The sequence below is a fragment of the Enhydra lutris genome, unplaced genomic scaffold (assembly GCF_002288905.1).
Source record: "Enhydra lutris kenyoni isolate GAN:26980312 unplaced genomic scaffold, ASM228890v2 scaffoldscaffold1, whole genome shotgun sequence".
Lineage (NCBI taxonomy): Eukaryota > Metazoa > Chordata > Mammalia > Carnivora > Mustelidae > Enhydra > Enhydra lutris.
The window spans coordinates 96154901-96217687 of record NW_019154085.1 but is presented as its reverse complement, the minus strand read 5'-3'; the positions used below and the strand labels follow the sequence as shown (position 1 = coordinate 96217687).

The following is a 62787-nucleotide window of genomic DNA, read 5'->3' as shown; positions in this document are numbered from 1 at the left end:
CCATAGAAGTTAAGAGCTTTTAGACCTTACAGGTGTCAGGGCATACACTCCAGATTAGTTTTTGGTTCTGGTTTTGTTTTAGTCTTTCACGTCATAATCCATTAAGAGCAATTACTCTACGGATGAATTCAGCCATAGTTTTGCAAAGGTGTGAGAAGTGATTGCAGTAGGACAAAGTATTTGATCCTTTCTTCACAATTGTTTGCTAGTGGAAAGAGTTTTCCACTCTTTCTCTTGTTAATTGTATTGATCACCAGTGAAGGTAGGGGCTGCCTACATTGGGTACTTCAGTGTTGACAATTTCCTGAAGAGCTCTTTTAAATGCAAGTTTCTACATAGTGGCTTCAAGCTGAATTAACACTGGCAAGTGCAACACGTAGGAGAAATAAAGATGAACTGGTAGGGGATGGAGGGTTTTGACTGCTCATTGAGCAGATTTAGAGGTTTTTTTATCTTGGAGCTCTTCTCTTTTTTTTTTTTTTTTTTTTTTATAATTTTTTTTTTTTTTTGTTAGTAAATAAAACAAGGAAGCAGAGAGGGGGGGGGGGGGAACAGGCTCCCCCCGGCGTGGGGAGCCTGATGTGGGGCTTGATCCCAGGACCCTGGGATCATGACCTGAGCCCAAGGCAGAGGCTTTAACCCACTGAGCCACCCAGGTGCCCCAATCTTGGAGCTCTTCTTTCCAGTATAGAACGGACTGCTGTAGCAGTCATGCTGGAGGAGGTGGGTGATGGAGCCTTGTACACCCTAATCCCATACTCCAGAGCTTGCTTTTTTCCACTCTGGCAGCTCTCTTCACCCAGCCACTGGGAAATGTCTGCCATACAAAGTCTAAAGTGGGTTCAAGTTAGGGAAGTGCTGTAGCGTAACTACTGTGGGGAGTTAGATTTCCTTTGGTGGAGCATACAGGCAGATTCAGTACATAATGAAGTATACCTTTGAATATAATTAAAAACAGGCCTTGCGTGTGGTAAAAAGGGAGCTGTTGTTAAGTGAAAAAGGAAAAACTTTTCACACCATTCATTAAAGTAATCAAAGTCACTAACCGGACTGGTGGAATTTAATAAGCGTCCCAGTGGGGTTTTGTTTGGGTAAAACCTAACAATGTAATTTTACTTATAAAGCACACATCTGAGAGGCAGGAGGCTGTAAAGTCACACAAATTACTGAGTGATGGTCCCAACTTCCACCTACCCGTCAGAAGGCCTTTGAGAAAGTCACTTAGCTCTCAACCCTATCACTCATTAATAAAATGAGAGTAATACTACCAACCTAAACAAGAGAATTAAATGAGGTGCTTTTTAGATTACGAGCTCAGTAAATTCTAGTACTTCCAGCCACCACTTATCTGCATTCCCCATCCCCTCTCAGAGGCTCCTCCTCCCAAAGGAAGATAAAAAGGGAGCAAGCCGCTGGTCAATGATAAGAGCAGAATTCCTGCCTGTTCTGTCTTAACACAATGAATAACAAAACAACTGACCTCTGTTGTTTTGTCAAGGGTCACCTACTTAAAACAAAATTTTTGAAGGTTCTGTTTAATGTTCCAAAGTTGTGTTCAGTATTCTATAGACAGAAGAGGGTTAGAGTTGTTAACACCAACCTCATGTGTCCATTGCTGCGATACCCATGTGTAGAATATGCTGTTTTCCCTAGCCTTTGCCATAGGTAGTTTCTCTGCTCCTAAATCAGATAAAACTACCCAGATTTTAGGGTCGCCTGGGTGGCTCAGTTGTTAAGCATCTTCTTCCAGCTCAGGTAATGATCCCAGGGTCTTGGGATTGAACCCCACCTCGGGCTCCCAGCTCCGCGAGAAGCTTGCTTCCTCTCTCACTCCCCCTGAGTGTGTTCCCTCTCTCGCTGTATCTCTCTATCAAATAAACAAAATCTTTAAAAAAAAAAAAAAAGAAAGAAAAACTACCCAGATTTTAAAGGATGCTTAAGAGTCCAACTAAAATTTTTTAAAAAGCACTTTAATAAAATTATTTCATTTTGTCAGGTTATGCTGATACACAAGTAAATGAGGGGTGTATCTCTTAAATTACCATCAAATATGAGAAAAAGAACTGTACAAATTGGAGACAAGGAAGGTACATCCACAAAGATGTATCTAAAAATGTTGGCTAAAGTAAAATCTTTTATCTCAGTTTGACTACATTTCAGTTATTTCTCAAAAACTTAACGAAGAACCAGCTTGATTTTGACAAAGTCTGACAACCAGTGTTGGAATACACCTGAAGTTAATTTGTAATTGTGCCACTTTTGAAATGATAGTGGCCAATTAAAAGATTCTATAGAAATAGCTCAAAACAATAGATGTCAGTGAAATTTCGATGAGTAGAGTCAGGGCAGTAAAAACCTTATCAACAATGCTGCTTCTACCAACATAAAACAAGGACTTGTAATAATTCTGACAATTTGTCCACTTTTTCTGGTGAGGTTTTTCAATGTTCTAGAAATGGAAATGATGATTGATCTCGGGGGTACCTGGGTGACTCAGTCAATTGGGCGGCTGGCTTGATTTTGGTTCAGGTCATGATCTCAGAATCCTGGTATTGGGCTTCAGTTCCACTCCCCTTGATCAGATCTAGCTTTTGTCATACTAGCAGGCTTAGGTTTACGTAGTTCTAGATGTGCCATGACCTAATTCACCCTACAAATAAGTGAAATCTTCAAGTCATACTATAAATTACAGGGAAAGCAGCCTGAGGCGTATGGAGTCACCTTGAACAATGCAGGTTCTTACAGGTAGAAACTTTGGAGTTAGGGGACCCTCTGATAATGAAATGCCAAGGCCCTTAGCTCTTCCTGTTAACTTTGAGGCTCCTGTAGTCTGCCAGATTAAAATTGCTGCCAAAGTAAACAACCTAGCATCTCTCTCGTTTTTCATTTCTCACCTTCCTGTAGTTTCCCTTCCAAGAAATAAAAGTTTTTACCCACCAAGTCGAAACAAACAATTTTCTTTTTGTTTTTACAATTTATTTTAAGTTAAGGACATTGAAGTTGACAAGCCAAAAAGAAAAGGTAAAATCCTATATAGCAATAGAGGTGGTAATTCCTGCACAGTCAAGCTGTAAACACTGGAATAGGTTTTTTGTTGTTACCGATGAAGAAAATTTTCCCATATACATGTGTAACCATGCCTGAAGCATGAAGAGACTAATATGTAAAACTTTTTAGTTAGCAACACTGCAGGATCTGGTTAAATTGGGTTGATGGGACTTAACAGTAAAAAAACAAAGGTCCCTTAGCCATCATTCCCACAATGAAGCAATCACAGAGTGCCTATAAAGGAACTGGAGGGAGAAGTTGATGGACATTCAGTGATTTCTCATCAAGAAGGAGTGCTTCAGGAGCTGGGCAGCAGAAGGTCGCTCATGCTGGTCCCTAGGAAGGGAAAAACAATTTAGAAACAGCACCCCATAAGTGCCTCCCAACTGGATGTACTTGACTCAAAATGCCAACTTTTTTTTTTTTTAAGATTTTATTTATTTATTTGACAGAGAGAGATCACAAGCAGACAGAGAGGCAGGCAAAGAGAGGGAGAAAAGCAGGCTCCCCGCTGAGCAGAGGGCCCGATGTGGGACTCGATCCCAGGACCCTGAGATCATGACCTGAGCCGAAGGCAGTGGCCTAAACCACTGAGCCACCCAGGCGCCCAAAAATGCCAACTTTAAAAATGGAAGTAGAAGGGCACCTGGGTAGTTCAGTTGGTTAAATAACTAACTTGATTTTGGCTCAGGTCATGATCTCAGGGTCCTGGGACTGAGCCCTGGGTCAGACTCTGCGCTTAGTGGGGAGTTTGCTTGAGGATTCTCTCTCTCCCTCTCCCTCTGCCTCTCCCCACTCCCACCACTTGTGTGCACACTCCTTCTCTAGAATAAATGTTTTTAAAACTTTTTAAAAATAAAAATGGATGGGGGCACCTGGGTGGCTCAGGGGGTTAAAGCCTCTGCCTTCGGCTCAGGTCATGATCTCAGGGTTCTGGGATCGAGCCCCACATGGGGCTCTCTGCTCAGTGGGGAGCCTGCTTCCCTTCCTCTCTCTCTGCCTGCCTCTCTGCCTACTTGTGATGTCTATCTGTCAAATAAATAAATAAATAAATCTTAAAATAAAAATAAAAATAAAAATAAAAATGGATGTACAATCTTGGCCAACCAGATTTGAGTCCACCCTTAAGATTTTAGCTGTGTGAGCTTAGGTCAGGGACACAAACTCATCAGTAAAACAGGGATAACAGTAACACCTAACTCACTGGGAGAATTAAATAACGTATAAATGGGTTTTAAACAGTGTTTGGCACATAGTGATAGTCCAAAAAGTAGTCACTATTGTGATTAAAAACTGGGCGTTGCTTTCCAGTTGTACTTCTTTGTTCAGTTTGAGGTGTAATTTATACACAGTAAAAGCCACATTTTCAGATGTACAGTTTAAAGCACTTTTAACTAGCATTAAATTTACTTCTAAAATTTAGAGGCATTGGAATCCAGAATTGAAAAGCCTGTAAGAGGGTGCCTGTGCTTGTGCTCGTGCTTGCTCTCTCTCTCTCTCTTTCTCAAATAAGTAAATAAAAACTTAAAAAAAAAAAACAAGTAGACATTCAAATGTGTTTTGATGATTAATTGAAATAATTCCATTTGGGGCACTCAGGTGAGCATAAAATAACAGGAAACATATATTTAGTACTATTTTGGTTTAGGTTATTTTTCCTCAAATTAAACTTTTGCCAATAAACTAGTCAATGAAGCAGTGAACCAGTTGATAGTTACCTGCAATGATCTATTCCAGAGACATTATTTTTGGCTAAACATTTGATAATATGGGTGCCAGGGAGCAGGGCAGGTGTTGGGGGACAGTTGCAGGGGATAACTACCAAGAATAGCCCAGGTGGAAATGATCATAAAAATAAAGGGACCATAAATTATTTTGAAACAAAACCTCCCCTTCTGGAGGCCCTTTCTCCTGTCTTCAAAATACGCAGAAATCTCTCCTCTCCAAAAATCCTTTCCTTAATATAGCCAAACCTAGTGACTTTTTTTTCAATGTTCATTATCCCAACTCCTTACCTTTTGGCCCATTCTTCTCTATAGAAGTTCCCCTCGTATAATTAACCATAATCTTCTCATTGCCAAATGTGATGAGTTCATCCTACTTGTCATCTTGGCAGTCGCATTTGAAGCATTCACTACCCCCTCCTTTCAAAACAATCTCTTCATAGACTTGGAAGAAACTTTTCTTGGTTCTTTTCCCACCTTGGGACAACTCCTCTCCCTCCTTCCGTCCTTTCCTTTGCCATGTGCTAGACTTGATGCTATGTCTGTTGTTACTTCTCCTCTGAGCATTTTCAAAAACATTTTCCTCAACCCTCTTAAGTTGTTAACAACTATAGCCACCGAACTTTGGATTTCTAAAACGTTCCTCCAATCTCATTTGCTTTCCTGAGCTTTCCCATAGCTTTGAAAGTTTCCTTAAATGGTGGGCCCCCTCTGCTTGACTTATTTCACTCAGCATAATCTCCTCCAGTCCCATCCATGTTGATACAAAAAGTTGGGTATTCATCCTTTCTGATGGAGGGATAATACTCCATTTTATATATGGACCATTTCTTCTTTATCCATTTGTCTGTTGAAGGACATCTTGGTTCTTTCCACAGTTTGGCAGCTGGGGCATTGCTGCTATGAACATTGGGGTACAGGTGGCCTTTCTTTTCACTACATCTGTATCTTTGGGGTAAATACCCAGTAGTGCAATTGCAGGGTCATAGGGTAGTTCTATTTTTAATTTCTTAAGGAATCTCTACACTGCTTTCCAAAGTGGCTGCACCAACTTGCATTACCACCAACAGTGTAAGAGGGTTCCCCTTTCTCCACTTCCTCTCCAACACTTGCTGTTTACTGTCTTGTTGATTTTGGCCATTCTAACTTGTGCAAGGTGGTATCTCAATGTGGTTTTGATTTGAATCTCCCTGATGGCTAATGATGATGAACATTTTTTCATGTGTCTGTTAGCCATTTGTATGTCTTCTTTGGAGAAATGTCTGTACATGTCTTCTGCCCATTTTTTGACGTGATTATCTGTTTTGTGTGTGTTGAGTTTGAGGAGTTCTTTATAGATCTTGGATATCAGCCCTTTGTCTGTAGTGTCATTTGCGAATATCTTCTCCCATTCCGTGGGTTGCCTCTTTGTTTTGTTGACTGTTTCCTTTGCTGTGCAGAAACTTTTGATCTTGATGAAGTTCCAAAAGTTCATTTTCGCTTTTGTTTGCTTTGCCTTTGGGGACATGTCTTGAAAGAAGCTGCTGTGGCCAGTGTCGAAGAGGTTACTGCCTATGTTCTCCTCTATGATTTTGATAGATTCCTGCCTCACGTTGAGGTCTTTAGAGTCAATTATCATATGGTTTCACTTACTTGTGGAGCATAAATGATAACACAGAGGACATTGGGAGATGGAAAGGAGAAGTGAGTTGGGGGAAACGGGAGGGGGAGACAAACCATGAGAGACTGTGGACTCTGAGAAACAAACTGAGGGTTTTGGAGGGGAAGGGGGTGGGGGGTTGGGTGAGCCTGGTGGTTGGTATTAAGGAGGGCACGTATTGCATGGAGCACTAGGTGTGGTACATAAACAATGAATTTTGAAACACACACAAAAAAAGTTTAAAAAAGTAAATTTTAAAAAAAAAAGTAAATTTTAAAAAGAAGGTAAGGGAAAAAATTTTTAAATTTTTAAAAATGGTGGGCCCTCCCTTGCTCCTCTTTCAAAACTTTCTATTATTTCTTCCATTATGCATACTCAAAACCATGCAGTCCTATCATGCCCCCATCACCAAGTGCTGATTCACCTTCCCCTGGAATGTTTAGGAACCCTTCTCTTGACAGTCCCACTGCTTCCACCACCATCCAAGTCCAAGCTCTGGATTTCTGCTTGGCCTTCTAGTCCGACCAGCCTCCATTTGAAGCTCTTCGGTGCACTGCCATCTGACTTGCTTTCCCAAAGGCCAATTTCTTTACGGTATGATCTGCCCCAAATTCTTTGCAGTCCCCTGCTCTTCGCTGCCTATTGCATAAAGCTAACTTCCTTTGGCCTGACTTCCCAGAACTGTCTTTTTGTTTTGTTTTGTTTTTTAAGATTTTATTTATTTATTCTCTCACTTATTTATTCATTTTCTCTTCAGAGAGAGAGCACAGGCAGGGGGACCGGGAGAGGGAGCAGCAGGCTCCTCACTGACCAAGGAGCCCAATGCAGGACTCCATTCCAGGACCCTGGGATCATGACCTGAGCTGAAGGCAGATGCTTAACAGACTGAGCCACACAGGTGCCCCTTCCCAGAATTTTCAAATTGCCCATAGCAGTACCCCCAACTCACACATCCTATTGCTCCCCAAAGTTCATTTCTGTTCTACTCAGTCCTTGTTCCTGGTCAATACCTAGTCATCTGTACTTCTGAATCTTTAGGAGTGCCTCCCACCCAACTTTATTTCTGACTATTCACACCTCCAGGGAATATTGTCATAAGGCAAGACTCTAGAGTCCTTAGGATCTTTGCCTTTGAATTTCAAGAGATAATCTTATGCTTGTATGTGACACTAATTAGGTCATATATATTAATATTCTCCCAAACATTTAATAACTACAGAGCCCTAATTATGTGCCCCATACTCTGCAACTCTATTAATTGATCATTAGTGGTATGAGTTCTGTATTGCTTAGTTTATGAAGCCATGTTTCAAAAGGAGAGCCATAAAAAAGATTTCACCCTTTCTCTTTAAAGCTGTGTGTGTGTGTGTGTGTGTGTGTGTGTGTGTGTATGAGTAGTGACAACTTGAAAGAAAATGAAAATAGCATGTAGTTTCTGTGGATCAATAATAGATAATTGTTCCACCAGAACAAGGCAACTATAGTAGTCTTAAGAGCTAAGTCCAATTCCAAAACTAGTACTGGTTCATATATTTTAACACCTTTATGTCTCTTGTGTGAGGTTTTTGCAGAGAGGGAGCAAGGGGCAGCTCTGTGCCTGGGGCTCTGTCCACAAAATCCATGCTGGAATGCTTATGGTGTCTACATCTAGGGATGCCCAAAACTGGAGTGTGGAGTACGTGTTCCTGCCTTATCCTGTGTGATCCCCTGAAATCAACCAGGACACTGATACACACGCTGGCCACGAGAGAGTCTGAAAGAGAAAGGCACATTTGTCAGCAGGAAGGGAGAACTGTGGGTTTTGAGAATCATTAAGAAAGAAAAAATGAATCCCTTCTGAGAGTTGGAGGTTGGCATGTACACTTGTTGAAAGCTGGAGCACTAGAATTTTTCATGTAGGAATAGGAATGCACACTCCTTTGAAAGCAAGAAAGCCTTCCTCGTCCTGAATGTGCAACTAAAGGTTGAGCCTCACTAGGTGGATAGAGGCCAGGCGGGTGGGCGCCAGCACCCCACCCTACACTTTACCTCTCCCTCACCATACACATACACACATACTTTACTCAGAGCCATCTCTCTGCTCTTATGTTTTATTCTCTGAATTAAAATTTCATATGAGGGGCACCTGGGTGGCTCAGTTAGTGAAGCATCTGACTCCTCATCTCAGGCTTGTGAGTTCAAGCCCCACACTGGGCTCCACTCTGGGTGTGAAGTCTACTTAAAAAAAAAAAAAAATTCGTATGAGCAGAAAGTGCTTGGCTAAGAGAAGTTTGAAAACCACACAAGTGGGTAATCTCTAAGGTCCCTTCTAACATTTTTCCCCCAACATTTTATTCCATAGATAGTAGGGAGCATTGGAACAGGAAAAAATAGGCAATCTTCACTACTTTTCTGCTTCCCCACTTATTCCCCACACTTGATGCATGAAATGCTTCAGTTAGAGATTTGTATCTTCGATCAAAAGCTCAAATGTTTCCCCTCACTTTGAATACAAGCACTTCTGGGAGGACCAATACGTTAGAGCTGTCGGTCATCAATCAGTCAATTCATAACAATCCCTCAACATGAATGAATTTCTCACATACTTTCCCAAGAGCCAGTTTTAGGAAGAAGGTAAGAACACTGGTTGCTTGAGAGGAAAGGCATCTCAGGAAAGGGGAACCTATGCACAGCTGATGTCATTGCACCATGACAAGTCCATTGGAAGACATCCCACTCATAAATAAGTAGACCTGTGGTAAAGTTTGCCCACCCATTGATTTGCCTGTCCCTGATTAGACATTTAATTGAGACACTTGCTACTTGAACCATTACCCCCCTACCCTGACACAACGAGGAGCACAATCACCCAAGGTGGCTAATCATGATTCCTTTCGGTACAAAATCACTCTCTGCTTGATTTTTATTTTTGTGGGCCATAAATTGCAGGGGAAATGTCAGCAATCTTGGACTCTCTGGGGATTTCTCCTCCTCCTGTGTTTAATTTCTTACCTGGTTAGGCACACACGCACAAAGTCTGCTGCATTTTCCGAGAAGTGTTCTGGTAACGGAGGCATCAGCCCTCGGTGCGCTCCAATGTAAAACATGGCTGCCATCCTGTCCATGGAAGCCAATGGGGGCTTCCCTGTGGCCATCTCAAACACGGTACAGCCAACGCTCCAGATGTCTGACTTCCTTCCATAGCCAGACTCATTGATGACTTCTGGGGCCATCCAATATGGAGTCCCATGCATGGACTTCAGCATGTCACTGTGGGTGCCATTTAAGCCAGCCCACGCCAAACGCTTGGCACAGCCAAAGTCAATTAGCTTTATTATTCCGGTTGGCATGAGCATGACATTATTTCCTTTGATATCTCGATGCACCACACAGTTCTCATGAAGATAAGCAACACCTTGCAGAATTTGTCTTGTATATTTACAGAACACCATCTCAGGCAATGGCCCAAAACGGTTTATAATACTAGAAATAGAGCCACCAGGGACAAACTCCATGAAAATGCTTACAATGTTCTCTTCCAAGCATGTCCCCAAATAGGCCACGATGTTGACATGTTTCAGTGCTTTGAGCAAATCTACTTCTTCCTGCAGTTTCCGGTATTCTTTTTCGGTAGCTAATTTATCAGAGGTATCCAAAGCCACCTGTTTTACAGCTATCAGCTGTCCTTGGCTAGTAAGACCACAATATACCTAGAAGCAAACATTATTATTAGATATAAATGATATAACTTGTTCACAAAATGCCTCAGGTGACCATTGTCTTTCCCTTCTCCTCCCAAACCCTTCTCCTTTTCTAAGTCGATACATCCCTACGTAAGAGCAAAGTACTTAAGCAAATTCAATGTTTCAGTGAGGCCAAAATGGGGAGGAGTAGCATGGCGAATGGATATTATACTGGGTTGGATTGGGTAGAATCTTGGCTTCGCCATTCCCCAGCTGTGTAACTTTGGGTGAGTTGCATAATCTTTTTGACTTAAGTTTTTCTCATCTATAACACTGAGATAAGAATTCTTACCTCATAGATATCTACATGACTACATTGGGAAAACTCCTCACCAGATAAGTGAAATGCCTATTTCAGTGCTAAAGCTCTAAGGAGAAAGGGGAACCCAGGTCCTGGGGTAATTTGGCAGTGACCTGTCATGCGTTTTCAGTGGTTTCATGTCTTTCCAGATTCTCACTGATATGTCCCCAGCTAGAAAATAACCTGTCTCATCTGGGGATCAGTCTTCTTTTTACCAATCTGTGTAAACACTATCTAATGTGCTAGGATTTTAGATGGTCTTTCATGCCATTCAAAAAATGTAAGGAACATTTTTTTTTTTTTTATGCCACTCAACAATGATTCTCCCAACTTCTTGTAACATCTTGAGGTGTCGAACAATGAGACATCTCTCCCACTGGACTTGGACCCGGGAGAATGAAAGGCTAGAAATACATTGGCCATCGCCCCTGAGAATGAGACCCATTAGGAGAGATACCAAGAGGCCAGACTTTAGTGACATTGTCTGACCCCTGAAATCAGCTATGCCCAGAGCCACACCTATTCCGCACCCTTCAGTTACATAAGCCTGTGAACATCCTTTCCCCCAGGCCAGTTTGGGTTGGGTTTCCTATTACTTCCAACTGAAAAAGTTCCATGTAAAAGAGTTTACAGAGTGGGGAGGGCAGAAGAGGATTAGGGAGAAAAGGGTGGGTCAAGGAGGAGTGGGGAATTGGGGTTTCATCATGTTTCCCACTTAACTTACTGTGCCATAGGCTCCCTTCCCAAGGATCTCTCCCTTTGTCCACAGGATAGATTCTTCATACTTCAAACTATTTTCAGAAAATGTCTTCTTTTCATTTGAGTTGAGAAATTTCTCCTCCTTGTTGTATATCCTGAACCCATTACTATATCTCTGGGACAATGAGACAAAAAGAAAAGTCACCATTAAATTCTGAGTCATTGGGATAGAGGGAGGGCAGGAAAGTCGTCTTCCTTTCTTCTAACTTGGGACCAACTAGAGAAGCCAAATATGCACACCCTGACTAGTCACATAGGATGCTGCTTGTTAGCCCACCGGCAGTTTCCCCATCCCAAGAGCCTCCAATCAGGGCACACTGAAGCCTGCCGTTTTTCCCTCTAAGGTTTCCCACTCCTCTGCCTGTCTTTGAGTCTCTGCCAAACACAGTGTTAGTGGCTGACTCCATTGTTATAGCAAGCTATGAATAGCTTTTGTCTGTTCTTCAGTTATTTCCACAACATAAACATACACTCAAACACACGCATATATACATAAACCTATATACATATACACAGAGACACTCTCTCTCCCTTGTGCACAGCCACAATGCATAAATAGAGTGAAGATCCATGGTCCTCTAGACCCTTGGTACTCAAAGGAGAATCTGTTAGGAGCTTGTTAGACATGCAGAATCTTGGGCCCCAAGCATACTGAATTAGTGCCTACATTTTTTTTTTTTTTTTTTTTTTTTTTTTTTTTTTTTTTTTTGTCAGAGAGAGAGGGAGAGAGAGCGAGCACGGGCAGACAGAATGGCAGGCAGAGGCAGAGGGAGAAGCAGGCTCCCCGCCAAGCAAGGAGCCCGATGTGGGACTCGATCCCAGGACGCTGGGATCATGACCTGAGCCGAAGGCAACTGCTTAACCAACTGAGCCACCCAAGCGTCCCAGTGCCTACATTTTAACATGATCTCCAAGTGATTTGCATTCACAATAAATTTGGAGAAGTCTTGCCCTAGAAGTCAGAGAACAAGAATCTCTGTAGAATGTAGACCATGTTTTCCAACTGGTTGACAGGGCCAAAAATGCTTTGTTTTGATCTCCTCCACAAGTTCTTAAAAACAAACGATAGTGACACAGACACATGGTGAAGCCTATTAGGAGCAAGACTTTCTTGCAAGCTTACCTTCCTCAGGAATGAAAAGACCATTTGGGTTCCTCCTCCCCCATCCTTTCATGTTTCTACCCAAACTAAACTTAAGGACTGCTTGGGAAGGAAAAGGCTGCAAATAGTCGGTTTTGACTCCATCACTACAGGATGGGGTTACAGGCTGAGGATTTTACTAGCTTTATAGCTTTGCTTGAATTTAAAATGGCAGAGTTGTGCGGCACCTTCATGGCTCAATCAGTGGAGGCATCGACTCTTGGTTTTGGCTCTTGGTTATGATCTCATGGGTCATGATGTCATCTGTCTTGACATCATACCCCAAGTCAGACTCCGGGATCAGCAGGGAGTCTGCATGAAGATCTCTCCCTTTCCCCCTCCTTCTGCATGCACATGTGTGCACATTCTCTCTCTCTGTCAGATAAATAAGTGTTAAAAAAAAAAAAAAAACTAAAATGGCAGAGTTCTAAACTCATCTCAGACACACAGATGTGCACACTCATATCCCCATTTCCTACCCCAGCCTGGAGGCCTTCCTGAACCACTCTCTACTCCCAACAGAAATTAAATTCACCATGAGGGCAGAGCTGGCATTTCGGGACAAGGAGTAATCTCACTGTGTAGTGATTAAAGGTGTGGGCTGGAATCAGAATGCGTGGCTCCGCCACTCACTGACTGTCTTAACTTCCTAAGCCTCACTATTCTCACCTGCCAAATGGGGACTTGTTATGTCATAGACCTGTTATGAAGCATATAAAGAAGACAACATAACATATCTCACTCCTACGTGGTAAGTTCTCAGTAAACCCAGCTATGATAAAACGATTTGCCTTGTGTATCCTTTGATCAGCTGACTACAATGATTGTTCCTAATCTGGAGATGGTGTGATAGAGCCCCAGTCAGTGCTCAATAAATACTTCAGGCAAACCTACAGTTTCTGCCTTTACAATCTGAGTAGAACAAGAGGCTCATGTAATTCAGTGAGAATTGAAACAGACAAAACAAAACCCAGTGATCTGTTGGTATTCCTCTTCCCCACCCGCACTCCAACACCAAACAAAAAAATTTTTTTTTTAATTTTTCAGGATTGTTACTTATTTTCCCTGAGAACAATGGCTAAGTCTTGTATCACAACATGTCTCTAGTTCTTAGCCGAGTGCCAAAAACACAGGAAGCACCAATAATATTTCTGTGTTAAAGTTTTCATATTTCATGTCTTCGTTTCCGTTTTGGAATTAGCTGGTGAGCTACTTCAGGGGCTATGTGCATTTCTTTCCATTTCACATACCACCCAGAGCAATGTTTTACCCATAATTATCTCTCTGCTATTTGTTGATTGAAAACATCTTCACTGAATAAAATATTGACCTACTTTAAATAAATAGTTTTGCTATATTAATGTGCCCAAAGTGATGCCACAGCAGTGTTGGGCTAGCTGAATTCCAGAAGTAAGGCAGTATAACGAAAACATCTTAGCCTGGCAGTCAGGGGATCTGGATGCCAAACTTGCAACCAAACAGGGAGACCTTGACAAACTGTTTAGTTGTTCCGGGTTTCTGATTCCTCAATTGAAAATAAGGAGTCTGAACCAGACTGTTTCTGAGGTCTCTTCCTGCCTCAATGGATTACTGATTCTAATTATACCAACCTGTATTTTAACGTTTGTTGTCTCTCTGCCCAATTCTGCCGTGGTTTTTCCTCTCCTACTGAACACAAGATTTAGGTTTTCAGGATCTGTTTCATTTGCCATTATCTGGCAAGAGGTGTTCTCTCTCTCATCCAGAGCTAAGAGTTCTGCAGCTAGGCACCCCAATAGTTCATCTGTCAATTCTTCACTCTTCACAGAATCCAGAATTTCTTGTGAAATTGAATTTGCCTCCTTTAAAGTGTCTTCAAATGTGTGATATGTAACCGACTCATCAGCTAAACTATCCTGATCCCAAGAACGTGCCCAATGCTGATATGCTTGGGAAGAAGCCCTCTGTTGTTTCTCTTGGAAAGAGAAACTCTTAAGTGTTTCAGACTTATCTAAAACCCTCTCGAACCCTATATCATTAGTTAAAATTTGGTTGGCATTTATTTTACCAAGAGAGGGTGTATTCTGCTTTTTTTGCTGTACACGCTTGTTGGAACCCTTGTCACCGGGCACTGCCCAGCTATTTTCAGAAAGGACAAGTGGGGTCTGGTGATGTAGCTCTTCCAGTTCATGCAGATCTCTGAGGCTTGTGGCAAGTATTTGATTGTTAGAAGTGTCTCCTTCATCACCAGACTCTTCCATAGAGACTTCTTCAACAGTGGACAAATCTGTAACAGGAAGTTCATTCTGTTCAGGGGACCACTTGTGTGGCAGAGCCAAGTTCAAGGGCTGAACTTCATCCCTGGAAGAGAGAAAGTCACTTCCCGAAGACTTTACCTGCCACTCTGGATCTGAAATATCATCACCATTTCCAATGCCTTGTAAGTTGCTACCTACGGCCCTGTAACCCTTTTCTTTAGAAATTAAACTTTTGTTCTTTTGTTTAATGTCAAGTGAAGCCTTTGCAGGCTTAATATGTGGTCTTTTCTGAGAAAATCTTGTTCTGCCACTGCTGCTCCTCTCACTGTGTGAAGATCGACATTTGCTGGCAATACTTCTCCCAGATGGAGTTGAGGATATCTCTCGGTAGTATTTGTTCTCATGACGTTCAGCCTCTCTCATGTGACAATAAACAGGAGTCCCAAACATTTCATAGATTCCAGGCCCATTAGCAGTTGAATTGATTTCTTTGAACATGTCACTATACTTAAGATCTAAGTAATTGAGTCTCGGCTCTGTTGGTTGAGCAGAGAGGGGAACAGAAGACTTTTTCATTCCTGGATTCTTACAGAGGCAAGGAAAAGATTGCTTTTTGGGTTTTAGAGCCCGGTGACTTGATTGCTTCTTTTCTACCTGTGGCATTTGCCTTTGAAACTTGGGTGACTGCCGAGGTCTGGGGTCAACAAGCCCCAAGGCAGGGAAAACTTGAGTTTTAATGCTGTTTTTATGCATGGTAGGCTTGATGGAACCTTCAATGGAAATCATGAAATTCTGGGGTGTCTTGTTACTGCTCTTGGTCTTTGATTCCAACTTATTTCTGTGGGTTTTCCTCTTATGCCCATCAGTTTCTGGGTGTGCGAGTATGTTGAAGCTATTGTTTTGAGGAGTGCCTTTTCTTTTTGGGAGGCTCGGTTTGGCTCTTGCCGGTTCCCTGGGAGTTCCATGTCCAGGGAAAGTGATGTGGATAAGAGGCACTATTCCATTCATTTCTGGTTTGGTGGCCTCTGCTACTGATACTTTTATGTTTGTCTCCATGCCTCTATGACCTTGAGGGAGCTTCTCAGTGGGGCCATCAGGGACTGCACTGGACAAACTTTTAAGTACAGCATACTCTTCTAAAATATGATTTGGCTCAAGTGCTTCACCTTTATGTACTGAAGCACTTTTGGAATCAGTCTGATCGTTTCTAGTTTCTTTATCCTGGTTTAGAATTATTTCTGAATGCTGGGATTCTTGGAACTTGATTGGCATGGTACATCCAACTTCACAGCCTTGTTTACAGTTTCTGGCTACTGAACCCTCTTTCTTTCCTGACGAAAGATGTCGAGAATTCTCTTCTGCTTTTCTCATTTCATGACCAATGGAGTCAATGTCCACCTCCCTATCTGTCGGAAAACTGCTTTGCTTACAATTCTCAAAGGACACCAAAGATTGTCCTTTTCCGAAGTCAAAGGTTGTGATTTTGTCACTTCCTTCATTTTCCTTGGAATTCCTACTCTCCTCCATCACCATGTATTGTCTGTGATGGCTAGCCTTCCAAAAGGAGCACATGTTTCTGGACCAAATGGAGCTATCAGAGGACCTAAGAGTCTGATCCACAAACACCTTAAATGGAGTTTCCTGCTGCTTGTGCGATGGTCTAAACTCCTCAGATCGACTTCCAGGCTCTGAGAGCTTAGGTACGAAGGATATGAAGTTCAGAATATTTCTTTCTCTCTCTTTTTGATCCTTGTGATTTGGGGGAATTGTATGAAGACCAGGTTTCATGGACAAAAGTGACAACTGTGGCAGAGGGAACTAAAAGGAAAGAGAAAAAGGTTAACGAACACAGAAATGTACATGATATCATATTAAGTGGTTTAAAGTAATCCAGAGAGATTCTCTTTTTTTTTTTTAATTCAATTAGCCAACACATAGTACATCATTAGTTTCAGATGCAGTGTTCAGCAATTCATCAGTTGCGTAAAACACCCATTTCTCATCACATCACGTGTCCTCCTTAATGTCTATCACCCAGTTACCCCATCTCCCCATCCATTCCAGATAGATTCTAAGATTCTCTTTAGGTAGCCCTTTACAAGGCTATCTTAGAGATTCCAATTTTATTTTTCTATTTTTTAAAGATGTTATTTATTTATTTATTTGTCAGAGAGAGAGCACAAGCACACAGAGCGACAGGCAGAGGGAAAAGCAGGCTCCCTGCTGAGTAAGGAGCCCAACACGGGGCTTGATCCCAGAACCCCGGGATCGTGACCTGAGCCAAAGGCAGACGCTTAACCAGCTGAGCCACCCAGATGTCCACTAGGGATCCCAATTTTAAAGACTAAAAGCTCACTTCTGGTATTTTTGGTAAAACAATACTTCTAAAAACCAAGATTGTTGGGGGTGCCTGGCTGGTTCAGTCAGTGGACTAGGTAACTCCTGATCTCGGGGCAATGAGTTCAAACCCTATGTTGGGTGTACAGATTACTTAAAAGTAAAATCTTTTAAAATATATATAAATAAAAACCAAGATTAGTATAGCTATAAAGATTCATGTTTATTTTATTTATAATAAAATAAAGGCCCTTCAATGTAAACATTAAAATTTTAAAAAATATTTATTTATTTTAGGATGAGAGAGAGTATGTGTGAGCGTGGAAAGAGACAGAGAGAGAGGGAGAGAAATAGACTTCCACTGATTGTGGAGCCCGAGGTACAGCTTGAGCCCAGGAGCCTAAGATCATGACCTGAGCAGAAATCAAGAGTCCAGCGCTTAACCAACTGAGCCACTCAGGTGCCCATGTTAATATTAAAACTTTAAGATGAGAAATTTTATTTCTCTTCTCTTTTCCTTTTCATTTCCATAGAATCGATCTCTAAGATTTTTTAAAATACCCACTTAGCTTAAAATTTCCGTTACAGAGGCACCTGGGTGTGGGCTCTACATTGGGCAAGGAGCCTGCTAGGGATTCTCTGTCTCCCTCTTTCTCTGCTCCTCCCTGCCTCTGCTTATGCTCTTTCTCTTAAAAAAAAAAAAAAAATCTGTTACATTTACTTCAACAATGATTATTAGGTTATAGACTAACTCAGAATTTGTATCTGGAGCACAACTACTCCTTAATATTTTGACGAATTGTTTTGTTAAGCAGGGCTTAGAAAGGTGCCACACTTGAAACCTAGCAACCGTGAATGGTTTTTACTTCTTTGCCCTCTCCACTGTTTTCAAAAGAAGTTAGTTTTTATTATCGGCAACCTCTAGAGGTCAGTGTAACCCAATATATAAAATTAAGCTTTATGGTCATTAAGCTATAAAATGACTTTCCACCGTGATTCTTCCCAGATTTGGTACCTAATTATATTAGAATACTTAAAGGCATGGATCATGCATGACAATCGAGAGCTATATGTTTAATTGTCATTGTATTGCTAACTGTAAGTAGAAAGGAAAAGGAAGCTGACACTGGAGACCTAGCCATTAGAAGTAGTGAAAAGCAGTGAGATTCCCCACTTCTATTGTCCAGATGATTTTCTTCAGTTGCTTAAACATAATGTCAGAAATAAAGACAGGGGTGCCTCAGTGGCTCAGTGGGTTAAGCTTCTGCCTTTGGCTTGGGTCATGGTCCCAGGGTCCTGAGATCAAGCCCCAAATCAAGCTATCTGCTCAGCAGGGGGCCTGATTCTTCCCCCCCACCCACCTGCCTCTCTGCCTACTTGTGATCTCTCTCTGTCAAATAAGTAAAATCTTTAAAAATAAATAAATTAATTAAATAAAGACAGATTCTGCAAGGGCTTAAACATCTCCCTAGTAGTAGCGTTTATTTGTTTTTAAGGCCAATAAATTTCTTTTTACAATACTGAGCAGGACCTATGCGCTTTCTTTCTTTTTTTTTTTTTTTAATAGATTTTTATTTATTTATTTGACAGAGAGGGAGAGATCACAAGTAGGCGGAGAAGCAGGCAGAGAGAGAGCAGGAAGCAGGCTCCCTACTAAACAGAGAGCCTGATGCGGGGGCTCGATCCCAGGACCCAGAGATCATGACCTGAGCGGAAGGCAGAGGCTTAACCCCCTGAGCCACCCAGGCGCCCCACTATGCGCTTTCTTATAGGCTCCTGGGACAGAAAAGAGGCTGGCAGTTGAGAGGTTCACAAGAATCTTTCCAAAAACTATACTTACAAACTGAATTGGGAAAATCTATCACTGGGGGGAAATTTTACCTAATTTCTAGACATGTTAAAAAAAGGAAAAATATGTCTAAAAGAGTTACTTACCACATTATATAGTGAACAGAAGACACGCCGGAAAAGAAATGTACATGGCAAAGTGTAACTGTCCTAGTAGCTATTTGCGACTCTCTAAACTGTCTGTGAGCTGTTGTTTTCCAAGCTATAGTTGCTGAGGATTTTGGTCCTGAGTTCTTTGATAGAGTTTGTCTCTAACAAGAGGTTCCTTGGTTTTATATCTTAAGTCAGAAATGCTAGAACTAATCTTACCTCGATTCTTCGATTACTGTACTTCATATCAGAAATAGAAAACTCTATAACAAGAAAAAAATAAAATAATTAGATATTCTTAGTAATAGAGTGAACACAGTAGGTTTTAAGCCAGAGTTGGAGATGGAGTGATCTTAGTGCTAAGGTTTGAGGAAAAGATGAAATTAAGAACTTTTCAAGTTGTGGGGCGCCTGGGTGGCTCAGTTTGTTGAGCAACTGCCTTCGGCTCAGGTCATGATCCTGGAGTCCTGGGATCAAGTCCCACATCAGGCTCTCTACTCAGCGGGGAGCCTGTTTCCCCCTCTCTCTTTGCCTGCTTCTCTGTCTACTTCTGATCTCTGTCAAATAAATAAATAAAATCTTTAAAAAAAAGAAAAACAACTTAAGGCTTAAAGAAAAAAAGGGGGGGCCCCTAGGTGGCTCAGTCGGTTAAGCGACAGCCATCGGCTCAGTTCATGATCCCAGAGTCCTGGAACTGAGCCCCGCATTGGGCTCCCTGCTCAATGGGAGGTCTGCTTCTCCCTCTACCCTTCCCCCATCAAATAAATAAATAAATATCTTTAAAACAAACAAACAAACTTGAGGCTCCCACCGCTGAAGGGGGATGCTGTTTTATATATAAAGTTTTCTTATATACAGTTTACCCTTGAACAACATGGATTTGAACTGCATGTATCCACTTACATGTGAACTTTTTCAATAAATGCAATACAGTACTGTAAATGTATTTTCTTTATGATTTTTTAAAAATATTTTATTTATTTGAGAGAGAGCAGAGGGAGGAGTACAGGTGAAGGAGAGGGAAAAAATCTCAGGCAGACTCTGTGCTGAATGGAGCCCAACATGGGGCTCAGTCCCAAGACCCCGAGATCATGACCTAAGCTGAAACCAAGAGTCAGACCTTCAAGTGACTGAGCACTCAGGTGCCCCTTTATGATTTTTCTCAATGATATTTTCTTTTTTCTAGCTCACTTTATTGTAAGAATACAGTATATAATACACCACAAAATATGTGTTACTTGACTGTTTATATTATTGATTAGGCTTCTAGTTAACTGTAGGCTATGAGTAGTGAAGTTTCTGGGGAGTCAAAAGTTATACATCGATTTTCTATGTCAGTTTCCCCAACTCTCACATTATTCAAGGGTCAACTGTAAATTATATCATATATATATAATATGCATATTATATACATACACATACATGTTTGTGTTCGTATATCTACATTTACATTCATAATTATATTCATAATCATATTTATGTTTATGTTTATATTCTGATAGGAAATACAAGCTTTCTGGGTCAGAGAACGGAGCATTCATTACTCACAAAGCATCATAGCACCAGCTGCCCCACACCTCAGTTCCCCACAGGGCAACACAGTGAGCACCAGATGTTTACCTGTGGGGAAGCACCACAAAAACGAACCTTGAAATTACGAGACTCAGAGTGATGGGTACTTCGACCCTTCTTTCTCTCCCAAGAAAGAGTGACCTTTACTATGAAATGTAAGCAAATGTCTCCAGGAGAAAGGGGGCATGTATCTCTGGGTTTGATGATCCTTGAATGTAAGCAAACAGCTCCTGAGGAAATAAATGTCTGAATCTCTCTGGAGCAGTACACTAACTCTAATTTCCAGGACATGTTTATCATGCAATCATCTTTTAACCTCATTTCCTAGCGCTTTTTGTTCATAAAACCTGGGCCATACAGAAATGTGAAAACAAATATTCATGTATAATAGGGACAATTGTTTGAACTTAAACATGGGATAGATCATACATGGGATTTACTAGGTAGTGTTGACCTTGTGGTTGTCCTTTTACCAAAAAGTCAGAATGGTGCCTAAAGCCCCACCCACCACCACAGCTTGAAGTTAAAGCCAAAAGGTCCCATGTGTCTAGTGTCAAGGCAGGTCCCATAAATGGATGAAATGGGACAGATAGGGACAGTAGTGAGCTGAAATTATGTGCTCCAACTAAAAAGACATCTACTGGGTGCCTGGGTGGCTCAGTTGGTTAAGCCACTGCCTTCTGCTCAGGTCATGATCCCAGAATACCAGGATCGAGTCCTGCACCGGGGTCCCAGCTCCATGGGGAGTCTGCTTTCTCCCTCTGACTTTCTCCCTTCTCACACACTCTCTCTCTCTCAAATAAATATATAAAATCTTAAGAAAAATAAATAAAAATAAAAAAATAAAAAGACATCTACTACACAATTCCAAGTGATGTTTTCCATTCCAAATGGATAATTCAGTACTGCTAGTTTCTCCAGTCATCAAGAGAAGCCAGAGAGCTGGAGATTTTATGTGAAATTTCCCACCCATCCCCTTTTTTTAGTGTTTTGAAGGTCGAACATAATATAATCCAGGTCCGTTTTAGCCACAGGTTGCCATTTTTTTTTAAAGATTTTATTTATTTATTTGACAGACAGAGATCACAAGTAGGCAGAGAGGCAGGTAGAGAGGGAGGAAGGGAAGCAGTCTCCCTGCTGAGCAAAGAGCCCGATGTGGGGCTCGATCTCAGGACCCTGGGATCATGACCTGAGCCAAAGGCAAAGGCTTTAACCCACTGAGCCACCCAGGTGCCCCCACAGGTTGCCATTTTAAAATCTGACCTCTCTAAGGTTTAGAGGTTTAAAAGTTTTTAAGGTTTTAAGGTTTAAAAACAGACCTCTCTAAGATATAATACAGGTAAAGAAGACATCAGCAGATGGGGCGCCTGGGTGGCTCAGTGGGTTGGGCCTCTGCCTTCGGCTCAGGTCATGATCTCAGGGTCGTGGGATCGAGCCCCGCATCGGGCTCTCTGCTCGGCGGTGAGCCTGCTTCCTCCTCTCTCTGTCTGCCTCTCTGCCTACTTGTGATCTCTCTCTCTCTGTCAAATAAATAAATAAAATCTTAAAAAAAAAAAAAAAAAAGAAGACATCAGCGGGTGAAAAATGGTACCTAAGAAGAGGATACCAATAGGAGGGGTTTGAGCATTCCTCTTAGCCATAGCTAGCAAAACCACCTTCCAATTCTTTATGCATTTCTTCAACAAATATTTATTGAGTGCTTGAGGAGTGACTGATAGATGGCAAAAGAGTTGTCAACAACAAAGACAAAATCCTTGCCCTCTGAGAGGTCATATTCTGGAGGTTGAGGTCTCCCTGTTGAGAAGATGCTACAAGTTAATACCAGAAATACAACTGAATATAAAGTACAATTGGGTGCATGTGTATAACCTCCTGATTTAAAAAAGAAAAAACCTTTCTAACCTTATTATAAATATTTGGATAAATGTTATTCAGTGTTGGGAAGGCACGACATGAGGCAGAAAAACACTCAAACATTTCTGGTGAGATGGTAGAGGTGAGATCTTGCTGGTAGGTACTTCAGCATTAAATGTTGAAGGCCTTTCTAGAATGTGTATAGAATTCCAGTTAAAAGATCAAATGTGCCAGGTTTTCTCCATTCCACAAACCTCACTATAATGATAGTAAAGGAAATTAAAAAGGAGTAAACAAGAACAGCAACAATAACAAAAGCCCAGAGGACAAGACAGCAGAAGAGGAAAGTCAACAAAATTTTACATGGTGAAAACTTAACAGATGAATAAGAATTGATCGGCTGTCAGCCTGCAGGGGAAGAACTCAGAAAGAAATAAGAACTCCAGACAGGAGCCGAAATTGAAGATGCTGTGTACCTCCAAAGGTGAGGATGAAAAAAAGGGGTTGCTTGTAAGTCTGGGGAAGAAGTGGTTTCCAGCTTCCCTGTCCTGCCCCACTCAACTGGAGCTGCTCTTCTCTGTTCCTGGCAATGGCTGGAAGTTTACTTTCTGGAGAGTTTGGGACAAAGATAGTAAGGAGCTAGGGAGGTATAGCTGAGAGCAGAAGCAGGGTGCTGGAGTGAAAATAAAAGGATTAAGGGAAAGCCGGCAAACTGAGGGACTTTCAATCCAGTCAGGGGCTTGGGTTTTCCCTAGGAAAAACTGGCCAAGAGAAAAGCCTATCTGTGCACACTGACACTTGGGGAATCCCTCACTCAACCATCTAGGTCTTTCTCTGCCCATTCAACATGCTCCCTGGAGCACACAGCACTTTTTAGTCCCAAGAAACACAAATAGATAGCCAAGCCAAGGAACAATGGATGTGAGGAAAGCCTCTGATGTGAAAATACAGAGAACAAAACAAATGGAAAGAACAGAGTTCAAAAGAAATGGAGACAATGAAAAACCATCATTAGTATACTTTATGCACCTCTTCTCAGGAAGCTACTAGAAATGCGCCCTACTGAAAATTCTGCCCTGACAGCTTCTCTGCTATGCGATCTCTTTTATTGCAGTAAGCTAGTAAATGCACCGTGTTGGACTACATGTTTGTCCCCGGAGGTTTAAGCCAATTGGTTTAGGACGGTGGTGAGCAAATACCAAAGAAGCATTGCCCTAAGGGAAAATGCTGGCACCAGGGCTGCTATCTGGTAAATAAGTCTTGAGCTAGAGAGAGTGGCAAACTCAAATCCTGGAGGAAGGCATCTTCCATGTAAGCCCCCAAATTCCCACAGGTAAACATCAACTAAATACGAGTTCACAGTAAAGATTTTTCAAACATTCAAGAAAAAGATGATAGATAGATATATAGATAATTTATTGGCAGAAGAATAAAGGACGTTTTAATTAAATGAATTAAATGTAATTAATGAACTCATCTTCAGATTTTCTTTATCTGTAATTAAATGTAATTAATTGAACTCACCTTCAGATTTTCTTTGCTGCCCCTTCAGAAAGTGAGGAACATCTTCTCTGACTACAGACATGGAGACATTCGGTTCTAAGCAAGGTCTTGGCAACAAAAGGCCCACATTCTCATCACAGAGCTCCTTGGAACTTTCCTCTTTCTTCAAAAGTAAAGGCCCCATGGTCAGCGTCTTGGTCTGGAAGTCCACCATCTCATTTGGGAGAGAAACAGCATGTGCTCGTGCCCATTCTCGATGCACTGGGGCTATCTGACTAAAAGGGAGGAGGACAGAGTTTCATTCAAAACTTACTCCCTGTGTTTTCTGGATCTCCACTTCCCAGTCTAGCCTGACATCACCAGAAAGTTGGAGAACTATTTCCAAGTGGTGCTGCTGAGTGGAAGAGCTGTACTCTTGAAAGGACAAGACCTCTCCACCCTCTGACTCACACCCCACATCATCTGTCTCCCTATTTCCCTGGGCAGAGAAATCAGAAGGGGAAAGTGCAGACATAAGGGATACACTCTTTTCCTTCTCTCAAAGGCATTAGCCAGCTCAGGACTTCTCAAACTATCTTTGGGAAAGGACCAGTTTTTAAATTTTCCAATCCATTGTGGAATGACACTTTTGTAGAATTTTTATAATAAAAGTGAATTACTATAAGAATAAAACAAAATCAAAACCATGAAAACAAACCCCAGTTTTTTCATTATCAGATCAGTGAACCTAAAATTACCTGGTCACATTGGAATACAACTTTTTAAGTGTTTACATTTTCACGTTCTGTCCTGACTTCATCACAGACTGGTAATAGAAGGACCACAGAATCACATATTAAGTGGCATTGCTGTAGGGTCAGCAAACTCTGCCCTAGGAGCCAAAGTCAGCCTTCAGTCTGTTTTTGCAATTTTATTGGATCACAACCATACCCATTTGTTTTCTTACTGTCTATGACTGCCTTGGAGCCACTATTGCAGAGCCGAATCATTGCAACAGAAGCCACATGACCCGTAAAGCCTAAAATGTGTATTATCCAGCTCCTGCCACAATAATATTTACTACAACCCCTGCTTTAGAGTGTTTTTTGGAGGGTGAATTACTAAAAATGTAGATTACCACACAAGTATCCCTTTGTACTTAAATTTCAGCCTAAACTTTCAAAGAAAATTCCTTACTTGCTTTCTTGCAAATCTTCTTGGCTCACTTCTTGGAGATAACTGACATCTCTTGGAAAAGTAACAATAATCTCAACACCTGTAGAAACACATGATGATGATAAAAAGAAGAAAGTAATGAATTCCAGTGACACCTGGGAACTGAGTATTTTATTTCTGGTTATTTAGCTAATGTTTTTAATAATTAAAGAATGTAGAATAGAATAGAAAGCCCAGAAATCAACCTACAACTCTATGGTCAATTAATCTATGACAAAGGAAGCAAGAATGTGCAATGGGAAAAAGACGGTCTCTTCAACAAATGGTGTTGGGAAAACTCCACAGCTATGTGCAAAAGAATGAAACAGGACAACTTTCTTACACCACACACAACAATAAACTCAAAATGGATGAAAGACCTAAATGTGAAACCTGAAACCATAAAAAATGTAGAAGGGAGCACAGGTGGTGATATCTCTGACATTGGCCATTGCAACATTTTTCTAGATATATCTCTTGAGGCAAAGGAAACAGAAGCAAAAAATAAACTATTGGGAGTACACCAAAACAAAAAGCTCTGCACAGCAAAGGAAACAATCAGCAAAACTAAAAGACAACCTAGTGAATGAGAGAAGCCCTTTTCAAATGACATATCTGATAAAGTGTTAGTATCCAATATATAAAGAACTTATATAATTCAACTCCAAAAAGCAAATAATCTAATTCAAAAATGGGCAGAAGACATGAACAGATGTTTCTCCAAAGAAGACATCCAAATGACAGATACATGAGCAAAAAAAAAATGTATATAACAAAACTTTTCAGGTATGAAATAAAGATTTATGATGAGCGATGCTTTCTCCCTGGATGGAACAAACAAGACCTCCTTCTGTAATGTACAACTAATGACACCTACTTCACACAACCACTGGGAACTTTCAATGAGATCATTTACGTGGCCCCCTAGTAACTTGCTTGTGTATGAATTTTGATCAAGTCCTATCTGATTCCATGGAATGATTTCCAGTATAACCCTTAAGACAGAAAGTTCCAACTTGTAGAATCAATGCTTGCTTACAATATAACATGTTAAATTTACATTTAAAAACTAGTGTGAGAGGCACCTGGGTGGCTCAGTGGGTTAAAGCCTCTGCCTTGGGCTCAGGTCATGATCCCAGGGAACTGGGATTGAGCCCCGCATCCGGCTCTCTGCTCGGCAGGGAGCCTGCTTCCTCCTCTCTCTCTTCCTGCCTCTCTGCCTACTTGTGATCTCTGTCTGTCAAATAAATAAATCTTTAAAAAAAAAAAAAACTAGTGTGAATCATGCTACTTTAAGGTTTGGTCAGGTATTCATATACTTTTATTAAGTATATGCCAAGCCTAACCCTTTGTGCTGAAGATACAGAAATAAGGTACAAGATATAGAAATAAACAAGGTATCACTGTGACCTTAGTAAAGACAGCAAATAAAAAAGCACAGAGTGTATCAAGTTAAACACTGTGATAGAAGTATACAAACGTTGTTGCAGGAACGTGGAGATGTATCCTTCTAGAACAACCCAGTGCTTGTCCCAGTCTTCAGTCCTATCTCTGCATTTCTTAGAGCCGTTTAGTGAGTCTCCCTAGGCCTAGAAGAGCTATGGTTTTAATCAGCCCCACTGACAGAATGCTAGGAAGGAAGCAGAGCAGAGAAGATCAAAGAGGGGTATGAATCAGACAGATCTGGATCTACAGCCCCCCTCTGCTCTTCATGGGTGACTTCGGGAATGTTCCTGAATAATCTACCTTTGGTTTTCCTGATGTTTTCCCAATATGATGAAATGACTGCAGGTTTTCTAATAAATAGCAAGGAGCACGTGTCTAAAAATGAGGCTTCCCTGGAATGGTCGATATATTCTTAAAATTTTTTCAAAGAGCCTAACCACCACACTATTTATCAGCACAAAATGAGAGGCTTGGAATTCAAGTGTAAGGAATACCTGTGTGACTGCCTTTGTGGAAATTGTTAAAAACTAATGGCCCTGTCCTAATTGTTGGTCCTAAATTGGGGCGGGGGGCATGATAGAACATGCTGACTCTGAAATCAGCTGGGAACATACAGATGTTCCCCATTTTGTCTCTCTAATAGTGTGAATGGTCGCGGGAACCTCTGAACCTACCCAGTGGGCCAGAAAAGATGATGCATTTTCACATGTAGAAGTAGAACCCTTGCTCCTGAGTGTGCCCTTCCACTTAAGAAGAGATAAAGCAAGCCTACCAGAAAAAGGTTACAGTAGAGAGAAACTAAGGCAACGTTTAAATATAGCCAGAAACAATTCTGCAGAAGAGGTGAAAGTGATATTCAAAGTGGGAAAATGATCCTTAATTTGCTAAAGTTCAGCCATTATTAAAATGAAAACTGAAAAATGGCCCAGTCTAATTCACTCAGTGATGAAACATTATTGTCTCCAGAAGTGTCTTCCTTTCCTGTGTTTTCTGCTGGTTCTGTTTAAATTAATGGGCATCAAAGTTCAAAATATTTTGATACCCTCTCCACACTTTTATAATTTCCTAAACCGTGAATCTCAACACGGATTTTTTTTTTTTTAACTATATTTTCCAGTCTCCTTTGCCACTCGAGTTCAGAAAGCCAACTGGAGAGACAGAGTCTTTTCATGAGTTACATGAAAAAGGTAAGATGCAGTCATTGTTTTTGCTGGTATTCCTGTCTGCAGGTGGATGAGTTTCCAAGCTTGATATGTGAGCAACTTCCTGGTTGGGGCAGAGAAGCATGATATGGGGATGAGCAGCCAGCTTTGAGATGTGATTACCAGAATTCTTCCTGACAATCGAACCTAGAGACTGTTCTTCTCCTTTGGCTTTTCAATGGTCTGTGAGTTTTCTAATATATTTTTTTTAACTTCCTTCATTTCTAACTCAATTAAATTTTGTATTCTGCAACAAGAATCCTGATGGATACAGTGCATTAAAAATTTTCAAGCACAGTACTTTTAGGAAATAGGTTCTTATTCCATTTATGAAGAGAGGAATTTTACATGTTTAAGGTAGTCTTCAAAGTTTGCAAGCTGTGTTTCTAGGAACATAGCTGATTGATGAATGCAAGAAGATTTTTATACTAAGGAAAAAGATGAGGGTTTTTTTTTTTTTAAAGATTTTATTTATTTATTTGACACAGAGAGAGAGAGCACAAGCAGGGGATGTGGCAGGCAGAGGGAGAAGGAGAAGCAGGCTCCCCACAGAGCAGGGGGAGCCCAATGTGGGACTCGAACCCAGTACCCCGGGATCATGACCTGAGCCAAAGGCGTTGCTCAACCAACTGAGCCACCCGGGTGCCCAAGATGAGGAATTTTTTAGGGGTGGCATAAATTGTACTTTATAAATTACCTTCTATAAAAGCCTATAATTAAGCCAATGCAGGCTGCAGGAATATTTAGCTGTTAAAATCTATGGGTGTGATCTAAACATTATAGAGTTTATATATATTTTGGTCCTACTCCCTTTTGAATAAAATACAGTGAACAAAAAGATAAACTAAATGATTAAATATGTGTATCTACAACAGGATAGAAACTCACATGGCATATACATAAAGTCTTTATAAAGTGTGCAAGCACTTAAACATCAACAACTTCAAGTATGTTAAAAATATGTAAATGGTAGTTAAAGAGATTTATTGATACTTAAGATGAATACAACGCACACTAGTGCTCCAAACATTTTTGTTTCACACTTGTGACTTAAAGAGTAACTACTAAAGACTAATAACTATGAGAAGAAAGTTTACCAGAAACATAATGGCTTCTTTCAAATTTGAGAAATTTCAAGCAAAATTTTAAGCAAGAGCTTAGTGGAGGTGTTACATATGTGCTATGACTCCTCTATGAAAATTTTTTATATTTTAAATTTATAAAAAATTATAAACGTTTTAAAAGATTTTATTTATTTATTTGAGAGAGAGAAAGAGTGAGCAAAAGAGCGAGTACAAGGAGTGGGGGTCGAGGTGGGAAGCAGAAGGAGAAACAGGCTCCCCGCTGAGCAGGGAGCCCGATGCAGGGCTCCATCCCAGGACCCTGAGATCATGAACTGAGCTGAAGCCAGAAGCTTAACTAACCAAGCCACCCAGTTCCCCCTGACATTATAAATTATTTTAAAAGAATTAATTGCACCTCAAATGGCAAGTCATTTCCAAATAGAGTAGAATAAACAAATTATTTAATCTCTTGGAGGGTACTTGGAACACAACTGTTCTGAGAACTCTGCTTTGAAGTGTTCAAAAGTCAAAGTCAGACCACAAGGGGTGTTTGGAAGAGGGCCAGGATTTTTAAAATTTTAATTATTTAGTTATTCTCCACCCTAAGCCTGGACAAAGGAGATTCCAAGTGAGTTTGAGAGAGACAGGAGCTCGACAGGAGAGGGCAGCATCGCATAAGGGGCCAAAGGAGATAGTGGTTGGGCCGGCACTGCGGTGTTTGAGGAGGTTCACGGGGTTGGGGAGAAAAGAATAAAGGAGGACAGCTTCCCTGCAGAGTTAGAAATGGAAGCCAGAAAATTGCTGAAGAGAAACTGGAGCAGTGTGAATAAACATTTAATTTAAGAAATTTATAGGTGAGTAGATCATTGCGATCTTCGTGAAGACCATTTTCTGAAGTGAGAATCTGCAAATACCTTGTGGTCTGTTAAATGCAAAGGCATTCATGGATATGACAGGATAACATATTTGGAATGGGTGTTGTTCTGGAAAATTCCAGACGTATGTCCTCATGGAATAAAAGACTGAGACTTGGGGCTTTAGTGCCTTGTTCAGTTCCCCATCTTTTTCTGAAGAGAGAAGCCCTGGGAAAACAGCTGATGGAGAAATGTTTGTTTCTGGAAGAGAACAGATCCCTGGAGCTGATGGAAGATTCTGAGAGGAAAGAAATGGGGGGAAAGATGTTAATCAGACAAAAAGGAAAGCAGGGGAGGATGGCCAGATGAGCTGGAGTGAAGTGAATCAAGAGAGAGACATAAGAGAGATGGCCATTTTAGCTGGCAAGTGGCCAAGACTCTGATTGAGATAAAGATCAAAGGATAGGACTGTGAGTGGGTTTTCTTGATCTTTGAACTTTTCTGTGTTTTCAAAGTTCTCTACCAAGACTACTGAAATTGGGGTGGCAGGGTGAGGGGAGAGTGGAGTCCAAATAATCAGTGTATACACTAACACAAATAATAGCCCAGATACCTTCTGTCCCGGGTTGCCAATCTTGTCCATCACCACTTGGATCTCCTCCTTCACTAATCAATATGGAATGACTACAGTCCTCGTCTTGGTCAAACTCCTGCAATATCATGAAATAGCAACTCGATTATTCAATGTACTACTTTGTTGACAGAATGAATAGTGATTTTTTGGGGTGCCTGGGTGGCTCAGTGGGTTAAAGCCTCTGCCTTCGGCTCAGGCCGTGGTCCCAGGGTCCTGGGATCAAGCCCTGCATTGGGCTTTCTGCTCAGTAGGGAGCCTGCTTCCCCCTCTCTGCCTGCCTCTCTACCTACTAGTGATCTCTGTCTGTCAAATAAATAAATAAAATCTTTAAAAAAAAAAAAAAAAGAATAGTGATTTTTCTAATAGTGATTTTCTAAGACAAAATGAATAGTGATTTTCTAAGTTACACACGGTAGATTCCTTTTAAGTTGGAGAAAGTATTTAAGACTGAAATAATGGGAAAAGTATCTCCTCCTGAGCACCAAGCTCAGATAGTCCCATGGACATGATTAAGTGCATAATCGAAAATGAAGATCAAAGCTGAAATCACATAGCCACATAGAAATTCAATATCTTATACTTTTTATCATGTCAGCATCCAGACTGCTAAGCTGCCACGAATTCTATCTGGGTGAGTAACTGGAAAGAATCCTTTGGCCACAGCAGTGAACAACCCCAAAGGAACATGATTTTTTTCCATAATGCCTCCCTGGGGCATCATTTACAGTTGGCAAGGATGGAAATCCCTGCCCCATATGGAAGCTGCAGATATAACTCTAGACTGAAAGGAGACTGCAAAGCTGATTAAAGTTTTCACTATGACAGCTTTCTGATCTAATCATGGCATGCAACCACTCAAGGAAGGAAAAACTTCCTTTCTACGGTGTAGAAAGTAATCATTATGCTAAGAACCATGGTTGAAAACCAACTTAATTTATGAAAAGTAACCCTAACTCTCCAAATGAGAAGTGTTTTCTTATTAGAATTCATTGTTGTCGATAGGTTCCTTCCTTAGAAGTTGATGCTGCCAGTGATTTTGCCCTATTTAATGTCTATAACAGTGATGGAGGCAAGCGGTTGTTAAAATACCCCCTCATAACCTGGAAGTTACAATGAGCTCTCTGGCTTCTCTTATCTGGGTGAGCCACCTATTTAAGAGAACTGGTGGATATAAAGTCTTTGCCCTAAGTGCAGATGCCTGTCACACAGGTGGGCAAGGCAGTCCATCACAAAGACTCTGATATGTCATTCATTCATAACCAGTCGAGCTTGGGAATCTTTTCCACTTTGTTCGTTTTAATTATCACAGAAAATACTAAAAGTAAAATCCTTCATTTACACTGCCATTAAAATGTTTTAGGTATTCAATCATAATAACTTCATAGTCATACTCATTACGCAGCAGGACCTGCTTTTTAAAGCATTTTCTATCGCCTGGCAAAGGTTAGGTACCCTGTCTCAGACCATCCTGGTTGTCACTGGCAAATAGGAGACCTGGGCTGGGTCACCCTGATACTAGGCTGTTGTGAATTTTACAGCTTGCTCTTCTCTGCATTTCAAAAATTCTACCAATATGGGGCACATTTCTTCTCCATCCCATTCATTTAAAAAGTGGGAGTGGGGAACTCTTTTAAGAATATATAGAAATACTGGGACGCCTGGGTGGCTCAGTTGGTTGAGCAGCTGCCTTCGGCTCAGGTCATGATCCCAGCGTCCTGGGATCGAGTCCCACATCGGGCTCCTTGCTCATCAGGGGGCCTGCTTCTCCCTCTGCCTCTGCCTGCCATTCTGTCTGCCTGTGCTTGCTCTCTCTCCCTCTCTCTCTCTCTGACAAATAAATAAATAAAATCTTTAAAAAAAAAAAAGAATATATAGAAATACAAAAAAAAATTTTTTTAATGCAGTAGAAAAAAAAATCTCCTATTATCCTACAAATGAAAAACTAATTCTGTTAACATAGAAATAATATTTCCTTAGTCTTTTTCCAAAATATTTAAAAATATAGTTGCATCCAAAAAAATATATATAGTTGCATCATACATTGTTTTATCCAGGTTTTTCACTGAAGACAAGTACAAATTACATAGCAATTTTACTAAGTAAACATTATTTTAATGTAATTGTAAATTCTTTCCCTCAACAAATATCTATCATAACAATGTTTAGTTAAATCCATGAGTCTTACAATAAAAGCCCATAATGCTTATTAGGCAGTTCTTAATTCTTCAATATTACACATTGTGCTGTGAACATCTTAGCAATGAATACCCCAATTTTGTATTATTTCTTTTTTTTTTAAGATTTTATTTATTTATTTGACAGACAGAGACCACAAGTAGGCAGAGAGGCAGGCAGAGAAAGAGGGGGAAGCAGGCTCCCTGCTGAGCAGAGACCCAATGCGGGGCTCAATCCCAGGACCCTGAGATCATGACCTGAGCTGAAGGCAGAGGCTTAACCCACTGAGCCACCCAGGCACCTCTGTATTATTTCTTTAGAGTAAATTTCTAGATATGGAATTATTGATCCAAAGAGTTGAGCATTTTTAAGTTGTTTTACACACATTACTTTACTTTTATTTAATTTTTTAAAAAGATTTTATTAATTTATTTGACAGAAAGAGAGAGAAGCAGAAGCAGGTTCCCTGCTGAGCAAGGAACCCGATCCACACCCCAGCTGTGACACCAAAAATGTCTCCAAATGCAGCCAGATGCCCCCTGGAGGGCAAGATCGCCCCCCTGTGGAGAACCAGTGTATCAAGCAACTCTGGCTTGGTTTTTGTTTTTTAACCTGCTTTAAAAAATTATAAATTCACAAAGGAAAATACTCAAATAGTATTAAATAAGCTGGTTTTTAATTTTTATTTTATTTTTTAAGGATTCTAAGTACATCCACTATGGGACTTGAACTCACAACCCCAAGATCAGGAGTCACATGCTCTACCAACTGAGCCAGCCAGACACCCTTACACTGTTTTTTAATATTAAAAAATAGTAATAATAGTATTAAAATACACATTTCCATTCTACCTCATTCCATCCCATGCCCCAAAGGAGTCCTGATTTAACCATTTCTATACATATAATTTTAAAGATTTTATTTTTTTAAGACTTTATTTGAATGAGAGAGAGAGAGCACAAGCCGTGGGAGGAGCAGAGGGAGAGGGAGAAGCAGACTCCCTCCTGAGCAGGGAGCCCAATGTGGGGGTTGGTTCCAGGACCATGACCTGAGCCAAAAACAGATACTTAACCAACTGAGCCAGCCATGCACCCCTAAAGATTTTGTTTTTAAGTAATCTCTACAACTGATGTGGGGCTCGAACTCACAACTGGAGATCAAGAGTTGCATCCTCTACCAACTGAGCCAGCCAGACGCCCCCAACCATCTCTATATTTTCATTTTAAATTAATTTCAATGTGTGTCAAACTTACATGTTTTTAAAAAGTCAAATAATGGTAAAAACTTTTAAATAAAGGTCATAAGTTTCCTTCCCCACCCTTTCCCTCTGAGGTAACCACTTCCAACATTTTAATTGTTTGTTTTGATATTTTCTTCCATATCTCTAGCTGATACAATAGTCCTGCTATCTCCTGAGTCATCAAAATGAATATTACCTACTGACTTTTTATTATGTAGACAGTATCATATTCTTATACCCCCATTTTTATTTCTGTTTTGTTTTACTCATTTTCTTATATTTTTTAATCCCTAAATCTTCCCAACCTCCAGTGATTTCCAGTGGTTAAATATATGAGATAATATATTAGTTCCATTGCTTTCCTGGAAATCCCCATTATCCTGCTCTTCTCCCCTCCCCCACCCCAAATTATCTCAGCTCTTTGTTCCCTAGACTTGATACATGGCTGACACCTTGGAACTTGCCTTCGCCACAATACCAATAATTCTCTATCTCTTGTGTTAGAGTCCAGATCCCCTGCATCATGGTCCAATTTTCCTTCTTTATTTTTATCTATTCCCTTAATATTTTTTATTTTATTTATTTTTTTTATTATTTTTTAAAGATCTTATTTATTTATTTGACAGAGATAGATCACAAGTAGGCAGAGAGGCAGGCAGAGAGAGAGAGAGGGAAGCAGGCTCCCTGCTGAGCCACCCACGTGCCCCACCCTTAATTTTTTTTAAAGATTTTATTTTTTTTAAATAATCTCTACACCTACCATGGAGCTCGAGCTTACAAACCCAAATTCAAGAGTCACATGCTCTACTGACTGAGCCAGCCAGCTGCCCCTCTATTCCCTTAATTTAATAGGGCACATAGTAGCTTCCTTAAAAGGTATTTGAGAAGTAAAATGCTTGAGTGTTAAGTATGTCTGAAAAATTTCTTTATTCAACTCTAATACTTGATTGATAGTTTGTCTGGATATAGAATCCGAGGCTGGGAACAATTCTTTTCTCAGGTATTTGAAAGCATATGCCTCCCCTTGCCATTACCTTCAATTTAAGTGTAGCAAACATTCAGAAAAGTGCATAGATCCGTAAATTTTTATAAACTGAACACATTTGTGTAACTAGGACCCAGATCAAGTAAAAGAATTCTTAGATATAACATGAGAATTAAGACCCATAAAAAATAGATGAATTGATTTTCATCAAAATGAGAAACTTTGGGGGGCGCCTGGGTGGCTCTGTTGTCAAGCGTCTGCCTTCAGCTCAGGTCATGATCCCAGGGTCCTTATTGATTAAGCCCAGTGTCCAGCTCCCTGCTCAGTGGGAAAACTGCTTCCTCCCTGCTTCTCCCTCTCCCACTCCCCCTGCTTGTGTTCCCTCTCTTGCTGTGTCTCTGTCACATAAATAAATAAAATCTTTAAATAAATAAATAAATAAATACAAAAAAAACTTCTGTTTGATGAAAGCCAAGTTACAGAGATGAAAATAACAAGCCAGTTCTTCTTATTGACTAGTAGAAAATATTTGCAAATCACATATCCAGAATACATAAGGAATTCTCTAAACCCAACAGTAAGAAAACAAACCAATCAGAAAACGAAAAATCGAAAAAAGTTCGAACGATTTATGCTAATGGGGAATAGTAAACCCATGAAAAAATGTTCAACGTCAGTCATTAGAGAAGTGCAAATTAAAACCACAATGAGAGACCACCATACATCTATTAAGACGGTTAAAATAAAAAATACTGATAGTGCTAAATGCTGGCCAGGGGACAGAAAAACTGGACGTCTCATTCATTGCTAGTGGGAATATAAAATGATAGAGGGGTGCCTGGGTGGCTCAGTGGGTTAAACCTCTGCCTTCGGCTCAGGTCATGATCTCAGAGTCCTGGGATCCAGTCCCGCATTGGGCTCTCTTCTCAGCGGAGACCCTGCTTCCCCCTCTCTCTCTGCCTGCCTCCCTGCCTACTTGTGATCTCTCTCTCTCTCTGTGTCAAATAAATAAATAAAATCTTAAAAATAAAAAAAAATTACACAGACATTTACCATATGACCCAGTAAATGGATTCTTGGACATGTATTCTAGAGAAATGAAAATGTATATTTATACAGAAATCTATTCACAATTGCTCATAGTTGCTTTATATATAATAGCTCAAAACTGGAAACAACCTAAATGACTCTCAACAAGTGAATGGTTAAGTAAACTGTGAATATCTATGCCATAGAATACTACTTAGCAATGTAAAGAAACTTGATAGGACTTGGGTCTATCTCAAGAGCATTATGCTGAGTAGAAAAAGCCAATCTGAAAAGTTTTTATGTATGGTAATTCCATTTATATGACATTCTCAAAATGACAAAATTATGGAGATGGAGAACAGATCAGTGGCTGATCAGTGGCTGCCAGGGGTTAGGGAAGGGAAGAGGGTATGGCTATGAAGTCACCCTTGTGGTGGCAGTTACGAATTTTTGATTTTGGTGATTCAGGGGATGAACCATCACAGAACCAGGGGTGCCTGGGTGGTTCGGTTGGTTAGGTGACCTAGTCTTCGTTTCGTGTCCAGTCATGGTCTCGGGGTCATGGGATTAGCCCCCATGGGACTCCCCGTTCAGCATGGGGACTCACTTTCTAAAATAAATAAATAAATAAATAAAATCTTAGGGAAAAAAACGAAATGTCACAGAATTGTATACTCAGACACACAAAAACAGAGAAAGAAAGAAAAAAGAATGTATGTAAATTCTAGTGAAATCCAAGCAGGGTCTGTAGTTTAGCTAATTGTAATGCATCGATGTCAACTTCCCAGTTTTGACAATCTGCTATAGTTATGATAATAGTTCCCATTGGGGGACGCTGGTGAAGTTTACACAGGATGTCTTTGTACTATTTTTATAAGTTCCGATAAATCTATAATTATTTCAAAACAAGAAAGTTTGGTTTGTTTTTTTTTTTTTAAGATTTTATTTATTTATTTGAGAGAGAGAGAATAAGTTGAGGGGAGGGGCAGAGGAAGAGGAAGAAGCAGACTTCTGGCTAAGCAGGGAGCCCTACATGGGGCTCAATCCCAGGATCCTGGGATCATGGTCTGAACTGTAGGCAGAAACTTTACTGAGCAGAAACTGAGCACCCAGGCGCCCCAAGAAATTTTTTCAAATTAAATTTTTGGTTTTTGTTTTCTTTGTTGTTTTGGGATGATTTTTCAAAGGAGAAAGGGACTGAAAGGTCTTTACTCCACCATCTCCAAAAGTCCTTATTATTGTTTATAAATATTATACTCCACACCTCATTAACTTTTTTTTTAAAATAAAGATTTTACTTATTTATTGGACACAGAGAGAGAGAGAGCTCAAGCAGGGGGAGCAGCAGGGGGAGAAGGGAAGCAGGCTCCCTGATGAGCAGGGAACACGACACTGGGCTCCATCTCAGTACCCTGGGATCATGACCTGAGCTAAAGGCAGAGGCTTAACCAACTGAGCCACCCAGGCACCCCCCTTCATCAACTTTTAAAAATAAACAATTTGTGGCCATATTTTTTCCTACCAACAAAATATAGGGTAGCAATATTTTTAACTGTCCGGACTATGTTAATTTTCGTAAAAACTGAAAAGGTACAAATGAGTACACAGTGCAAAGTTTGTCTCCAATTCTCTCCCTGTAGGCAACAACTGTTACCAATTTATTGTATATATTGTGTATCAGTCCACAGTTTTCTATGTATTACACTGTTTGTTACTAGTACTGTTACTGAACTGTGAGGGACTTTTTGTGGAGTCATTCATCATAGCAGGGGATTGTTGGGGTGTGGTGGTGACTGTGGCCAAGAGGAAGCACCTTCTTTGTGGTACCCTCTGATGGATTTGACATGATCAGATTAATGGTCTTCTCTTTTTCCACATTTACACACATATACATAAGCTATATTTTATTATTTAATATGGATCCAATATTCTGTGGTATTAGGTATACACACACACACAATGCACAAGACTCCAAGCTGACTAGCTAATTACTGCTCTGAGATTAAACCTGTGGAACACTCTCTCTCTTTTTTTTTTTTTTTTAATTTTATTTATTTATTTATTTATTTGACAGAGAGAGATCACAAGTAGGCAGAGAGGCAGACAGAGAGAGAGAGGAGGAAGCAGGCCCTCTGCTGAGCAAAGAGCCCGATGCGGGGCTCGATCCCAGGACGCTGGGATCGTGACCCGAGCCGAAGGCAGAGGCTTTAACCCACTGAGCCACCCAGGCGCCCCGGAACACTGTCTTATTAAATGTGCTTTCAATTACTTTGTGATTACATTAAAAATATAATTGTAATGTACGATTGTTACGAAATAGTCAAGCAATACAAATGAAGTTGTCGATGGAGTAGGTTATTCATTTTTTGTTAGTTTCTTTGAAGAAAAAACATCTTACCTCGCTGCTGCTGCTGATGCTTTGCAAGATTATATTTTGGTTTGTAGTAACTGTCATCGTATCGGGGGGAGAAGAGTTTGTATCATGACAAATGTCAAGCAATGATTCAGCATGTCTTTCTGCCAAAAGAAACAGGATAATGTGTTTTGATAAGACTCATCTCTCTCAATTTCATAGGAAGATCTAGATCTTGGTTCTAAAACCAGTTCCATTTTGTCAAAGACTTTCCTAAAATCATGATCTGGGATCCTGATGAGGCTTCAGGCAATAATTATCACAGGAAAGGGTATGAGGACAAGAGTCTACAGAATGGATGGGTTTTTGCTTGCTTAAAAAACAAAAGTTAGGCAAAGTTGCTAAGTGAAACCCCTAGTAATGGGCTGGAAATTATATCTGTTCTGTAGTTACCAAGACCAGGCACATTTTCTGTCTAACACTTGAAGCCAGATTAAATTGGCAGAGTTCTGAACACCAAACGGTAAACTCCCAGTTAGTTACTGAGGGACTGTGGTCTCATATGCATCCCCTCCTGCTGTCATAACTTTTTCAAATAAGGACAGGCTCTTTGATGAAAACCTCTTCCTCTTCCAAGATCTCTTCCAGTTATTTTGTAACTGATACAAAATTGCACAAGGTTTATCTCTGCTCAGACCCTCCATATTTTCCTTCCTTACTCCATGCAGTCTTCTGCCTCTATCCTATCATTGAAACTTCACACTTCTTTACCACATCTGCTTTGCAACCTCTTTTCCAAGTTGGTATTTTCCCACACCTTGCTTCTTGCAACTCTCCCCAGTTCCTTCTTCTCTGTCTCACTGCCCTTGGGTCCCTAAGTGCACACCACTCCCTAACTGTGGGAATACTTGCTCGGCTCAGCCCTTTGCAATCCTCCGGTGATCTTACCTGCTTGCAGATCCTCACAATTCCCTTTTTGTAGTGAACTCCCAAACAATACCAACTCATCCCTCCCAAGGCCCTGTCCTACAGAACATTGCTACTTGAAAGGCAAGGTTCCAACAAACGCAGTGCTTTAGAACTAATTACCTTCAATATCCTCACCAAACATGAGTGGTCTTCTCTTTTGTTGTCTTTCCAGCCCCCACCCCCCTTCCCTGGGCTGAAACTTTGGAATCAAATTGAACTCTCCTGACTTTTGTCTCCATCAGATTTACATCACTAAATGCTGTGAATTTTTCTTCCACAATAGCTCTTAGGGTCACTGCACCCAGCACCTGACAGGCGCAGTCCCACATCAAACCCAGGACTCTTCTCTGGCCATTGTCACCACACATGCACTTCTGTACTCTCTTAATAGAGCTCCCCGCCATGAATCTCTTCCTTCGAGTCCACTCTACACAATAACAACAGCTTAATTTTCCTAAAACATGGCTTTCATCACTCACTGGCTTAAACTTCTTTAGCAACTCCATTTTATTGAAAAAAAATCTGCATTCAATCAATCTTCAATGGACCCAGTTTCTTTAGGTATCTAATCTTACTATGTATTCCTGCTCCCCAACACGAACTTCCTAGTGTCTTGTTTGCCCCTGGGATAAGTGAGGCTCACTTACACCATGGTGCCTCTGCTCTACGAAATCAGATCCCATCGCTTTTCAAGGACCAGATTGTGTTTCACTTCTATGGTGGAATGGCCTTGTTCCCAGCCCAGAAGCTTCAGTCAGACAAGAAAGTCAACCAGCTTTCACAAGGTCACATGTTATTCAATGAAACTTCTTTCATTTTACTTTTTTCTCTGTGACTATTTCTATTTCTTTGTTCAGACTCTCTCTCCCTACCTATATCAAACCTTGTCTCTTTTTCTCTTCCTTCCAAATCTTTTTTTAAGGATTTATTTATTTATTTTGAGAGAGAGATAGAATGCAAACAAGCAGGGGAAAGGGGGAGAAAATCTTTCAAGCAGACTTCTCACCAAGCTAGGATGCCGAGGTGGGGTTCAATCCCACAGCCCATGAAATCAGGACCTGAGTAGAAACCAAGAGTTGGATGCCCAACTGACTGAACTACCCAGGTGTCCCTCTCTTCCCTCCAAATCTTATCTAGCATTTAAGGACCACAGTATGTCCCTTCTCCTCTTTCAAGCTCATGAAAATCTCTTTCTCTCCTGACTTACGTGATGTGTCCCTGACCAAACTAAATACTTTCAGGAGTTTGGACCATGTCTTGGATTTCTTTGCATCCCCCAGAATACCTAGTCATGGGCCTTGTATATAGTCACTGCTCAATAAATTGCTGCTGCCTTGATATCTTTATTTTTTTTAAGATTTTATTTATTTATTTGAGAGAGAGAGGGCATGAGAGGGGGGAGGGTCAGAGGGAGAAGCAGACTCCCTGCTGACCAGGGAGCCCAATAGGGGCCTCCATCCCAGGACTTCAGGATCATGACCTGAGCGGAAAGCAGTTGCTTAACCACCTGAGTCACCCAGGTGCCCCTGCCTTGATATCTTTAAATGAATCCATCAAATACACGTTAAAAAAGAAAGATTTTTAATAAGGCTTTTCAATAACGGGAATTTTGAAAGTGGAATAGAAGTACTTACCTGGTTTTGGCATAGAATTCATTAGAATGTCCAGTAACTGTTGTTTCCTAAAACTTTGTATTTGAGACACATAATGTATTGCTGATTTTCCACTAAAATCACAGAGTTTAGGATCTCTAGGAAGAATAAAATCACATCAAAGATAATTCAGTTAAATCTATTGAGGAAAGAACCAATATAAGAGGAAAAACATTGACATCAAATAAATAAGAGCAATCATGTAGTTTGGAGCTGACAACAATAACTTCAAAATGTAAGAGAGAGTGACATTTTTAAGTAAAAGGATTATGTTGGATATCTTATTTCTACTCCCAACCTAAAAAATTCCAGTATTTGTAGAAAATGTCCAAACTTGGGCAAAAAACTTCATAATTCTTTAATGATGAGTAAATTAAGTGAAGATTGAAACATCCTGATAAACTATTGTCTTATCATTCCAAATAGCTGACTTGATTGCTTTTTTCCTTTCCAATGATTTAGCTAACTGCTTACTTTCTTGATAGTTCTTTTTTTTCCTAATGCTAACAGCTAGCTTTTACCACTCAAAATAGTAGAATGGCATAGAATTAAGCTGATACGTTTATTTTACAGGCTCTGGTTGCGTGGATTGGATCTTGTCATAAAATCCCGCTGCATGATCTTTTCATTTCTCTTTGCCTTGCTCTGTGATTGTTAAGCCCACTGACTGATCTTAGCACTCCTTCAAAAGCACAAACATCCTCTCTATGTCGTACTGAATCCTAGGATTAGACATCAGCTCAGAGAGATCCAGAAGGTAAATGATGAGAGCCCTGTTGACAGATTAGGGAGAGGGAAACAATGATTATATTTGCTTTGCTAGTCACAGTCTGGGAAAGGAACACATCAGTCGTGGTCTCCAATGTAACAGCTTTGAGTATGAATCTCCTTATTGCTATGGGACAGGTTTTTTTGTTTTTGTTTTTGTTTTTGTTTTTTCACGGGACAGGTTAATGTTTTATCATCTGCAACAATAATCTCTTACAGCTTTTTCTATATCGAAGGTCATGATTCAAAAAAATAGCTTAGGACCCAGAATCAGGGGACAGCACTGCCTTGATATGTGGCCATAAGTCATTTAACTCATTGGGACTTGAGTTTGCTCGTTTGCCTTGATTAGTGTTTCTCAATGTGGTGTTTTTTGATTTCCTGTATTCTGGACCCCACTCCAGGCCTTCTGAACACCATCTTCAGAGTCGTGTCCGGTACTCTCCATGTTAAACAATCTCAGTGGTTTCTTAACACTAAAGTCTATGGTAGCTTCAAACTTCCATCTTCATCCTATTATACTAACTGATCCTTTTACAATAGCTAATGTTCTTAACTCTACTTTTGTTCTTGAAACTCCCTTTCCTCTTTTATTCCTAAAACAAAATTCATACGAAGTACTAAATGAATTTTGTCCATCTGTTCTTATTTGATGACAAGATATCTAGGTAATGGTGCTGGGAAACTACAATTCTAACATGAAAAACTGTTTTTTAATCCTCTGATTAAAAAAAAAAGGCTAATTGTTTACTTTCCCTCCTCCTAAAGATCATTTTGGCATATAGCAATATTTAGATAACTGGAAATCAAAATTGCTTTTGATAACTGACAATGCTTTCTGAAATAATTAGTAACATTTTGGGGGTAGGGAGCTGCCTACTCAAGAAGTATTTGACACTCCTCATAACTACCAAAAGATTATTTAAACAAATGGTCAACATCATAAGAATAATAGATAGCAACATCTAACATCTATATATCACTTTGCAACTGCTAAGTCCCTTTTATGACCATATATGTGCATTCAATTCAATATAAATTTTTTTAAGATTTTATTTTTAAGCCATCTCTACACCCAACATGGGACTTGAACTTACAACTCCGAGATAAAGAGTCACAGTCTACCTACTGAGCCAGCCAGGTTCCCCAATATGTAGAATTTTTTTTTTTTAAGATTTTATTTATTTATTTGACAGACAGAGATTACAAGTAGGCAGAGAGGCAGACAGAGAGAGAGAGAGGAGAAAGCAGGCTCCCTGCTGAGCAGAGAGCCCGATATGGGGCTCGATCCCAGGACCCTGGGATCATGACCTGAGCCGAAGGCAGAGGCTTTAACCCACTGAGCCACCCAGGTGCCCCCCAATATGTAGAATTTTAAAAAGCAATCTATATGTTCAGATTTACAAGTGACTTCTGAAAATAACAGTGACACAAGACGCCCTTCCACTGATGCTGACTGACCACTCATACTCACGCGTGATGCTGGAGGAGCTCAGACAGAACCTCCACAGGTCTGTAGGCTGTTGACATATCAAGACTCTCGAACAGATCCACATCCCTCACAGCCAGCATCAGAGGGGTCAAGCCATGTTGGTTTGGGAAATTTATATCCAGGAGCTCTTCAGATGCCTTTAAAAACAAGAAGCTTTATTTCTGTTTTGTTTTTAGTGTTTGTCTATTTATACCAATCTTTGCATTTTCCTTGTTTAGCCAAATTTTCATTTTCACTTCAATACATTCTTTCTCAGCATCTATATTGAGGAGGAGCTGATGAAATTACACAGGCCTGAGAGCCAGACAGAATTGGGTTTGAATTTTACTTCCTTAAACTCATACTTTAACTTTCCTGATAGGATTATCAAGAACACTTGATAAAATCACCCTAATAAAATAAGGGACATCCAGTTAAGCAATGAATAATTTTCATGGGGGACATAATCATATTAAAAGATTTATTTGGAAAAAAATTTGTTTGGTATTTATCTGAAATTCAAATTTAATTGAAAGTCTTGTATTTTTTGTTTGCAAAATCTGACAATCCTACTCTCTGACCTTCAGAATCCTCAGCTGTCAGTAGGAAAAACAATGTCTTTTCTGTGGAGTTGTTTTTGTTAGTTTGTTTTTTAAGATTTTGTTTATTTGAGAGAGTGAGCAAGAGAGAGAGAGCATGAGCTGAGTCAGGGGACAGGCAGAGGGAGAAGGAAGGCAGACTCCCTGCCTCTGTGGGGTTGTTTTGATGGTTGGAGACAGAATATGAAAAGCACTGAGTAGAGTTTGACAAGTGCTCAATAAACATTTGTGGAATGAATGAATGATCCACAATAAGAATGTAGCTCACTTAACCGTCTATGTACAGTCAAATGGAGGTGGGTATATAGGTGATATTTGTTGTTTTAATGAAAATGGAACTTAATTTGGATAATTCACAACTGAAAAACCACTGTAAGGCCAAAGTATCCAAATTGCTTATTTTATAGACCAAAGCAACTCACTAATTTCCACTCTATTTCACTTTATGCCATATCAGTATAGTCAACGTTTCTACCTCACTTTCTCTAGGGACAAACTAGAGATAATGATATTACCTCAGAGGGGTGCTGTGGGAATTAATTAGTTAATATTTTTTTCAGTCTCTGAAAAGAAGCTACCTCTTATGTCAATGTTTATTCTTAGTTAGAACCAACATGAAAGGTTTGAGCTGAGAATAGTCTTACAATAGCACTTTAATTCAGCATCTGCTTATTAAGTTCTGGATTCAGTTATAGGCACCAGTTTCCTAAAAAGTGGCTGCTAATATTTAGGGTGAAAAAATGTGGTTATGAAAACATATTGTATTATAACAACTATTACAAATACCATTGAAATAAAATTATTGTCTTTCAAAAGTGTTCTAAACTTCAGTTATGACATATGGCAATTTTAGACTATGGTTTAATACAACAAAAGAATTTAAAGAGTCCTTTGGATTTTGTTGTAGATTTCCTTGAACTCTAGGCGACAGAATTCTGTTCACTTTCTCTTTATCTGTTTGTATCTCTACCATAAGGGACTGGAAGAAACTGTTTCCTAGCAGCAATTGATTTTCTTTCAGTTGGAAGGTCATGTGATCTGAAAGTGTCTCTGAAGATAAATACCAAGAATAGACAGTTGTGGTCACCAATAATTAAAGTCCCTGGTTATGCATATGGTTTCGTAAGTTACTTTGGGAAAGCGTGTCTGTGGCTAGAAGATCTAAACAAGAAGATCAATACCCAGAGAAGAAAGCACTTAAAAAACACACCCTCTGACTCCTCTAGTTACAACTAAATATTATGCAAAGCAGAGGCTCTCTGATTCCCTTTTCAGGATAAAGATAATAAGTGCAGCTGGTCCAAAGGGATCTAAACAGCAATTGCACAAATGGCAATGATGTCAAGGGAGCTCCTCTGAGAAAGTTGACAGCTGTTCTCTAGGGACATCCTGGGAGCATATCATTTCCCATGGGTGCTGCGTGACTTCTAACATCCAGCTGGAGGAAGGTGGAAACAGGCTGCTGCTGTGTTCTCTTATTACCCTGTTTTCCACCCTAGTATCCTCTTCGATCCTGTTTCTTTCCCCTATATTATTCCTGAAGCTTTCTGGGACTGCATTTGAAAATAACTTATTTTTCTTTAAAAGGAGTCCTATATGGTCTAGGCTTTTCTTACCATTTACCCACCCAAAGGCAGAAGCAAACATCAATTTAACTGACCAGCAAGTGTTGAAGTTGTTCAAGATCACCTTGCCATGAACTTTGTAGAAGTTGCATTTGGGGAGCCTGGATTCCACTGATGGCCAAGAGTAGTCTTCGCACATGGCAATTAGCCACGTGAACTGCAGTTTGATTGCTATAATTACAAAGGGTGATATCTGCTCCCTTTTCCAGAAGAAATTCAACAACCTGCAACATCACAACATTCAATTCAACAACCTGCAACATCACAATATTCTTATTTACATTTTTGAATGCAAACAGTATCTTCAGGGCTACTCAGAAAACTTAGACATGGCTTTGACTCATGATGTAGGAAAGGAGAATAAGAGGGGCATAAAAATGAAGAATTGATTTGAACACCGATGACTGCTATTTGCCTTTTATAAATTAGGAAAACAAAAATCTCCATGACACGGATGGTTTGGGGATACTATTCTTTTCTTTTTTAAGGTTTTATTTTTAAGTAATCTCTATACCCAACACAGGACATGAACTCACAACCCTGAGATCAAGAGTCACATGCTTGTGGTGTCTGAGTCCTTCGGTTGGTTAAGCATCTAACTTTGGCTTGGGTCATGATCTCAGGGTCCTGGAACTGAGCACTGCATTGGGGTCCATGCTCAGCCTGGAGTCTGCCTCCCCCACCAAATAAATAAAATCTTAAAAAAAAAAAAAGAAAGTCACATGCTTTACCACCCAGTCACTCCTTGGAGATACTATTCTTTTCTTAAAATTAGAAGTTTGTGAATATATTATGTTAAACCCACATAAAGCATCAAAGTCCTATTAGTATGATCTGTAATTTAATATGCAAAACCCGGGGCTCCTAGGTGGCTCAGTCAATTAAATGTCTGCCTTTGGCTCAGGTCATGATCGCAGCATCCTGGGATAAAGCCCTGTGATGGGCTCCCTGGTCAGCAGGTAGTCTGCTTCTCCCTCCCCTTGCTCTTGCACTCTCTCTCAAATAAATAAAATCTTTTAGAAAAAATAAAATATAAACCCCAAATTTAGACAAACATTCTCGAAAGTTGCAAGTATTTCCATAAGTATTTCTAGGAAGCAAATAAATGCTATTCAAAATGTTGATGCATAATTTATTCAACAAATGGGATTGAGTGATTAGCATGAATCAAGAACTGTACTCGGTGCTGAGGCTCCAACTGTGAACAAGACAGGGACCAGCCTTTAAGGCATTTACAAACTAATGAGGAACAGAGACAGATAAAAAAGCAATTGTGACATAGTGTGAGAAATAGAGTAATAGGGTAAATATAGAAGAATGAAGGTGTCACTTAGAAGAAATGAATTAAGCTGTCTCATTGGGTCCAGGAAGACTTTATAGAGAAAATGTCTAAGCTGAGAACTGAGGGATCAGACTCAATTAACTAGGCAAAGACTAGGGGAAAGATTGTTTGAAGCAAAGGATATAGTGTAAACAAAGTACTGTGGATGCTATGGACAGAATTCTTTCTCCTCGAAATTCATACGTTGAAGCCCTAACCTCCAATGTGACTGTATTTAGAGAAGAGACCTCTAGGAAGTAATTAAGTTTAGATTAGGTTCTAGAAATGGGGCCCTGATCTGATAGGACTAGTGTCATTATAAGAAGAGACATAAGAAAACTTGTTCTCTTTCTCTTTGCCAAGTGAGGACACAGAGAGAAGGTGGCCATCCATAAGACAGGAAAAAAACCTCTTGCCAGAAACCAAATTGGCCAGAATCTTGATATTGGACTTACCAGTTCCCAGAACTATGAAAAAATTAAATTCTATTATTTAAGCTACTCAGCCATGGTATGTTTGCTACAGAAAGCCCAAGATGACTAATACAGAGGACAAAAGAACAAATAACATTCAAAGCTCCGGAAGACTAAATTAGACATGGCTGGAGCTCAAGATGGAGGATGGAGGGTAAAGAAATGTGATGGAGAAGTCAACAGTAGCGAAATCCTGAAAGGCTTTACCAATTCCCTTTAGGAATTAGAATTGTATCTTCAAGACAATGGGAAGCCAGTGAGAGATTTTAAACAGAGAGATGACATGATCAGGTCAGCACTTCAAAAAAATCACTGTGGGAAGAACGAAAGTCAGGAGACCAATGAGATTACCCAGTGGCCTCATGGAGAGAAAATGGTACCAAATCAGGGAAGTGGTAGTAGAAATGGAGCAACTGAGGGCACAATCCAGGAACATTTAGGAGGTGGAACTCATTAGATGTGGATGTTGATGGTGAGCCAGAAATCAAGATAATTCCCAGGTTTTTCACTTCAGTCCATTTTTGTCTAGCTTCCCTACTACCACTGAGGACAAGGCCACAGTGATCTTTGGCCTGAAACAATGCAACAACCTTCTAATAGATCTCTCCACTTCCAAATACCTTTGTCTGAAACCAATTACAGTGGTTACATTCAAAAAGTCAGAAAGTAGTAAGTGTTGACAAGGTTCTGAAGAAATCAAAACCCTTACACTCTGTTGTAAATGGTATAGCCACTTTAAAAACCATTCTGGCAGTTCCTCAAATGATTAAGCATAGAGTTCCCATATGACCCAGTAATTCCACCCCTAAGAAGAGGAATGAAAGAGAATTTGAAGACATATGACCACATTAACACTTATACAGAAATGTTTGTGGCAGCCTTTTTCATAGTAACTAAAACAGGGAAACAACTCAAGTTTCTGTCAATGGACAGATGAACAATGAAAATGTGGTATACCCATATAACCCAATATTATTCAACTATGAAAAGGAATGAAGTGCTGATACATGCTGCAACATGAACCTTGAAAACAGTATGCTAAGTAGAAGAAGCCAATCACAAAAGACCACATGCCGTATGATTCCATTTACATGAAAGTCCAGAATAGGAAGATCTATAGAGACAGAAAGTAGATTAGTGATTGCTTAGGGCTAAGGCAGGGAAAAGGAGGAAAGATAGAAACTGATAGCTAAAGGGTTCAGAGTTTCTTTCGCGGGGAAGGAGGTGAGTAGTTCTTTTTAAGATGACGAAAATGTTTTAAAATTGAATGTGGTGATGATTGCACATTCATGTGACTATACTACAACCCACCTTAAATGGGTGAATTGTATGATATGTGAATTATATCTCACTAAAGCAGTTTTAATTTTTCTTATTTTTATTTTTTTTAAGATTTTATTTATTTATTTGACAGACAGAGATCACAAGTAGGCAGAGAGGCAGGCAGAGAGAGAGAGAGAGGAGGAAGCAGGCTCCCCGCTGAGCAGAGAGCCCGATGTGGGACCCGATCCCAGAACCCTAGGATCATTACCAGAGCCGAAGGCAGAGGCTTTAACCCACTGAGCCAGCCAGGCGCCCCACACTAAAGCAGTTTTTTAAAAATACCTTTTCATGCCTTGTGGTCTTGCAGGATTTGGGCCCTGCCATTTTCCAACCTCATCTTGTGCTAATCTTCCCCTTCCTCTGCAAGTTCTAGTCATCTTTTTACCTCAAATATGCAAGTTTTTTCCTAACCAAGAGGCTTTATCTCTGTTATCCCTACTTCCCCAATTGTTCTTCAAATGTCATCCTTTATCATTATTTTAGTTTTAACGTAAATGTAACCATATCAGTGAAGATTTTCCTGACCACCTTATCAAACAAGGAATCACTCTATTGGTTACTTCAAAGCACTACTACTACATTACTACATTACTACTACAAAGTAATTTGTAATGTAATTAAGCATTTTTTGTTTCCTTATTTGTTGTGTTTCACCTTCATTAGAATGTAAGTCCACCTCATGAGAGCTCTTACCACGTGAATAAATGTTTTAGGAATGAGTGAGTGAATGATTTAAGATAAACAGATGCTGACTCTACTTAACAAAATGGAAAGCACTGATGCTGGTCCTCCTCAGGAGAATTAGATTTGGAGAGAAAAACAATGAAGACAATGTGGATATGCTATGTTTGAGATCTGTGACATGTAAGTAGAGATATATGGTTAGAAGCTCAACATTATACACACACAGAGAGAGAAGAATTCAGGAGAGATATGTGGGCTGAGATTCAGAATTAGGAGCCATCCCAATATTATTAAGGAACACCAATGTTAAGGACATTACAGGTCACATCACCAAGAGCGGTTTCAATGGACTGGTAGAGAACAATGCCAGACGGCAGTAGTTTGAAGAGGTGAGAAAGTGGAGGCAGTGAGGATTGACCAGAGGAACACTCTTTAGAGGGGCTGTTGGAAGACAATTCTCCAGAAACTCCAGGAACTTGTGTTTTTGTAGGTCTTGTGAGCAAAGGTGCTCACAGAGGTGAGCTTTGTTCCAGATCATGTTTTCAAAGATGTTTATACAGTGAATGGCTTTGTAAGATAGAGACAGCGTCTCTCTCTGGAACATTGGGAACGTTGGGAAAACGTGCTTACTGTCTACTGTAAAAGACTCAGGTTTCCTAAGCTTAGGTTTCCCATCTTTTATTCAACCCACTGCAGGTACAGTTATTGCTTCCTTATGTTGGCTTGTGGAAACTGAAGGGACTGCTGATACTCTGACCGTTACTGTTGTGAACAGCAAACAGTTATTTTTCTCTGACCCAGGAATCTCATGTCTTCTGCCAGACTCTGAAGCTGTGGTAGGCTAACTTATTGGGTGACAAGTAAGAAAAAATATCAGATGCTTTGCAGTTACTAATTTCTGCAAAAGATGAGATGATCAGAGAGACAGAAATGATAGATGAACAATGACGGCTTCATGGGGTAACTAATGAGATTTATAGGAAGTTCATGGGAAGTGGTAGCAAATATGTTGACCAAATTGTATGGTCAATTGGGCAATAAACGATCCCCCATATTAGTGACTACCAAAGCCTCTTTAAGGAACTGGGAGGCAGTCAAAGTCAGGTGGCTCAGTTGTTAAGCATCTGCCTTCAGATCAGGTTATGATCTTGGGGTCCTGGGATTGAGCCCTGCATTGGGCTCCCTGCTCAGCGGGAAGCCTGCTTCTTTCTTTTCCACTCCCTCTGTTTGTGTTCCCTTTCTCTGTCTCTCTCTCTCTGTCAAATGAATAAATAAAATCTTAAAAAAAAAAAAAGGCTGAGTAACAAGAAATAAGTTCAAAAAACAATTGCTTCATGGTTTTTAATAATTTTTCTATTGTTGCTATCTTCCTCACCAAACTGGCAGTCGGCCTCAGGTCCATGCCACTATAACAAATAATACAAGATTTGTCCTGGGTAGGCAGAAGATTCTACTCCCTTTCAGACAACAGTTACAGAGATGCAGATCTCCACTGCAGGAAAGAAGGAAAATTCATGACTGATATGGGCAAAAAACCAGGCAAACTTTGAAATTTGGCTCATTCATTTGGGATCTGGGTAGGGCGATGCATTATATTTGTTAAGGAAGAGTGATAATAGCTATATTACAAGTCAGCCCTTCCTGCTGACAAACTTATGTCCATTTAATGATAAAAGTCTCAGAATTTTTTGCAGTGGGTTTAAGCTACTATAAGGGAGCTTTGGACCTCCTGGGGAGATTTTCTTGAGACAGACAAATTCCCATGATAAAGCACAGAAGTGGTGTTCAGGTTCTTACTGGCCTGGATTGGGTTATAATACTAATGAAGATGACCCACTGGAGAGAGAGAAAATGACAAAGAAATCCAGCAGATTTTTGTGATTACCCCCACTACTCTGAAAACTCCCTTATCCCTTATGTTAAAACCAGGTGAAAATGTAAAGATGTTATCATGACAAAGGGTTAGCAAATGATTCAGATTAAGGTAGAATCCTTTAAAAATTAAAAAAAAAAATTTTTTTTAAAGCCCCTGCAATGAAAAGCCAAACCTTAGTCAATCAAAGGGGGCAAAACCTGCAGTTCCAGTCAGAAAGTAATGTAGCTATGGCCACTAAGTCAAGGATCTCTGAGGCTGAAATAGATGGTGTCATTAATAATGACCTTGCCACATGATAAAGAGCTTTGTATGGACCAAAAACATTGGAAGTTCATTTTGTTGAAAAGCAAGAAACCTCAATGCTTCCAGAAACCAAAAGTAAATATCCTCTGCTTATAGGTCTGGAGCCGCTCTCTTTCACCATGCTCCTAATCCCTCCCTCCCCCTGTACCTTGACCTCAGCTGCTTTAAGGAGAAAGATCATTTTAAGTGGGACCAAGAACACCCAGTCTTCAAAAGGGCCTGAAGGTCATAGCCACTGACATGACTATGTAACAAACACTGGGGAAGGAGAGACTCAAACTTTTATGGCTCTCTTAGATTCAGATTCCCAAGTCACCATCTAGTCCCTTGGGAAAAGTGGGTGTCTGAATTCAGCTAATGGTGTTTGAGCAAAGTTTGCAGTAGGGAAAGAAAGCTAACATGATTCTGTACGTGGGGCCCTTTGGGCCAATTCAGTGGATTATTGCTGTGGCTTCTATCTGAATGATTGGGCAAAATTCTGACAAAGGGAAGTAGTCTCTATCTGGAGGCATTTCTTGGGGATTTGGACTTGTTGCCTCCTCAGCATGTCTACTAGGGGTATCACTTTTATTTTTTATTATTTTATTTATTTATTTAACGAAGAGAGACAGCAAGAGAGGGAATACAAGCAAGGGAGTGGGAGAGGGAGACGGAGGCTTCCCACTGAGCAGGGAGCTCATGTGGGCTCAATCCCAGGACCCTGGGATCACGACCTGAGCTGAAGGCAGATGCCCAACAATTGAGCCACCCAGGCACCCTGGGATATCACTTAGAAAAAGCAGATATTAGGGGTGCCTGGCTGGCTTAGTTGGTAGAGCTTACAACTCTTTATCTTGGCGTTGGGAGTTTAAGTCCCATATTGGGTGTAGAAATAACTTAGTAACTAACTAACTAACTAAATAAATAAATAAAAGCAGATATTAGCTTGCTAGTGGGTTTTTGTCAAACCTGAATGCCTTATCCAAGGAGACCTTGTGGCTCTTGTGTCCAATATTTCCATTTGTGGGAACCAGAACTCAATGCCTAACAAGGAAGGAAAGGCCCAACAAGCATTCTTTGTCCAATGGAAATGGTGTATTTAAGAATGTAACCAGCCTAGGCACATTGGCATCTTTGCTTTACATGAAAAAATGGATCTTTTCTATTGCTGGAAATTCTACCCTCCCATCCCCACCGCTACCACCTAAAGCAAAACTACTAGCGAAGGGTACTTTGCTTCTCAGGGATTCCCCTAAGTGCCTGGGCCTGTGTCAATTATGGTTCAGTCAAGATGAAAGCTGATGTGTGCACTGGGCTATTGCGGCTGGTTGGCCTCGGTGCTAGCTATGCAGAACTGGTAATGGACATGGTTGTTCCACTCAGTGGGTAAAACTCAAGACTCTTCTTGTAGCCCTGGCCAATACTCCTCATAATGAGCTTTGTTATATTTTTCCTGATTCTTGGGCTGCTGCCAGTGGTCTGGCTGTTGGGTCTGCCACTTGAAAATTACAGACTGGAAGATTTAAAAAAAAGCACTTCTCTTTAGGGCCATGAACTGTGGAAGCAAACTGTCTAGGTAACTCATGTAGAAGCCCATGGCAAGAGTCCATTCTCTGATGAGATAGACAAGAATAAAACTACTGATTGATGCTGTACAACCCTGATTTCCTCCCCTGCTGCTTGAATCCATCATCATATTAGACATGACAATACAGCCACCAACACAGACTGGGTACGAAGTAAAGAACTGTTATAGGGGTGAAGCTGCAGCCATATTTTGAAATAGGATATGTAGACTTTGTGGTGTTTGAGGATACCTAAAGAGAGAGTATCTTCAACCTTATGGAGTACAGGGAAGAGAGAGATTTTGATGACCTTTGTTCTTTAGAACTACCCAGGACATTTTCTTCATGAAAGAAAATCTCTTGGAGAGTCTCTCCCAAACTCTCTTCAAAGCACCTTACATGTAACTGACTACTGGGTCTTCCACTCCTTGCCACACAGCCCTGATCATGACTTGATTGCCAATTCTCTTCTTTGCCTAGAAGTCTGTTACCAACTGCAGTCGACAGCCCCACCTCTTGCACCTTCCATGTGAAACACCTGTCCATACCTCCAGATTTCTTCCCACTCCCATTCTCACAGCCATCACTCCTCATTCTGTGAGGGTGGATGAATGCTATTTGGCTGTTGGCAGGGACAAATAGGACTGATAATCCTCCCAAATCAAGGACCAGACTCAGTTTTTCAGATTGAACTGGGAATTCTAAGACCAACCAGCTAGCTGAGTGATCACATGGAGGCACTGTCAACCTGTGCCCCCTGACTAATGTAGGTCCCACTCAAAGAAGCCCAACGATTGATAACACTACCTTTTTCTGCCCAAGGGGTACTCCCAGGATTATAGCTCTTATAGAGAAACCTGGCATTACTTTGTATGGTGCCTGAAAACATAGTGACTTATGCTTTAGGGGTGGTCATAAGAGACCTTCAAATCTTTAAGTAAATACCATCTGTAGATATGTAGCCTCAGATAACTTCAGAGCTTTCCCAAAATGAAGCTATCATTGGTTACTTGAGGGAGCTTCCCCGAGGGATAGCCCCTTGTGGACAATTTATGTGCCCCTTGTGGACAATTATCCCTAAGACAGATGTCCAATTAGAAAAAGTAGAACAAAATTTGCTTCTGCCTTTAGCTAAAGTTATCAATGATACCACCTCATCCCTGCAAGACATTCAGGTCAGCAGTCAAGTCACTGGCCAGGGTCGTTATGAATGATAGAACTGCCCTAGACTTCCTCCTGTGGGTCAAGGTGAAGTCTGTGCAATGGCTGATATAGACTTCAATACCTGGGTTGATGCCTTGGACCAAGTGAGAAGATCAACAGAGAAACTTAAGGAGAAAACCATCTGGTTGATGGCATTTGTTGAGTTGGAGGGGTTCAGAACCATGGATGGCATGATTGACACTAGTTTACAATATGGCCTTGTTCCTCTGCTTGGAGTTCTATTGATAGTAGCTTTAACTGAATATTGTATGAGACAAATTAATGGATGTGGTTCCCACCTCTGTTGGTCAGATTAATCAGAGTGGTATGTGCATGGGAAAATTCACCAGAAGCCAAGAGAGTGTAGAAATGAAAGGTAGATATTTTTAGGAAACAAGTCTTTCTGGGTCTCTCACATTTCTATAAGTTGTATGAGCAGAGGCACTGAATGCCTTTGCCCCAGACACTCTTTTCAAGCTTGTTTGTGTAGTGAACAGCCTTGGAAGCAAGGAGTAGGTTTGCTTACTACCCATTATAAAAGATTTGGGCTCCCTAAATTTAGAGCTCCTGTCCTGCAATCCAACCTACCATCTGAACAGGGGTCATCTGGTCCTCTTCCTACTATCATGTGGGAATTAGGATGAGTGAGATGATACAAAACTGTTAATACCCTGGTAATCCTATTGTTATGAGTAATAAAGTGCTCTTTGTCTCTGACAAAGGGTTTTGATGTCTTATGTCAAGGATCTAAGAAATTGGGGCAGGCTAACTTGTTAGCTTATAAGCAGAGTAAAATTGTAGATCTTTCATATTTCTTGACATAGATCTGCAGATGAAGAAGTCTGAGAGAGGAGAGGATGTGGTTGGAGGAGGATGTGGGATCAGTGGAGGTGTTTGTTTATTTGTGTGCCATCAGAAAGGAGATATCTAAACATATTAAATTCCAATGGAAGGTAGCATTGTTGTCTGTAATAACATAAATATGGAAATCACCCATGTGTCCTTCAAAGTAGGACAGACAAATATGTTGTGGCATAAATGTATTACTAGACACCAGTAAAAACAAACAAACAAAAAACCCCCCACAGTTATACGTCTCAAAATGGTTGAATATCAAAAATGCAATAATAAGAATGAGGAAGTTAGACAGGAACACATGTAGTATAAGTTTGTTTTTGTAAAATTCAAAAACAGGTAAAAGTAAATAATGCATTATTTAGGAATATGAGCAGAGAGGACAACACAAAGGAAATGATTAACTCAAAATTCAGGATAATGATTATGAAAGATGTGGGACACAATTCAGGAGGAGAATATAAAAGGCTTTTGAGGCATGGCAACATCTAATTTTTGGTTTGGATGATAGGCACATGGGTGCTAGTGTCATTATTTTTCTTTAAGCTGTGTATACATTTTTATATGCTACATTTTATAATTTGTTTAAAAAGTGTTACTAGAAAGGAGTCAAAAGAGAAAAAAAAGCTAAGAATATCTTCAAGAGAGAGGATATTGAGATGGCTAAGCAAGGTTGAGGGTCCACTTGCATTTAGACTCTCAAGAATTTATAGAGGCATCAGCCTGCTCAGTTGAGTGAAATTGTCTTTTTCATCTTCTTGTCCCCATCCTAAGCCCTTTCACATTCCCTCTGAAGCCTGCCTTCAGGCATTCTTTCACAGAGAGGTAAGTGTTTTGCTATTTGTAAGCACCTCATTCTTGGAATCCTTAGCTTAGAAGATTACCCATGGGCCCCAGGACACCACACGTTACCTCTGTTAGATTTTCTTCTGCTGCAGTAATGAGAGGTGTATTCCCAGTCTCTGGATGCTGAAAGTCAAGGTTTCCAAGGATGGAATGGACTTTAGTAATATAGTCACCGATGCGTTCCACATCACCCCTTGAAACTACTTCCAGGAAATCATGAATCAGTTTATTTTTATTCATCTTGCTAATTCCATATAATCGCCTGCCCCTGCCAAAGAAGAGGAACAATTTTTTTTTTTAAAGATTTTATTTATTTATTTGTCGGAGAGAGAGAGAGAGAGAAAGCACAAGTAGGCAGAGTGGGAGGCAGGGAGAGAGGAGGAAGCAGGCTCCCCGCTGAGCAGAGAGCCCGATGTGGGGCTTGATCCCAGGACCCTGAGATCATGACCTGAGCCGAAGGCAGCGGCTTAACCCACTGAGCCACCCAGGCACCCCCGAAGAGAAACAATTTAATTAAACAAGAACCAACAAAGCATGGGTGGTTCAAATGTAACATATTCTATCTTTAGTGTCACCTCTTTCCCCTCTTTTATGTATGAAATAACGGTTTTAAAGACAATTTTGAAAAAGAGGAAACAGTAATTCTATCAGTGTTGGTTCTGTGGACATGTTTTAAAGTATAAATAACAATTTTCACCATCACTTTGTGAGAGATCCTGTGGTACAGGAGAAGAAAGGATGGATCAACACTAGAATGGAAAGAACAGAGGCTCTGGAACCTTAAAGAACCTGGGTTTAAATCTCTCCTCCACAGATTCCCAACTGTGTAAACTTGAGCATGTCACTCAGTTTCTCCAAGATTAATGTCCTCATCCCTAAAATGGAAATAACAATCCCCTCTTCAACTGGTGAAGATCTGAAGTACTATATCCAAAGCTTTGTCACTCCTTCAGCAGATGAATGGATAAAGAAGATGTGGTTCATATATGCAATGGACTATTACTCAGCCATAAGAAAGGATTTACATGGACATGTTTGGAACTGGAGGATATAATGCTAAGTCAATCAAAGAAAGATAATTACCATATGGTTTCACGCATATGTGGAATATAAGAAATAGTGTAGAGGATCATAGGGGAAGGGAGGGACAACTGAATGGGAAGAAGTCAGAGAGTCAAACCATGAGAGAGTCTTGACTCTGGAAAACAAACTGAGGGTTGTGGAAGGGGAGATAGTAGGGAGGATGGGGTAAATGGGTGATGGGCATTAAGGAGGGCACCTGATGTGATGAACAGCAGGTGTCATATGAAACTGATAAATCACTGAACACTATATCAGGAACTAGTGATGTACAACATGTTGGCTAGTCAAATTTAAGTAAATAATAATAAATTTTAAATAAATATTAATTTTAAATAATTAAATAAATAATAAATTTTAAATAAATAATTTTTTAAAAGCTTTGGCACATTTCATTGGTTAAAATTCTTTCAGGATTTTGTTTTCTTTCTTTTTTTTTTTTTAAGATTTTATTTATTTATTTTATATATAGAGAGAGAGCACAGGTAGGCAGAGTGGCAGGCAGAGGGAGAGGAAGAAGCAGGCTCTCTGCTGAGCAGGGAGCCCGACATGGGGCTTGATCCCAGGACCTCAGGACCATGACTCGAGCCAAACGCAGCTGCCCAAAGACCTGAGCCACCCAGGCGCCTCAGGATTTTATTTTCTTTAGTGCTGTTTATTAAAATCCCTGTAACTATTTTCTTTATGGGAGTTTTATTTTCCTAACAATACCATAAACTCCTCAGAAGCAGGAACATTCTATGCCTTATATTTTGTATCCTCAATAACTCTAGTACAATGTGAGTCATTGAAGAGCATGATGGCCATCATTCCAGATTTTCCAGGAAAAACCTTATTTTAAATATGCCATCTCAGCTTTCCAAATCATTGAAATATCTCTTAGAGTGCAATTTTTAAAAATTTATTTACTTATTTATTTATTGACAGAGAGAGAGATAGAGATCACAAGTAGGCAGAGAGGCAGCCGGGGTGGGGGGCAGACTCCCTGCGGAGCAGAGAGCCCTATGTGGGGCTCGATCCCAGGTCTCTGAGATCATGACCTGAGCCGAAGGCAGAGGCTCAACCCACTGAGCCACCGAGGTGCCCCTTAGAGTGCAATTTTTGAAGTCACCAGACTATCTCCCCCATGGAGCCTCTTGCTGTTGAAACAGCACAAAATCATTTGTCAGACTCTGTATTCCAACTTCAGCTTCTGATACCATAGTCACTGCATGTAGGCAAATGTTATTTCTTTGAACTGGCAATTTACTTGCAATGAACTGGCACTTTGTCGAAAGCGAGAAAACAAAAAGCCCATTTCATAGTACAATTTTGTGGATAAAAGTTGACAAAAATAAACAAGAAAATGTCTAGAATTGGTTTTTAATGTTCTATATATACAAATGCCTTAGAATTCATAGGCCACACTATATAGAGCCTTCTTTTTCAAAGAGAACATGTATTTCACCCCAGAAATAGTACTATTTGATAAATTCATTCATTCATTTAAGAGGCTACTATATGTTTTTCAGTTGTTTCATTGACCTGTCACAGTGGAAAATAACATAAAATAGCTAAGACAAAAATGGAAGGAAAAAATTATGATTAAGTGTCAAATCAAGCAACGAATAATGAAACTTACAATGTCAGAGAAATGTGATGGTTATGTGACTGGAGCAACTCCATTGGAAAAAGGGTATCAGTATAATATTTGGAGGAGTGGAGTGAAGAGGAAACAACAGTTTTGACAGAGGGGAAGGGCATGAAAGAGACCCATAACCAGGGACAATGAGGAGAGAGTGGACCAGATGGGAATTTACACTTTACTTCTGAACAAGTTGGGGAGCCCATGGAGAGTTTTGAGTAGTGTCTTTTAGAAACAGTGGTATTTTAAGAAGATTATTATGCTAGAGAATAGAAAGACAAAAATAGAAATTGAAAGTAAACTTAAAGGATTTGTGACTGATTGGCAATAGAAAATGTGAAATGGGTCCAAGAGGATGCGTTTAGGCGACTGGGGAAGACCTGATGCTGGGGTAGGCAACCATTTGCTTTTATAGAATGATAATCAACAAGGTCAGCAACAGAGCCAGCATGTAAGTAGGGTGTCTTTATTTCCTTGGCTCTCCACGAAATGTGGCCTTAGGTGAGTGCAGTTTCCTAAACTAGCATGAGCATAAGAATTTTGCTGTTCCTTGTTATGAATAAAGATTCCCAGGTTCCCTTCAATTTAGCATGTATGGAATAAGGCTTGGATACTCCCCCCATTTTTGTTTTAATTTGAAAATTTTTACACTTGATCTTAGCCAAAAGGCCGAGAAGCAATAATTTGAAAATTTTTAATAGACTAACTTTATTTAGTCATTTTAAAAAAAGATTTTATTTATTTATTTGACAGAGATCACAAGTAGGCAGAGAGGCAGGCAGAGAGAGAGGAGGAAGCAAGGTCCCTGCTGAGCAGAGAGCCCGATGCAAGGCTCAATCCCAGGACCCTGAGATCATGACCCGAGGTGAAGGCAGAGGCTTAAACCATTGAGCCACCCAGGCGCCCCTATTTAGTCATTTTTTTTAGTAGACTTGCTTTAAATAGACTTTTTTTTTAGGGTACTATAGGTTTACAACAAAATTGACAGGAAAGCACAGAGAGTTCCCATATACCCCTGACAACCCCCCCGCCACGCCCCCGTCCACACAGCCTCCCCATTATCAAGATCCAGTACCACACTGGTACATTTGTTGCAGCTGATGAACCTACATACATCATTATCATCCAAAGTTCAGAATTTACTCTTAGGACTCACTTTTGGTGTTGTACACTCTAGGACTTTGGACAAATGTATAATGATATATAACCACCTTTACGCTATTAGAGTATTTTCCCCTAAAAATCCTTTGTGCTCCACCTATTCAACCCCTGACCCTCATTCCCTGGCAACCACCTATCTTTTCACTGTCTCTTGGACACACTTTTTTTTTTTGCTCAAGCATTCAGGTGATTTCTATCATTAGACAATTTCTGGAAACACTGACCTTGGTTAGAATCTAATCCACAATCTTTCTTGCAATTTGTTTTCTTTTCTTTCTTTCCCTTTTTTTTTTAACATTTATTTATTTAACTGCATGAGAGAGAGAGAGAAAGAGAAAAGCGTGAGCATGGGGGAAGGAGCAGAGGGAAAGAATCTCCAAGTAAACTCCGCACTGAATGCAGAGCCTGACGCAGAGCCGATTCCGTGAGCCATGAGGTCATGACCTGAAGCCAAACCAAGAGTCAGACACTTAACTGACACTTAATCTGAGCCACCCAGAGCTCCTCGTTTTATTTTCTAATTGACATTTAGCATTACCACTTATTCCTTTTGATTCAAATTTCTTAGAATAAATACTGTTTTTCCCTAAATTTGTAATAGGGAAAAAATTGAAATAGAGAATCAATTCCTTAAGTCTCTCCCTAGTTTTGTTCAAAGTGCTGTTACATCATCATCATCATCATCATCATCATAATATAATGATAACAGCAATATTGTCTAACATTTATTGAATGCTTACTACATGCCATATGCTATTCTAAATGCTTTACATATATCTTATCTATTTAATTCCAAACAACACCATCAGGAGAGTAGTATTATTACCATATTTTACAGGTGAGGAGAATTAGGCACAGGTGTTAGCAAAATGGGCTCTCACCCAGGAGACATGTGGGTGCTAGCACTCAAAAAGACTTAATGCAACTGGTATTTAAAGGAACATTCGTAAAGTAGTCTTATTTTCACTTCTTTGGATCCTAGGTAGAGAGGAGTGGGTTAATCATACCCACTAGTAGTACTAGGCTGGATCTAGTTTTCCTCTTGTTTTATTTTATTTTTTCTTTCTTCAGCTCTGATCCCTCCCACTTCCTCTGCCCCAAGGGAGCCAGTCTGATGTGCCCAAGAGCTATCCTCAGGTAGATTGCTTTAAAAGCATATAGCGCTGTTATGTATGAGGGCTTGTCTTAAATTTGAACAAATTGTATTACTTACTTTTTATTTATTTATTTATTTTTAAAGATTTTGTTTATTTATTTGACAGACAGAGATCACAAGTAGGCAGAGAGAGATGGGGAAGCAGGCTCCCTGCTGAGCAGAGAACCCTATGCCGGGTTGGATCCCAGGACCCTGGGATCATGACCTGAGCCGAAGGCAGAGGCTTTAAACCACTGAGCCACCCAGGCAGCCTGTTAGTTACTTTTTAACTTAATACTTTTTTTTTTTAAAGCTTTAACCTTGTACTTACGTATACCTCTGGTTGTTTGCTTCTAATGGCTGCATAGCAGGCCTCCACCACACTTTATTATTCCGTCACTTGATTGCAGACATCTAAGTTGCCACCGACTTCCCACTCCATAAACAACACTGCAAGAAATAGCCCTGTTCAGGCCTTGTTAGGCCCTGTGCAAAAGTTTCTCTAAGGTGAATGAGTTGAATGTATTTAATTTCACGAAATACTACCAGAATATTCCCCAGGATGGCTGCACCAATTCACACTCCCACCAGTAGTGCCTGACTGTTTTCTTTAAGCTCTTCCGAAGGAAGCAGACATTTGGTTGATTGCTGTCACTTAATCATCATTATCATTATCATTAACATTGAAAAAGCATTGTACTTGGAACATTGCTAGGGGCTGAAGGATCAAATGACACACTTGAAATTAGGCCATAGAGGGGTTCCTGGGTGGCTCAGTGGGTTAAGCCACTGCCTTCGGCTCAGGTCGTGATCTCAGGGTCCAGGGATTGTGTCCCACATCGGGCTCTCTGCTCAGCGGAGACCCTGCTTCCTCCTTTCTCTCTCTCTGCCTGCCTCTCTGCCTACTTGTGATCTTTCTCTGTCAAATAAATAAATTAAAAAAAATTTTTTTTTTAAAAAGAGGAAATTAGGCCATAGAAAAATTTTAAATCAGCATACATATCTGTCCCGGTAAATGGCTTTGAAACTTGGATTTATATACTTCTTTTTGAATACGTAACAGTGTTTGCAATATCACAGGTAAAAGAAACACCTTCAGAAACAATGTAAAGCTGAAAATCAGATATTCAAATAATGACTAGGCAAGAAATATATATTTATATCACCAGTTTGTTCATAAAGTGGGAATAAAACCCCAAAGATACTTCTTCGCAAGGTTATTCCCCCTAGCAATGAAATGACAATGCATGTTCAGGGGTTGTGGCTTAATCCTTTAATGTTACCTTTAAGTGAGAGCATTTTGCAAGTAGTAGCTGCCATACCAATAAAAAAAATACACATTAAAATTTAAACCAAACTATTATAAGGCTATAGTGTTCATTCTACTGGAATGGTTGTTTTGAAAGTAGGCTCTATGCCCACTGTGGGATTTGAACTCACGACCCTGAGGTGAAGAGTCACATGTTCTACCAACAGCCAGCCAGGCACCTCTGGAATAAAAAAATTTTTTTTAAAAAGAATTAAACTTGGCGCCTGGGTGGCTCAGTGGGTTAAGCCTCTGCCTTCGGCTCAGGTCATGATCTCAGGGTCCTGGGATTGACCCCCGCATCGGGCTCTCTGCTCAGCAGGGAACCTGCTTTCCCCGCTCTCTCTGCCTGCCTCTCTGCCTACTTGTGATCTCTGTCTGTCAAATAAATAAATAAAATCTTAAAAAAAAAAAGAGTTAAACCAAATTGCAACCTGAATGTTATCAAATCAAATCACTACCGTACTGGGCAATGTGGTCATTATTTGGTCATTCATCATCTCACACACTCAGTCGTGGCTGGAGCAAGACTATGAAGATTAGATCAGCATATAACAGTATTCCTATACATAGGTAAGCTCTTTCAATTAACATGAACAGACCCACGTTGCTTTTTATTAGTGAGCTCCATTTCCTCTTCTGATCTTCAATCTGCACATTTCCAAGTTTTTTCTTCTTCTTCTTTTTTTTTTTTTAATAAGAAAATGTTTCTCAATTTTCCTTTTAGGATTGTTTTGAGTAATGGTTTTTAAGCAATAATATTTCTTTCCACAGGGATATCTGGTTTAGCATCTGGTAAAACCAAATGTCTTTTATCTCTGTGTGCATGGGTAGTTTCCTCGTAAAACAAAGCATTTTATTACACTGTACATTTCATTTGGAATCTTGTGTAATTAAGACTTAAAGTAATGAGAACCCCTTTTCATGTTGGGAAAATATGACCAGGTCACATATATACAGTACTAAGTGTTTACAAGAAGACTTACACCAGTTAAAGTGAACATATACTTAAGTGACT

At 40.1% G+C, this 62787-nt stretch overlaps 1 protein-coding gene across 5 annotated transcripts; it reads right to left on the bottom strand.

Annotated features, from left to right (window-relative positions):
- Nucleotides 1-3317: 3317 nt before the first annotated feature.
- Nucleotides 3318-40591, bottom strand: LOC111144547 (mitogen-activated protein kinase kinase kinase 19). Of its 5 annotated transcripts, XM_022498877.1 has the most exons (10): nucleotides 40555-40591; nucleotides 37997-38115; nucleotides 30149-30242; nucleotides 24952-25030; nucleotides 23797-24050; nucleotides 19066-19109; nucleotides 13945-16389; nucleotides 11159-11308; nucleotides 9403-10100; nucleotides 3318-3384 (listed from the first exon to the last, which is right to left on the bottom strand). In XM_022498877.1, exons 1-10 carry the CDS (start codon nucleotides 40574-40576, stop codon nucleotides 3318-3320), a joined length of 3972 nt encoding a protein of 1323 aa, XP_022354585.1. In that variant the 5' UTR covers nucleotides 40577-40591. The 5 variants fall into 5 exon arrangements, with proteins under 5 accessions (XP_022354585.1, XP_022354601.1, XP_022354617.1 ...); XM_022498893.1 differs by lacking the exon at nucleotides 13945-16389 and having other exon boundaries at nucleotides 40555-40576; XM_022498909.1 differs by lacking the exon at nucleotides 13945-16389 and having other exon boundaries at nucleotides 9403-9991; nucleotides 11194-11308; nucleotides 40555-40576.
- Between the last annotated feature and the right edge of the window lie 22196 nt (nucleotides 40592-62787).

Coding starts and splice junctions, on each gene's coding strand:
- LOC111144547 (XM_022498877.1), bottom strand. CDS start 40,576: ATGAATTCTATGCCAAAACCAG. Junction 38,116..40,554: donor GAATTCTATGCCAAAACCAG/GTAAGTACTTCT, acceptor TTCTTTTGGCAG/AAAGACATGCTGAATCATTG. Junction 10,101..11,158: donor GGAAGGGAGCCTATGGCACA/GTAAGTTAAGTG, acceptor GTTTGCTTCTAG/GTATATTGTGGTCTTACTAG.